Source organism: Antechinus flavipes, chromosome 2, assembly GCF_016432865.1.
Source record: "Antechinus flavipes isolate AdamAnt ecotype Samford, QLD, Australia chromosome 2, AdamAnt_v2, whole genome shotgun sequence".
In the NCBI taxonomy this organism is placed as follows: Eukaryota; Metazoa; Chordata; class Mammalia; order Dasyuromorphia; family Dasyuridae; genus Antechinus; species Antechinus flavipes.
The window spans coordinates 454,587,414-454,659,502 of record NC_067399.1 but is presented as its reverse complement, the minus strand read 5'-3'; the positions used below and the strand labels follow the sequence as shown (position 1 = coordinate 454,659,502).

The window sequence follows — 72,089 nt, the reverse complement described above, 5'->3', positions numbered from 1 at the left end:
TTTAAACCTACAACAAATAATGGTTTCCTAGTGATATAATGATTGGTGTATATTCAGTGTGAGACATATAAGGAGGAGGTCTCAGGGCCAGAAAGGAGAGGCACACTAGAAGTTTTCTGAGGCTGAGACAGATTCATTCTCATCTTCCACCTTTGTGCTGGCTGGAGGCTGAAGCTGGCAGAGGCAAAGGACTAGCAGCAGGAGCTCTTGGAAGCAAGGAGAGAGATAGGCCTCTAAGAAAGCTAACTGGGCCCAAGGAAGGAGACAAGACTTGGAAAGAGACAATAAAAGATTTGTTCTTTAATCCCTGGCTGCACTTGTGATTACTAAAATGAAATGAAGCCTGCCTCTAGAAGCCCCCCCCAAGAAACCTGCTCCCAGAGAACATTATATTTTAAGATGAACATTATACTATCTGTCAGCTAGGAGAGGGGGTAGAGGGAAGTAAGGGAAAATTTAAAACAAAAGGTTTTACAAGGATCAGTGTTGAAAAATTATAAATGTTTTGTAAATTAAAAGCTTTCATTAAAAATGGATTTTAAAAAATAAAAATAAATGTTTGTGGCAGCCCTTTTCATAATGGCAAGAAACTGAAACTGAGTGGATGGCCATCAATTGGAGAATGGTTGAATAAGTTATGGCATATGAATGTAATGGAATATTATTGTTCTATAAGAAATGATCAGGAGGATGATTTCAGAAAGGCCTGGAGAGACTTACATGAACTGATGCTAAGTGAAGTGAGTAGAACCAGGAGAACATTGTACAAGGCAACATCAATATTATATAAAGATCAATTCTGATAAACATGACTCTTTCCAACAATGAGATGATTAATGCCAGTTCCAATGATCTTGTGATGAAGAGAGCCATGTACACCTAAAAAGAGGACTGTGGGAACTGAATGTGGATCACAATATAACATTTTACTCTTTTTGTTGTGGTTTGTTTACATTTTTTTTCTTATTCGTTCACTTTCTTTTTTGATCTGATTTTTCTTGTGCAGCAAGAGAATTGTATGTTTACACTGGATTTAACATATATTTTAACATGTTTAACATATATTGGATTGCTTGCCATATAGGGAAGGGGGTGGGGAAAAGGAGAAGAAAATCTGAAGCACAAGGGTAAGCAAGGGTTAATGTCAAATTATATGTGTCTATGTTTTTAAAATAAAAAGCTTTATTAAAAAATAAATAAACTTTATAATTGTGGAACTTCTTAGTGTTCAGAAAACAGTATTTTTTAAATCTCTTTTCTCTCTGGGGCCTAACACAGTGACTTGGAGTAGGTGCTTAGGAGATGTTTGCTGAACACTTAAGAATACTAAACCTCAGAAAATGTGTTAACTTACCAAGGCTCACACAGTTAATAAGTAACAAAACCACATTTCTGCATCACTACCTATCTTTAAGATTCTAGCGTTGAACTATTTTTGTTTCTATTAGAACATAAGGATTACAACTTTTTTGTAAGAATTAGTAATTACTCTGTCTTTCTTACTGTTAAATATCATCCTTCATCTGGGATCTTCTTCTAGACCTCCCAATGCTTAGGGCTTCCTCATTTTTGAATATCCATGTAGACCCATAGTATTCTTCACCTGTCACATTCATACATTCTCTCAGCTATCTTGTCCCACTGGTGACTTTCTCCAGGAGGCTCCATTTTGATGAGATGTTCAGTCTGGCTATTGTTCATTTTCTTCTAGCTATATCTTCTGACTTTATAGACTTCACTGGAAAGTGAACACTGTCCCATATACATTTGTCCATGAGGACTTTTCAACCTGGACCACCCCTTTCCCAAGTCAGCCCTTTTACCCATTGCATGCATTAAAGGTAGTCTCACATTAAAACCTCCTGCAGTACCAGTGTCAATTTACTTTGCAATAGTCCTGCTCCTCACCATTCTCCTCAACCTGAAACATTGCTTTGCCATGCCAGCCCATTTTTCCATTGCTGAGCTAAACCAGGACCTGGATTTTGGCCAGGGATTTTGGCCAAGGCAGCCAAACTTCATTCACCACCAAGTGATGCTTCTGAATATCAGATTTCAAACCAATTCAGCTGCAGTCTTATTCTCCAAATTCATTCAGCACCTAGAATCTGAGCCAGGCCAACCCTCACTTCCCTTCCACCTGTGTTTCTGACTTTCAAAATATCTTACCATGGGTAAGATGCAGTGCCACTAAGATTTTTTTCTTCATTTCCTGGAGCCACATCACTCTAAAACATCAATGCTTACCTGATGCATTGCACCCTGGAATGTCACTCCATCTAACTTCATTTCTCTTTTTTTCCTCATGTAAAGGGCTGAAACTCTGAGTAGGTACACTTGGACAACTGAGTACTTAAGGCGAATTACTTATTGGATAATAATCTATTACAATATGCTTGAAAAATGGCCCTTCCCACTATTCTGTGCTGGCTCAATCATTTGGTTTATCCAGAGAATTGTAGGAGGGACTAGGGGGTGAAGTAAGACAAACCAGAATCACTTTGGTGGTAGAAGAAGAGAAGGGAGGTCATGGAGATCCTACATCCATCCAATTCATTTCTACCCCTAAAGACCAAGAATAAAGACCAAGGACTTTTGCTTATCCTGACTCTTGACTGATTCTAAGGTATCCAGGGTGCTAACCTGGTCTTCACATTCTCACCTGGAATTCACCATTATTTTGAGAAATTAATTTTCCTGCAAATCTGCAACCCATAGTACTTCAATACCCTATGCCTCTTGGACCACCCCCTCCCCCTGATAAGAAGAAAAATCAGAGGATGAATATTGGAAAGTTCCTTCCATACCCTCTCTTTAAGGAGAAGACCCAGGGAATACATCTCACAGTTTCCCAACTGGCTGCAGGACTTCCTCATATACATACTAGGTATGTTCCTTCCCTTTCCTCTTACTCTTTTCTTCCTCTCTCCTCTGCCTCTCCATTTCAGCTTCTTTTTTGAATATCTCCAATTATGAGCTGGTTGAGGTCAAGAACTTTCTTTTGCATTTCCTCTATATTCTTAGTGCTTTGACCAATTCCTGACAAATAGTAGTTACATAATCAATGTTTATTGTCTTAGGGGAAGAAGTGGTATTTGAACCAACACTTCTACTGGGAGGACAGAACACATGAACAACACAGAATGTGGTACTTTTTCCCATCAATCTTCTCTTAATCACCAAGTAATCCCCCATCCATATTCAAAGCCAGATCATGGAAAGCACCAGCCTTAGAAATGAAATATGCCATGGTTGAAAGTTCTGAAGAAAATGCAGTTACTACTTTCCTTGGCCTCTTGCTATTGTCTAAGTGCATAATATTCATCCTTTTGTACTTTTTCCATCATTTTATTTCATAATAACAGCTAACATTTATTTAGCATCAACTATGTGCCAGGCACTATGCTAAGCACTTTACAATTATCCTATTTGATCCTCACAACTTTAAGACATACATGCTATTATTAACCCCATTTAACAAATGAGGAACTGAGGCAATGAGAGGTTAAGTGTAAATTTCCAAGGCTAGATTTGAATTCATATTTTTCTGACTCCAGACTCAGGACTCTGTCTACTGTACTGCCTAGCTACCCACATCTAGATGAGGGGTTTTCAATCTGAAGTTTTTTTAACTTGGGAGTTTTTTGTTTATTTTTACATTTTTATAACTGTACCTCAATAGAATTGCTTCCTTTTGTAATTATGTATTTCATGTTATGTTAAAGACATTATTCTAAGAAAGAGCCTATAAGTTTTTTTAAATTACCAAAGAAGCCCATGAAACAAAAAAGTTTAAGAACTCATAGTCCAGAGGCAGCTTGGTGACTCAGTGGATACAGCACCAGCCCTGGAGTCAGGAGGACCTGAGTTTATTTTTTTAGTGTTTTTTTAATAAAGCTTTTTAATTTTTAAAACATATGCATAGATAGTTTTCAACATTCATCCCTGCAAAATTTTGTGTTCCAATTTTTTTTCCTCCTTCCCTTCCCCCCACTCACTCCCCTAGATGGCAAGCAATCCAATAATATGCTAAGCCTGTGTGATTGTTCCATACATATTTCCACAATTATCATATTGCACAAGAAAAATCAGATCAAAAAGAAAAAAAATGAGAAAGAAAACAAAATGCAAGTGAACAACAACAAAAAGTGGAAATGCTATGCTGTGATTCACACTCAGTTCCCACAGTCACCTCTCTGAATGCAAATGACTTTCTCCCATCACAAGAACATTAGAACTGGCCTGAATCATCTCGCTGTTGAAAAGAGTCATGTCTATCAGAATTGATCATTGTATAATCTTATTGTTGCCATATACTGTTATGGGCCAGAACTCTGTACCTGAAACAAGGATTCTTACAAGGTGTTAAGTCAGTGGAATTGATAAGACAATGGTCATCTAATTTAGCACAGTGCTTAATAGTTCTCTAAGTTCAATACATGTACTTAATATAATTCTACAAGATTGACACCTATTCCACAAGATTCACACCTACGATGATATAATTAAAATAGAGCATATAAATCTGAAACAAACTCAGCCAGATTCATTCCATCTTCAATCAGGCTCCTTGTAGCTCTCCTGGGGGATGGAGAGACTTGAGGGTCAGAGACAGACTTGAAGAAGACAGAAGACTAGAGGTGGGAGCTCAGTCTCTCAGAGTCAAGAAGAGAGATTCACTTCATCTCACACTAATGTGGTGGCTGGCCTGTCCTCATGTATTTCCTCCACTGAGACCAAGCTAGCCTGGGCCCCAGGCAAGGAGACAATAAATAATTTGGACTTTAACACCTGGCTATTCTTGTGATTGACCTGCTGAAAGAAGGCCGTTCCAAGACCTCAAAAAAACCAACCAGAACACTACAATGTACAATGATCTCCTGATTCTGCTCATTTCACTTAGCATCAGTTCATGTAAGTCTCTTCAAGCCTCTCTGTATTCATCCTGCTGGTCATTTCTTATAGAACAATAATATTCCATAACCTTCATATACCATAACTTATTCAGCCATTCTACAACTGATGGGCATCCACTCAGTTTCCAGTTTCTAGCCACTACAAAAAAAAGGGGGGGAGGGGGCTGCTACAAACATTTTTGCACCTGTGGATTCCTTTACCTCTTTTATGATCTCTTTGGGATATAGACCCCGTAGAAACACTGCTGGATCAAAGGGTATACACAGTTTTATAGCCCTTTGAGAATAATTCAATATTGTTCTCCCAAATGGTTGGATCAGTTCACAATTCCACCAAGGATGTATTAATGGAGGACCTGACTTTAAATCCACCCTCAGACACTTACTAGTTGTATTCTTCATGGCAAGTCACTTAAAGACTGCCTCACAAAGAAAAAAAAAGATTTCACAGTTGATATTTTCTTGGCTTGGGCACTACCCCTACAATGTCTCACAATCCAGCTAGGAAAGAAAGAACTTAAAGAGAGGTTATAAATAATTTGTGTGCCAACCACTGACTACTAGGCCTCATCAAGATTTCAGATATGGCTTTTACCTGAATTATTTCAATTGTTGTTGCTGAGCTGTTTTTCAGTCATATACAACTCTTCTTGACTCCATTTCTGGTTTTCTTAGTAAAGATAATGGACTAGTTTGCCATTTCCTTCTCCATCTCTTTCAACAGATGAGGAAACTGAGGCAATCAGGATTAAGTGACTTGCCCAAAGTCACACCAATTTTAACTGTACAAGGCTGGATTTAAGTTTAATTTTACAGATCAAGAAAAAAATGTCCCAAAAGATATGATGACTTGCTTAAGATGATATAAGTAGAGTAGAATAGAATAAAGGGCTAAGATTTAAAGCCAGGTCTTCTGACTTCAAATCTAGTAATTTTCCCAATGGATGACACTGATTTTCTTAGCAGAACATTTACTAAGACCCAATTATTTGCCTAGACCTGAATTTTTCAATGAGATATAATATGAGAAGCACAGTCGTTGTCTCCAATTATTTCATTATTTTATTCTCTAACAAATGATTCATGCAAATACTTATTAGATACCTACTGTGTACAAAGTCATGCAATTTCAATAGTTTTGCTCAGTTATTTTAGTCATGTCCAGCTCTGTGTGACCTCTTGGAGCTCTCTTGGCAAAGTTACTGGAGTAGTTGCCATTTCCTTCTCCAGATCATTTTACAAATGAGGAAACTGAAGCTGGTATAGCTAATTTACTTGCCCATGATAACACATATAGGAAGTATCTGAGGCCAGATTTGAACTCAGGAAAATGAATCTTCTTGACTTCAGGCTTTGACTGATTAAACAAAACAAACAAACAAAAAAACTGAGGCCTAGAAGAGTTACTGTAATTTGTCCAAAGTCACAAAGTGCCAGAGCAAGAAATGAAACTCGATCTCCTGATTCCAAACTAGTACTCTTTCCATTACACCTTCCAATCAAATGGATCCTTCCTTTATGACCTAACTAGAAAAACCTCAGAAAATAAACAATTGAATTAACTGATTCAAGGAAGCTCTACCAATTAATAAGTCTACACTATGGGCCTACTAAGTACAAGACATATTGAAAAGTATTGTTGTCAAACAAGAGACAAATTCTCTAATCTTCAAAGAGTTTAAAGTATAACTAAGGAGATTAAATATAAAAACATGAAAATAAATGTTTCAAGGAAACACATATTAAGTGCTAAAGGGACATTAATAGGAAGTAGGACAAGACAAGGATGTGATAGTCAGAAAAAAAAACCATAATTGGTCTCCACAAATAGCTAGTCATACCTTTAAAATATCATCCCTGCTCCATAGGTCACCAGCCAGGAGCCAGAGCCCCCATCTCTCATTTCCTCCCCACATCTCACTTCCCACTCCTTCTGACTTCTCCACCATGCCCCCAGGAAAACTATCAAAGGAAGGGTTAGAAAGTACAATCCATCCATCTTTTCTCCCTCTCCCTCCCTTCCTCCCTCCTTCTCTCCCTTTCTTCCTTTTTTTCTTCCTTCCTTTTTCTTTCCCTCCCTTCCTCCCTTCTTTTGTTCCTCCCTCTATCCTTCCCTTCCTCTCTCCCTCCCTCTTTCCTTTCTTTCTTCTTTTCTTCCTTCATTTCCTTCTTTTTTCTTTCCTTCTTCCTTCCTTCTTCTCTCCCTCTCTCTTTCCTTTCTTTCTCCTTTTCTTCCTTCCTTTGTTCTCTTTTTCCTTTCTATCTTCTCTCCTTCCTTCCTTTACTTTCTTCATTCATTCACTCAATTAGCTGTGATTCACTTTAATTTTTTTTTTTTGGCCATGGGAACCCAGGACAGGAATCTCCTCATTTCCCATCTGGCTGCCCTCCTTTTGGACTTCTTTGAGTTCACCATCATGTCCCCATACCAGGTACCTTTTTCCTTCTCTTACTTGTCAATAGTCAATAAACCTTTATTAAGGGCCTACTATGAACCAGGCACTATGATAAATTCTGGGTATACACAAAGAATTAAAGAGTTCCTGCCCTCAAGGAGCTTATAATTAATGAGGGAGACAAGAAGAAAACAAATATTTATATATGAGCCATATGTAGGAAAAAATAGGAAGGAAATAAAAGAGGGAAGTCACTTGGTTGGGAAAAACTTCCTGTAGAAGATGGGATCCTCATTGATTTAAAGAAATCCAGGGAGACCAGTGGCAAAGTTCAAAAGGGAGAGCATACCAGGCAGAGAAGAGAGCCAGAGAAAATGTCTGGAGCCAAGAAATAATGTCTTGTAAATCAGCAAGGAGGAGAGTGTTACTAGATTGAAGAGTAGGTAGAAAAAGAAGGGAAGGTAAGAAGATCTGGGTTATGAAGAATTTTGAATGCCATACAAAGCATTTTGTTTATGCTCTTAGAGGACATAGGGAATCATTAGAATTTACTGAGTAGAGAAATGACATGTTCAGACTTCACTTTAGGAAAATCGCTTTGGTGACTGAGTAGAGAATGGGTGGAACGAGGAGAAGCTTGAGGCAAGCAGGCTGCTGCAGTAGTCCAAATATGAGAGAATGAAATCCTACACTAGAGTGAAGGTAGTGTCAGAGGAGAGAAGGATGCTATAGAGAGGAAATCAACAGGTCCTGCCAACAAATTGTATATAAACAAGCTATATACATGATAAATTTGTAATTTTTTGTTTTTCACTACTGTACAGATAAGATAATGTGTAGGTACTGCCATATTATCATGCCATCATTGGGTCCTAAACAATAATTCTGGTTAGATATAATCACCATACAAGGGGAAGGAAGTGAAAAAGAGGAACAAGCTTAAATCTTAAATGACAATAATATGCCAGCATTTTTCAGATAGGTCATTTGCAGTACACTGCAGTTAGTAGGGAGTCTAGGATATTACTTAAGTTGCAAACCTGAGGAAGTGTAAAGATGATATTGCCCAGAAGTCAAGGAAAAAAGATATTGAATTCTGTCTTTGATAATACAATGCACTTAAATATGTTTACTGAAGATCCAGTTCAAGATGTCTCAAAGGAAGTTGGAGATATAACATTGGAGATCAGAGAAATTAGGCCAGGATAATTATATTTAAGAAGTGTGAGACTAGAGATGGTATCTCTAACTAAAGTAATATGGAGGGAGAAGAGAAGAGGTACCAGAGTGAAATCCTGTGAGACATCAATGCTAGAGAGTATGATCTAGGTGAAAATCCAGCAAAGAAGTAAGAGAAGGATCCAGATAGGTGTGAAAAGAATCAGGAGATAGTGGTATTCCAAAACCTTGAAAGAAGAGAATATCAGGGAGGAGAGAATGATTAACAGTGTCAAAGGTGGTTGGGAGGTCAAGGAGAATGAAAACTGAGAAAAGGCCATCGAATTTGGCAACTAAGAGATAATTGGTAACTTTGGAAAGAGCAGTCTTAATGCAATGATGGCGTGGAAAACTAGATTTTAAAGAGAGAGAGAAAGAGAGGGGGAAGGGAGGGGAAAGGAGGGGGAATAAACTGATTTCTTTTATTTGTGGTCTTTCCTCATCAAATTGCAAGTTCCTTGAGGGAAGGAACTGTCTTTGCTTTTACATACCTATATCTCTGTTGCTTAGCACAGTATATGGCATAGAGTAGACACTGCATCAATATTTATTACTTGACTTCTGGCATAATCATTAAGAATCCAAGCTTACTTCCCTACCATGACAAACATTGGAGGGGGAAGAAGAGAGAGCAAGAATTTAATGACAGGATTATAAAAGAAGAAATAACCAAAAGTTTTAAGTACTTGATTTACACACTTGGGTTTCATAAATTGTGTGCAAGGCCTGGGTCTGTCTTTATTTTTACCTGCCTATCATCTAATAGAATGCCTTCCTTACTTACACATAGCAGATGCTTAATGATTTGGCCCAACTTTCTCAGATAAATCAAAGGTAGAAGGGACTTCAGAGACTATTTTGTCCTCCTCTAAAACCTCCTCATTTTAGATATGTGGAAAGTGAGAGACCCAGAGACATAAATTGACTTGCCCGAAATCACACAGAAAGTCAGCAAAAGAGCCACAATTTGAACCCATTTTCTGATTCCAGAACCAGTATTCATTCATTGTACCTTGCTATCTTCCCAACTTTATATCACAATGAATAAGAGTGCTGGGTCTAGCTAGAGTTAGGAAGAACTGAATTCAAATCCAGTTTCAGACACTTACTATTGATATAAACCTGGGGCAAATGACAAATTTGTCTTAGTTTTCTCCACTATAAAGTGGAAATTTTAATAGCATCTACCTCCCTGGGTTGCTGGGATGATCAAATGAGATATCCATAAAGTACTGGCACATTATTGTCACTTATTAAGTGATTGTTCCTCTTTTTCCCATCCTTCCATTTGTGTGATGATTCTACCTAAGCAGAATTATTGAATTTGGTTATTTCTAAGGCATTAGAATATGGCAGTAGTACCTACCCATGCTCTTTTGTCTGTAAGAGAAAAGAGTGCAATAGAAAAAAATTATAGACTTGTGAAAAGAAGAGTTAAGGTTCAGTTTAGGGCCTAATGTTAGTGGCAAATTGTTTCATCTATCTAGACCTTAAGTGCTTGATCTGTGATAATACTTGCCTTGTCTACTTCACAGGCCAAAAGTGAAGTTCCAATGAGATCTGACTCCAAATTCAGTACTTTTCTCATCATGTTATGCAGCCTTTCTTAACAGACTAAAGACACTTCACTAAGTGCTATGTTGCAGTGTTCTTTTTCTTTTAAAATAAGTAGAATAGTTCTCTCTGGGGGAGAGGGCAGATTTCTCAGGGGAGGTTTTCTGGGGGCAGCCTTAGTATCAGTTCAGATCAATAATTACCCCAAATGCAGCCAGCTGGTAAAAATGCAAACGTTTATTTTCTCCTTCCAAAGTAGCCTGGTTAGTTGAGGCCTATCTCTCTGCTTGGTTCCAAGAGCTCTTGCAGATTTCCTTTGCTTCTGCCTCTGCTTTCTTCAGTCTCCAGCCAGCTCCACTCTTCATGTAATTCTGGTGAAATCTGTCCAAGAGCCTCTGTCTGTTTCTTTTATACGAGAGAGAGGAATTGTGGGATGCGAGAGAGAAGGATTATGGGTTTTCTCCCATAATGCTCTCTGGCCCTAAGAGCTTCAAGGGAGGTGTGAATTCACAAAGTTACACAATTAACTTTGTGAATCTCTCATACTTGTGAACTCCAATGAGTAAAGGTGCAAACACAAGCATTGTATCAATTAGTTCTACTTAGTATCTTGTTTCAGGTTCTGGCCCAAAACATCTTCTTGTAAGATCAGATCAATAATCTATCAACTCTAATGAGTTAGCAGTTTGTAAAGATTCCAACGCTATGTGATTATAAAGAGTTATGTAAAAGTGACATACTTATACAGGTATTGCAACCTCAGTCTCAAAACTCATTGGTATTGAAACTTCTTACTGGTATCATTATCCTGCACCTACATAAAGGGCAGGGAGGAGTTGTCAAGAGAGAGTAAGAGTCCCAAGGGAAATTCCTTGAAGTCTCTAAAGTAATAAGTGGACTATAAAGACCTGATGGAGACTGCCTGCTCCTCTCTTGTTTGCTTCTTCCCAGAATCTTTTCCTTGAAACCTGAAATGGGGTTGGAATCTTTCATCTTCTCTCTATGAACTGGAAGCCAGAAGCCCCTAGTACAACTGCTGAACTTCAAAGAATCCTAAGAGATTTCAAGTATTCAAAGAAAACTGAAGGGTTCTCTCTCTGACTCTCACCAACTCTGCCTCACTCCTCACAGAGTCAAGAGAATTGATCTTCACCAATCAGGAGAGCACCTGTACCTGGTACAGGTTATAGTAGCATTGTTAGAGGATGTGATTTGAGATTAAATGACTTCCTTCATTCAGAATTTTGCTTTACCCAATTAACCACGAAGAATTTAGCAAGTACTGTGCTATGTGCCAGGGACTGTAATAGGCACTAAGGAATCCAAAGACCTGCCTTTAAGAAATTTATATTTTATCATGGAAGCTGTCACTCTGTAGAGATGGCAGATAATGGGGGCAGGAAAATGTCTCCCAACTGTTTTGGGGAACTTAGAAACAGTGAAGAAGATGTGAATTCAAATCCCAAGTCTTTTCTTTTCCAGTTCTGTCCCTCTGGTCTAGGCTCTTAACTCCTCTGAATCTAGTGAATGAGGCAATCTCTATAATCTTTTTTAGGTCTAAATTGTATAATCTGCAGATAGATCATGCCTCTTCTTCCCTGACCTCTCTCATTTGTTCTGGGCAACTCCACTTCCCTAGTGAGAGGAATAATTTCCTGTCTTTTTACTTTCACAAACGACAGGTTCTCTTCTCTTACTCACACAGAGCAATCGGGTAATCAACTCAAGCCTTGACACAAGCTGGTGCCTTTTCATTTGACCAGCCTCCTAGGCTGGACTGATCCTTTCTCTCCTCCCTTAGGGACTTTCCTAACTTCCTTCTGTAAACTAAGGAAGCAACACACACATGCAAGTCCTTCACTTACAAATATGCTTGGAAAAGCTTTTTTTTTTTTTCTCAAACCTTGGTTTCTGTTGTAGGCGGTACATTCCCTAGCACTGTGTGTGTGTGTGTGTGTGTGTGTGTGTGTGTGTGTGTGTGCGCGCGCGCGTGTGTTCTGTCAATGGGGAGGAGAAGGGAAAAGGGGAGGAGAAAAAAGGAGGAGGAGTAGGGAGATTCATTCATCCACTTTCACAAGTTGTTGGTATATAATGGGGGTTTCCGGTATAGGGAGAAGCCAGAAGTTTCAGAGTGAAGGCTGCAACAGGGCAAAGTCATGCCAAAGGGAAAAAGTCCAGAGCTGGACCCAGAAAGAAGAATGGGAATGGTGGAGGAAGGAGGCAATGATCACAGGACCAATCATAGCACCAGAAGAAACCCAAGGAAAATGAACCCGGCTGTCACTTTCTGCATGCTTTTGGTCTTCATTTTTATTGTTCTTTTGGTCTATCTGCTTGTGGAAAACTTCAGATCTCAACAGGAAATGTGTGCAAGGGGTCAGGTAAGGCAAAAAGTGCTTTTGACAGTAATGTGAGATGGAAAATTAGTGCTCTAGTTGGGCACATTCAAAGTCGGGGAGAGGTCCAGTTTGCCAGCTATGGACCTGGCCAAGAATTCAAGAGATAATATTGTAGAGAGGCAAGCACTAATGCTACCACATGGCTCTGAGTATGCCTCCCACTTCTGGCTTTTTCTGTTAGTTCATGAAAGGAGCCAAGGTGCAAGGAAGTTATGATTTTTTGCTACTTTATAGTTTATGAAAAGAACCAGAGTCTAAGAAATTTATGATTTGGGGCTACTTTATCTTGTAACCATGGAGCAGAGAAAGAATCCAAATTCCTTCCATAGCTGATACTCAATGATCTCTCTCTCTGTGTCCAAAAATTAAATCATTTCCCTGATTCTGTCATTCTTTCTGATTTTCCTAAAATCCAGCCTAAAGGAAGGGAAGAGAGAAATCTAAAGTAGGACTTATAAATAGCAAAACCTCAACTCCAGAAAAAAAATTGTTATTAAAAATTTTTGATCTTGAAAAGAAAAAAAAATCTTTTGTCAGGAAAAAAAATGAAATTTGTACATTCTGGAGATGACTAATCTTCTATCTCTCAAAAGTAGTAAATCTTGGTGAAAAACAAAGCATAGAGTATCATTTAGAGTTCAATTCTCCAAAATCTTCTTTTACCATTTAGTGGCTATACAACCCTGGGCAAACAATTGAAACTCTATTTTCCCCAGTTTCCTTGGATGAAAAAATGGGGTAGTTCTAGCTAAGCCTGTAAAACTTCAAAGCCAAAAAATGGAAGGCAAAAGCATCATTTGTTTGTGACTGCACCAGCCTGGGCAATAGGAGCAAATAAGAGGCATCTGGACAGAACACCTATATGTTCTTCTTGTGTGAACTCAACATTCCACAATATGATTGTTATATTCATCATAACACTGTTAGTATTAGAGTCAAACATAAGATATGCCTAGTCTATGCTAGTAGGCCCTATACATGGTGGATCAGTTTCTGAAATGGCCAAAAACTAAAAAAACTTTCGTTTTTAGAACTATATCTGTAATCAAAAGCAATTTTATAGTTAAATATTAACTTCTCCCCTCAAAACAAAAACTGATGAAAAGACATTTACTGTAGAAACAGATTATAATATTTACAATATCCACTTCAGTCCTAATTAATGAAATGCATTTATAAACCTCTAGATATACGGGGTGTCCCAAGTGTTTTTATGGAGTTTTAAGATTTAGCAGCTTAATGAGACCGGTTATTATATTATTATTTTTGGTGAGAGTTTTCTCTCTCAGCTTTATCCATTGAAACTGAAGAGACCCTGCCATATGCAGTCTGAAGCAGACACCAAGAGAAGGTTGAGTTAAAAGGGACCTTGACAACTATTTTGTTCATTTTTAGAGAAGAAACTGAGGTCCAGAGAGGACAAGGTAACATCAAGAGCTAAGTTGAGGGTAGGACCCAAGTCTGTTGATTCCCAGTCTAAAGCTCTTTCTGCTGTTACACCTTTAATGTTTGTTTTACTTAAGACTATGCACAAAAGTGACTTGGTGAGATATATACAGATTCTAATTCTACTGATACACAGTATCATATGCTTTGATCCTGGCGGGTCCTTCACTCACAGCCATATCCATTCACAAGTTGTTGGTCTAGAATGCAGTATACAATCCCTCTATCAGTGGTTGTATTGTGAGATTTCAGCTGAAGTTGAAAAGGCAACTTTTCAAAGGTTGACAGCAGTACCCCTTGTATGTTGGCAAGGACAGGAAACAGGTGATTTATGAGGAAAGATACTCAGGACTAGTACCTAGAAAAGGTGAGATGTGGGAAAATTTTCAGCCTTTGGTTAAGCAAGAAAATAAGACTTGACTCTCTCTGAAAGAGGAAAAGTGAAAAAGATTTAGAGAACTGCCTTATAGAAATGAAAGAAATCTTAGGGATCACCCAGTCCAACCTTCTCATTTTACAGGTGTTGAAATAGCATTCTTCAAAAGGAAAGGGAATTGCCCAGGTCCAAAAGCAGGAAGAGAGTTTAGGAAAATGAAAATAAGCAAACAATACCACCCTAACAAATCCAAATCATTCAGAGAAAATTTAAACCAAAGTTTATTTGTCCATGTTCTGTTTATTTTGTTCTCAGACACCTCATATATATTAAATTATTTGATCTTCCCAACAATTCCCATGTGAAATTATTGCAACTGTTCAGTAATTTTTAGTTGTATACAACCCTTCATGACCCCATTTGGGATTTTTTTGGCAAAGATATTGGAGTGATTTGCCCTTTTCTTCTCCAGTTCATTTTACAGATGAGGAAACTGAGACAAACTAGGTTAAGTGACTTGTCCAGGACCACATAGCTAGGAAGCATCTGATTTTGAATACAAGAAAATGAATCTTCCAGACTTCAAGCTCAGCACTCTCTCTTAACTACCTGTGAGACAGATAATACTATTATCCTTGCTTTGTGGATGAGGAAACTATAGTTGAGAGGAGTTAAATGACTTGCCCAAGTTCACACAGCTAGGTCAGATTTGAAATTAGTAACTCCTTATTCCAAGTCCAGCATTCTCTGTCTGACCTCTTTGCCTTCAATGTAAAGTTATGTAAAGTTGAGTTACTCACTTCATTTCTCATTGTCTGTTTCCTCATCCATAAAAATGTAAATAATAATCCCTACGTTGCCCTGGATTGTTGCAAAGGTCAAATGCAATTTGCTATGTAAACACATGCTATCATGATTATCTCCTCAAAGAGTGAGCCAGGAAATCAACTGTCCACATGTTGACACTTACATATGGGTAAAATATGTATAATCTAAGTTTCCCTGAGAACTTGATAAATAATCACATAATCATCACAACTCCATTTCCATAAAGCTGAAAGATTTATACAAAGCTCTCTTCTGACAAACCTTGGAGATAAGTAATACAAAGAGGAGTTTCCCACATTACCAAAGAAATATTACCAAAGGCTCACAGAGACTGAGAGGCCTGTCCCAAATTATGCATCTAGAAAGTTGCAGAGCTAAGATTTGAATTCTAAGCTCACTTTTATTTTCATTTTATCCATATATATATATATACACACACACACACACACACACACACACATATATATATATATATAGTGTAACATTTACTGCTTAATATTTACTTCCTCTCTCAGTTTCAATTTTCTGAACTGAAAAATGAAGATAAAACTTTACAATTCCTATCTTGCAAGGTTATTGGAAGGAAAATAATTTTGTCAAGTTCGTGAACTATAGAAAATATGTTGTTATTATTGTTTAAATTTAGAAAGTAATCTATATGCATCAGCTAGTAGCATAGTAGATAGAGCAACCCCCTGGAACCAGAAGGACCTAAGTTCAGATTCAGCCTTGCCATCTATATGATCTTAGATAAGTCACTTAACCTTGAATGCCTCAAAAATGTAGACTTGGACTCTAAAAGGCCTTATTTTGAATCTAGCTCCAAATATCTAGTGACCCTAAGTAAGTCACTTAATTTTTCTGGGCCTCAATTTTCTTATCTATAAAAGGAAGGTATTAGACTCTACTATGTCCAAAGTACCCTGTGGCTTTAAATCTATGTACCTATGATTCTTTTTTTCCTCAATAGTATTTTTTTAAAATACATGTACTTATTTGTTTGTTTGTTTGTTTAAATGCATGCAAAGATAATTTTCAACATTCATTTCTGTAAGATTTTGTGTTCCAAATTTTTTTCCCTCTCTCTTTCACCACCATCCTCCCCAAGACAGCAAGCAATCTGATATAGGTGAAACATGTACAATCCTTCTAAATATATTTTCACATTTTTCATATGTAAGAAAAATTGGACCAAAAGATAAAAAATGAGAAAAGAAAAAGCAAACAAATAAACAAAAGGTTAAAAATATATACTATGCTTCAATCTATATTCAGAACCCATAATTCTCTCTCTGGATGTGATTGATATTTTTCATAACAAGTCTTATAATTTTCTTGGATGACCACATTGTTGAGAAGTCTATCATAGTTGATTATTATATAATCTTGCTGTTATTGTGTACAATGTTCTGGTTTTGCTCACTTCACTCCTGGTTCTGCTCACTTTACTCAGCATCAATTCATGAGTATTTCCAGGCTTTTCTGAAATCAGCCAGCTCAGTATTTCTATATAGAATAATAATATTCTATTACATTCATATACCATAACTTACACAACTATTTCCCAATTGATGGGTATCCATTCAATTTCCAGTTCTTTGCCACTACAAAAAGAGCTGCTATAAACATTTTTGCACATGTGGGTCCTCTATCTTCTTTCATGATCTCTTTAGGATACAGACCCAGTAGTGATACTGCTGGATCAAAGTGTATACACAGTTTTATAGCCTTTGGGGCTATAAAATGTAAGTATGTGAACCTATGATTCTGCACCAAATGACTTTGTAATTCCCTACTTTCTATTCAAGGTCTAAAGCAATAACAACTCCCACTCCTATATTGTTTATGCTGTATTACATGGCCCCATTTTCCATATCTTCATCAGACAGATACTGCCAGATACAGCAACTGGATAAGAACTCTACATGTCTACCAAGTTAATGGCTGGTTTGTTTTTCCAAATACTTTTTCACCCCTAGCTCCAAAGCAAGGCAACTCAAGCATTTGTGGAATCCAACAAGGGAGCCAATACTTCTGAAGCAAGACTAAGATTTTGAGAGCCAGCTAGCAATTAGAATCATATCTCTTGATCATTCAGGGTACTTCCAGTATTAGCAAGTTTGTTTTCAGTCCAATTGAATGAATGGGAAAGAAATCTTCTCGTCTTTTCCTTCTTCACTGCTTCTCCTCTCTATGCAAAAGAGGGAATTTAAGAGTTCAGTCTTATTAATTTGTAAGGTAGATTTATATTTATATATGTATGTATGTATGTGTATATGTATGTATATATATATATGTATGTGTATATATATATATATATATATATATATATATATATATATATATATATATATAACTTGTGATTTCATAGTCTTGGGAAAATTGCCTATGACACTAAGAGGTAATGAATAGTAAAAGTAATTTCATGAGACAGCACAACCATATGTTAGGGATTATGTGTTAGGAGAACTTCTGGAAAAGCTTAGTAAGTACCTATTCTGTATCAGGCACTGTGTTAAGCACTTTATAAATCTTATCTCATTGGATCCTCACAACAACCCTTCAAAATAAATAGGTGCTTATCCCCATTTTACAGCTGAGAAAACTGAGGCAAATGGTGATCAAATGACTTGTCCAGGGTGACAGCTGGTAAAGTGTCTAAAACTGGATTTGAACTCAGCTTTCCTGACTTTAGGCCCAAGTTTTCTAGCCACTACACCACCTAGCTGCTTCTCACATATAAATTGTCTCTTCTAATCAAATAAATATAGTCACTGTTTCATTTTCACATTTGTATCACCAACATCTAGCACAGTGTCTGGCATAATGCAGAAACTTAATAAATGCTGCTAATTGACTGGTGATCTGACAAAATTCAAACTTTATCAAAGAAGAAATAGCAGACTGTATTTCTAGCAGAAGTTTATTGCCAAAAGTCTAACTCTATTCCCTGACCCATAATTTAAAAGTTAAACTAATAGTGTCGTTCCTGTAAATTCAATAGAATAAAACATTTCATCTTAGCCAGCCACCCACACGAGAAACAATGTCCAGCTGCTTAACATCCCAGGAACCTGATGGGCAAAATCTGCTCCCTGCACATGATGTACTCATGCAGACAACTATATTCCAGGGAGAAACTAAAATAGGGAAGGAAGGGAAGTTTTAACCTCTTATTTGACTTGTAAGTGAAATGACAGAACTCATCCTGTTGGATCTGTTAATACATTTTGGCTAAGAACTTTTAACTAAGAATGTTACAAATTATTATATCAAGCTTCGTTTCATTGAATTAAAATGAAACAACAAATAAACATCTAAAACCACAGGTAAGAAAGTAACTTTAGAACATACTACACTAGAACACAGATCAGAGAATATTAGAATACAAAATAAAAAATGGAAGAAAAATGAGAAGGAACCTTAGAATACAGAATAATAGAACTATAAGGGACTTAGAACAGAGAAAGTTGGAATAAAAAGGGACATAGAACATAGAATGTTAAAATTCAAGGGGACTTAGAATATAGAATGTCTAAGATAGAATAATAGAACTAAAAGGCCCTAAAATATAGAATATTAGAACTAAAAAGGATTTAAAACATAGAATACTATAACTAGAAGGAACCTTAGAACAAAAAAAAAAATGTAGTCAGAGCTATAACTAGCAATTATGGCAAATAGAAGGAAACACACAAAGTGATGAGCTGAAACAATTATGGTATCAACTTTTTAAATACAGATTCATTTGAGGGTGGGAGATTCATTTGAGGGAAGACACTGAAGCACAAGATCTTAGGGGAAGAGACCCCTGGGGAGAGAATGCATCCAGTTAGGGGTGGTGGAGGGGGAATGGAAACATTGGAAACAGCAAGTCAAAGCTCCCATGGCTGTTGTAGTGGGATTGGGTCTATGCATTTCCAACCTGGGAGAGATGGGGCATATACGTGCACCTGTGGACACATACACACACACACACACACATTGTAAAAGAATATAGTACTGTAGAATGGTATAACCTTAGAAGTGGAAGGCACCTTAAGATATAAGGCTTTAGACCAAGTTGACATTTTACAATATAGAATGATAGATTTGGAAAGAAGTCAGAGATGATTTAGAACCTCTTAACTTTAAAGATGAGAGAAGTTAACTTGACCAAAGTGATATAGCACATTAGTGTAAATCTCCTTCTTTGTAAGTCTGTTCTTCCCTATACATACTTCTCTTATAGTCTAGCAAAATCTTACTAGATGGAAATTAAAACACAAATCAAGAATACTTTTTATCAAAAGCCTGATTTCTAAGTAGTGATTAACAAAGATAAAAATGACATGGATGGAGGAGGGTTGTAAGAAGGCAAAGGGAAGAATAAAAATTTAAAATTATGTTTTTAGAATAGTTTTGAGTTTGTCTAGGACTGTGCTTATTACTTTGTTTCCATCTTATATTAAGATTATAATTGATTACATCTCTTTAATGAAATTGTTTACAGCCCAGAATATTCAAAATGGTTGAAGAAATGGTTTTGAGAATGATATTTAAAAGATCTGGATTAGGTAAATTCTCCAGACTTAGCTTGGTGAAAGGAAGATATCTGTATTAAATTAGTTCAATCATCACCAATCAAGAATAATCAAGACATTGAAAATGGACTCTTTGGGGAGAAGGAAATGGGCAGGGGGTGAGAGGGGGAAAGAGACAGGAAGGAGAAGGGAAAGAGGAGGAGGAGAGGGAGGATGAGGAGAAGGAAAAAGAGGAGAAGGGAGAGAAGGAGGAGAAGGAGGAGGAAGGAGAAGAGAAAGAGTAGGAAGAGGAAAAGAAGAGGAAGGAGGAGGGGGAAGAACAGGAGGAGGAGGAGAAGACAATGAGAAAGGGCACTTTAAATCAAAGGATTAACCAAGGTTCATTGAATATTTCCTCTCAGAACAATCCATTCATAACTTAAAGGCAATGAATGGATGATCTATTAAAACTGACATACGTCATTCAGTTCAATGACCCCTAACAATAGAGATTGCACATGAAGGCAGAATCACAACAATATTTACAAACATGGAGTTTTTATCTCCATAGCATATGACTCTATATAAAAGCATGGCAGATGATAAGACCAAACAATCCAATAAAATCGTATCTAAACTACTACAGTAGTAGTAGACTAGTCTTATCTGAGAAAGCACAATGTCTGTGAATAATTGCTCAATTGAATGATCATGTAAATGCCTGGTGATAAAAGAAAGTTAAATATTTCTTGAATGTAAACAAGAAAAAATGAACAGAATTTAGAAAGCTAAAATGCAGGGAAGTCAAAGCACCATATTTTTCCACCTTGTCTTTCTCCTAATGCCAAATATAAAAAAAATAATAATAACATTTTAACCCAGAATTTATGAACATGGGGAAGAATATTAAGCAGTAATAAGATTCATATCCTTGTCAGTTTATTTTGGGAGGTAGTAGAAAAAAGACCTCAGAAGCCATCTAGTTCAACCTCTCAATTCTAAGGTTCAATATTCTCACAGAGCTTCAGTAATTTACCTACACAAGTAATAAAATCAGAAGTGAGATTTGAACCCAGATCTCTACTCCCTGAGCCACTGTTCATTTCACTCTACCACATGGAGTTAAAGGCCCAGGATTTGAATTCTGACTGCTATTTGTTGACTGAATGATCTTGGGCAAGTTATATCTTATCTCTGTAAGATGGTGGGTGTTGGACTAGGTCTAAGGTCCTTTCCAGCTCTGATGTCCCATGATTATGCTGTCAATTCAACTCACCAAAATCAAGTTTATGTAAGTATATGCAAGGTTTTTGTGATTAGCACTAAAGATGTGACAAAGTTCTTAATTTCCAAGTCTAATAATTCATTAACCCATTTGCTTTTTAATAAGGGATAAGTAAACATAGAAGACAGAATTAAAGATAGAGTGCATTGGCGCTTTAAAATTAAATGAGAAAGAGTTCCTTGAGAAAATTCAGGCCAACATCTCAGTGCTAATCTAATGATAATAATCAACTCAAAAGAGCTGAGATCAATTGATCAATCAATTAGTAAACATTTATTAAGCATCGCCATGTGCCAGGCATTGTATTAAGCACTGGGGTGTTTGATAGAAGTTAAGTAGTGAAAATGCTAATGCTGATCAAGGTTATTGCCAGGTTATTCTGAATTATTAAGCAGCAGTTATCATGAGCCAAATGAGAAAGAAAAAGATTAGAAACAGAGCAACAAGTGCCTGAATGGTTGGAATTAGTGAGTCAGGGATCCCAAGTTATGAGTTAATCAGTCTTGACAATAAAGCAGATCTTGTAGATCTACTTCATGATTATTTCACCCACCCTTGATCTTGGAGAAGTGAAGTGAGTGGGAATAAGGTGGCTAGCATACATACTGACTGCTGCGCTATCACTGAGTCTTGACTTAGCAAAGTTTGACCAATGGCAGATGCATGGACTGTTACTAATGATAGATGTTATTTAGGCTGAACATTAACAAAATACTATTCTTCAAGAACTCTACTTTTGAGCATGGCAGTACAAAAGGGAAGAGGAGGAAGAGAGGAGGAGAGAGAAAATAAGAGAGAGGTTGACTGAGAGACTCCCTTTCAAGGGAGAGAAAAAAAGGAAGAGAGTTTGAGTGAGAAAGGAGACAGTGAAACATAGACAGACTCAGAGGGAGGCAGACAGAGAAGAGGAGAACTGATAGAGAAACAGAGAGAAGGAAAAAGGAAGAGAAGAAGAGAAGAGTAAGAGGAAAGAGAGAGAGAGAGTGAGAGAGAGCGCATATTGGGGGTAATAGAAATTATAAAGTGCAAGGATTTGGATTCTAATCCTGGCTTAGTTATCTTATTATAAATGTGATCTTGAGTAAGTCACTTTTTTTTCCTATGGACCTCGATTTTTCTATGTATGAAATAAGGAAGTTGAGGCCATTTCTTATATCCTCCTGTTAGTGTTTTCCTTCTCTTTACATAAGGTGTGAGTTTATAATGTTTAGGATTCAGATCTATCAGTTACACATAATTAGTATATTTATCAAGAAAGCAAGAAATCCAGCTATCTGCACTGACTACCCTTAAGAGTAAAAAAATTCTAGTTTAACAAAGACAGTCTTGGAATTATATCCCTTATCAAAGAGCTTTCAGAAAATTTGAGACGATCATGTCAAACCACAAAACTTGCATAATCCTTTACAATTCAAAAACATTGTTTATCTAACAAAAGGGGAAAATAAGTCAAAACCATATTTGTGGCATTAAATCATGACAAAGCAGTAAAATGCACCATTTCGGGCTTCAGAGTATAATAAAAGTGTTGCAAATCATAGATAGAGATTCCAAAGAAATTATTAGAAGAGGACAATTCTATCTGGTCACATCCCAAAGATTATCATCACTTCCTGGTACCTTGAAACACATGACAGTAATGACACCAAACAATTTATCTTGATCAAGAGCCAGGTGTTTAATTTAGCTCCCTCATTAATTCTATAATGGTATTGAACCCTTTTAATTCTACTTATAAGCTCCAGACTTCCATTTTCTTCTTCTTCATCTGTACCATACATACTTGTCTGTTCATTGATCCCCAGTAGAATATAAACTCTTTGAATGAAAAGACAATTCTCTTTCTTTTATGTCTTCATATTTGCCTAAGGGATTTGCATATAATAGAGATTTCTATCGACTTCTCAAAGGTTGTTATGAGGAACAAATGAGATAATAATTATAAATAGCAAGCACTATATAAAATTTAGCCATTATTGTTAGCTATTATTTCAGATCATTCAAAATCAATGAAATGTTTGTTATATGTGTATCAGCATCAGCAGCACAGTGTTTTCATCTTTATAATGTTGTGATTTATCTAAAACTTTTCAATAGCATTAAATAATAATACTTAACATTTACATAGTGCTTACTATATCAGGCACTGTGCTAAGAGCTTTAAAATTACTATATTATTTGATCCTCACAGCAACTTTGCAAGGGAAAGTGCTAGAATCATCCGTATTTTACAGATGAGAAAAGTGATTTTTGAGTGACTTGTCCAAAAATCAAACAGCAAATAAATGTGTGAGGCTGAATTTGAACTCACATTTTCCTGACTCCAGGTCCAGCATTCTATCTACTGCATCCCATAAGTGATTCAGTTGAGTCAAAGAGAAGTTAAAGCCCTGACCCTCAAGGGATTTATACCAGAATGTGGAAATATACTATGTTGAACTTTTTTACCTAGCACCCCATAGATAAAAATTTTCAGAACACTGAATGAATTTTTTGTCCTTTTTGATTGGGACAATATGAGTCAAACACAGAGAGGTATGGGATAAACATACTGGGAGTAAATATCCACCCACCCCTTCACTTCTAGTCACCCCACCTCATGCATACACACATATACACACACACATACACACACACACACACACACACACACACACACACACACACACACCACACTTCAAATCTTCAAATAAAAGGGAACAAGGGGAAGAGGAAAGAAGACATAGTTACAGAAGTTTGTCTTTTTCCAAATTATTGTTCAGTTTTGGTTTTATCTTCCTGCCAACAAAATAAGACTTTGAGGCTACTCGGGTGGAAAAAGAAAGGGGAACTGGAAATGGGTGGAGAGTTGAGATGAAAATGAAGAGAACTAGGAAAAGGGAAAGAATCCAAAATCATCAAGCATTTATTAAATACCTATACCCACTATGTGAAAAAGAATTGTATTAGCTATTGGATTGTATTAGCTAGTGAAAAAACAATTCCTTTAAAGCAGAAAGCTCAGGGGGGAGGAAATTTCAACCAGTATTTCTGATAAATGCCTCATTTCTAAAATATAGAGAGAACTGACTCAAATTTATAAGATAAATCATTTCCCAATTGATAAATAGTCACAGCATATGAACAAACAATTTTCAAAGAAATCGAAGCCATTTCTAGTCATTTGAAAAAATGCTCTAAATCATTATTGATTAGAGAAATGCGAATTAAGACAACTCTTGAGGAACCACTTCACACCTCTCAGATTGACTAAAATGACAGGAAAAAATAATGATGAATATTGGAGGGAATGTGGAAAACTGGGACACATGCATTGTTGATGGAGTTGTGAAATGATGCAAGCATTCTGGAAAGTCACTTGGAACTATGCCCAAAAGGGGATAAAACTGAACATACCCTTTGATTCAGCAATATCCCTACTGAGTCTGTATCCCAAAGAGATCATGAAAAAGGGAAAAGAACCCACATATGCAAAAATGTATATAGCAACCCTTTTGTAGTGGCAAAGAGCTAGAAACTGAGTAGCTCTCAGTTGGGGAATGAACATAATAAGTTATGGTATATTAATGTAATTGAATATTATTGCTCTATTAAGAAATTATGACAGACAGGCTAATTTCAGAAAAGCCTGGAAAGATTTGCATGACCTAATGCTAAGTGAAGTGAGCAGAACTAAAAAAGCATTGTACACAGTAACAACAAGATTGACTCTTTTCAACAATGAGGTGATTCAAAGCAATTCCAATAGACTTGTGATGGAAAAAGCCATCTACACCCAGAGACAGAACTATAGAGCCTGAATGTGGATAAAAGCAAAGCATTTTCACCTTTATTATTGTTGTTATAGTTGCTTGTTTTTCCTTTCTTATGTTTTTTTCCCTTTTGATCTGATTACTTTTCTGTGTAGTATGACAAATATGGAACTATGTTTAGAAGAATTGCACATGCTTAATCTATATCAGATTGCTTGGAGAGGAGGAAGAGAAGAGGAGAGGGAAAGACATTTGGAAACAGAGTTTTGCAAAAGTAAAAATTAAAAACTATCACTGCATGTACTGGGGAAAATAAAATACTATTAAAATTTTAAAATAAAAACAATTCTTTCTCAAGGAGTTTATAATGTACTGGGGGATAAAGGGAAGAGAAAGCATCAAACGACCAAATGACAAAATTGAGTTCTCAGAATTAGAATGCTATTTGTTCCCCAGGGTTTAGATACAGTTTCTTTTTCCAACTTTCAAAAATCAAGAAACATTTTTTTTTAATTTTCCAAATTGTGGAACCTTTATTTGTAATAAAACTGTATTAATTATCTTCTAAATCCCAGCTTCTGTAGTTCACAACTCCATATGAGGTCTAGTAACAATGTGGGGTTCACAAAATTATAATTTATTATCAATAAATGTTTGATTTGTACAACTATTTTATATACCTATATACCCAGGGCCTTGTAAAAAAAAATTCAGGCAAAAAGGTGTTGCAGAAGTTTAAGAAACTGCTATAAATAAGTCTGATTGAATCTGGGAACAAATATATGGAGGAGGAGGTGGAGGAAGAGGAGGAGGAGGAGGAGGAAGAGAAGAACGAGGAGGAGAAAAGGAGAAGGAGAAGGAGAAGGAGGAGGAGGGAGGAGGAGGAGGAGGAGGAGGAGGAGGAGGAGGAGGAGGAGGAGGAGGAGGAGGAGGAGGAGAAGAGGAGGAGGAGGAGAAGAAGAGAAGAAGAAGAAGAAGAAGAAGAAGAAGAAGAAGAAGAAGAAGAAGAAGAAGAAGAAGAAGAAGAAGAAGAAGAAGAAGAAGAAGAAGAAGAAGAAGAAGAGAAGAAGAAGAAGAAGAAGAAGAAGAAGAAGAAGAAGAAGAAGAAGAAGAAGAAAGAGGAGGAGGAGGAGGAAAAGGAGAAGGAGGAGGAGGAAGAGAAGGAGGAAGAGGAGGAGGAGGAGGAGGAGGAAGAGGAGAAGGAGGAGGAGGAAGAAGAAGAAGAAGAAGAAGAAGAAGAAGAGGAGGAGGAGGAGAGGAGGAGGAAGAGGAGAAGGAGGAGGAGGAAGAGGAGAAGGAGGAGGAGGAAAAGGAGAAGGAGGAGGAAGAGGAGGAGGAGAAAGAGGAAGAGGAAGAAGAGGAGGAAGAGGAGGAGGAGGGGGGGGGGGAGGAAGAAAGAAGGAAGAAAGGAGGAGGAGGAAGAAAGAAGGAGAAAAGAAGAAGAAGAGAGTATGATTTGGAGATAAGATTAGAGGATTAAATTCAGAAATATAAAACAAAATGAAAAACAGTCCCTGCCCTCGAGAGGCTTATAGTCAACATTGCTTAAGTATAGGTCTGGCTATGTATCTCCCATATTTGTACATTTGCAGGGGTCCTCAAACTACGCTGCCAGCTGAGGACAATTATCCCCCTCACCCAGGGCTATGAAGTTTCTTTATTTAAAGGCCCACAAAACAAAGTTTTTGTTTTTACTATAGTCCGGCCCTCCAACAGTCTGAGGGACAGTGAACTGGCCCCCTATTTAAAAAGTTTGAGGACCCCTGTATGAATGTCTAATACCTTTAGAATAAAACATGAGGTCTCTGTTTGGATTTTAAAGCCTTTTACAAACTGACCGTGATTTCCCTTTCCACACTCATTCTGTTTTATTCTTATTCTTCCACTCTATATTCTTGGGCAGATTGGCCTTCATCCTGTTCTTCACAGAGCCCTATCTACCACTTCTTCATGCTTCCACTGGATATTGCCTATTCTTGAAAGATTCTCCCTCCTTACCCCTGCTCATAGAATCCTCTTTTTTTTTTTCATGATTCACTTCAAGTACTAACCACCTTCAGTGCTCTACAGGACTAGAGTGAGTCCTCTAAATATTAGCTTCCTCCGTTTTATGCCACATTGTATTTATTTTGATTTTTTTCCTGTTTATATTTATATGTAAATGTATCATCTCCCCACCAAAAATGTAACCTTAAAAACAAGTACTTTATTTTTTGTCTTTATAGCCCCAGCATTTAAAACAGTGTCTAGTTCATAGCAGATACTTAATAAATCCTTATTGATTAATGACTGATTGAATGAACTGAATTCTACTTGTGAAATACCCTTACAAAGCTCTACAAGAGTTGGGTAGAACTTGTCTACACCAAAGTTTCTTAAACTTTGCATTGCAACCCCATATGGGATTGTCTAACTGAATGTGGGGATCATGAAGTTATGATTATCAGCAAATGTTTGATTTGTATATCTATTTTATATACTTATATACCCAGAACTGAATAAAATTTTTTCAGACAAAAAGGAGTCACAACTGGAAAAAAATTTAAGAAGCTTTGGTCTAGATGATTAGCATTCAAGCTGATTCTTTGAGACTTGGTAAAATTAATTCTAGAATTTGTTTTGGGTTCTTTTGGGAAGTATTTATTTATAATTTCTAATAAGAATTGAACATCATCTTGAATGTTTTATCCAAGGCAGTTTTTTTTATTCTGGGAAATACAATTTTTTTTCACATTTTACTATAGTACTCTGTGTTCTAAGTTAAAAATACAAATAGTATGGTACCATTTCTTAAACAGCTTACACAGTCATAGAAATAGTGCCAGAGAGCAAAAAGCTATAATACATGGTAGACTGTAATAAAGATCACAGAGAGATGCAAAGCAGGAAAATTTGTAAGTAAAGAGAATATTTTCATTTGGGTTGGGGAAGGCAGGAATCAGAAAAGTAATCCTAGATTAAGTGGTACCTGAGTTAAGTCTTAAAAGAAGAAAAAAAAAATTAGGAGATTATACAGTGAGGGGAAATAAGGAGGGACAGCCATTTGGAATGATTGTTTTCATTATCAAAACAGAATAAAGGGAGTCTGCAAGTGCCTGGATTTCACAATGTTGTTTTGTGGAATCAAAAAAATTGACTGTCCTTTTTCTAGACCATGTAGATAGGTCCTAATTGGATATATTTTGCACATGTAGTAGGTGTATAATGTAAAATAAATGAATGTTGAATGGAGGGATACCTTTGAATCTATATTAGTTCTGTCCTTAGAATCAATCTAGAATATTGGCTACTATAGATAAAGCTAAATTACCAGAACAGCACTTTCTACTGTATTGTTAGTGCTTAACTCTTGTCTAGAAAGAAAAAAGATAGCCATATGGGTGGCAGATGCTGACAAGTCCATCTTCTGAGAAGAGCACAAATTCCATTATGGTAAGCCACCCAATTAACAAACATGAGACTGGATGAAATAATTGGAACAAAAATAAAATCTAAACGATAAATCCAACTATAAATGTAACTCCAGAGATTTTTAACTCCAAGCATATAGCTACAGTATAGGTCTAAGCATAACTAGGCACTGAACAAATACAGTTGTCCTAATATGAGATTGGGAAATGCATTATAATGCATTTCCCAACCAGAGATATTTTAACAAATATTAGATTACTACATAGCAGAAATATTATAGAGAAAATACATAAAAGGTAGGGAGTTAAATAAAATGTCTTCCAAGGGGACCTTATAACTCCATGATCAATGAGATATATGCAAACCATTTTGCAAGATTCAAAGGACTTAATATTGATTTGTTATCATCATCATCATTATGAATATCTCTTCCTAAAAGATTAATAGAGGAGAAGGTAGGGGGCAAAGTATGGATATGGCAAGATTGTATCTCATTGGAATTAGTTAAAGACTAGAGATGTCTATCCTAGAGATGATCAGTGCAGAGATGAGTGATGTCTGCCATATAATATTTGAAAGATCATCATGCAGAAGAGAGATTGACCTTGCTCTGCTTAACCTCAGCAGTCAGAAATAGGAGCAATAGAGAAAAGTAACAAAGAAGCAAATTTTGGTTTGATGTAAGGAAAAACTCCTTGGCAAGTAGTGCTCTGGGGAAGTTGAATGGGCTGACTCCAAAAGTAGTTTCCCATCTCTGGAAATTCTCAAGCAAAGGTTGATTGACCACTTAATGGGTATAGTATGGAGGGGAATGGTTATTCAGGAACAGGTTGGACATTGGCTAATGAAGCTGAGGAATGTATAGTATTATTTGAAGGAAGACAACAGAACCTATTATCTAAAATGTTCCACATCCAAAGCAAAACCTAAACAGGAAAAGTAAAGCGTTTAGTTCATGCTTCTGGAATAGATTGAGAGGAAAATGAGATTTATTTGGAAACAATTGTGATGTGAGAACAAAATTAAAAAGAACACCTTGGAAACCTTCAGGCATATTCAGTTCTTCAGCAATAGCCAAATGGCAGCAGAAGTGAAATCTGGAGGTGTCTCAAAAATATAGTTGCCTCTGACCCAATAAATACATAGTTCCATCGGATATCTAGGCTATGAGGAGCTGAGATAGTTGTGCTTGAAAATGCATCAGATGATCCAGCCATTATGGAGAGTAATTTGGAACTATGCCCAAAAGGCTGTAAAACTGTGCACATCCTTTGATCCAACAGTGCCAAAAAGAGATCACAAAAAAGGGAAAGATCCACATGTGGAAAACTGTTGCAACAGCCCTTTTTGTAGTGGCAAGGAACTGGAAACTGAATGGATGCCCATCATCTGGAGAATGACTGAAAAAGTTATGGTATATGAAGGTAATGGAAAATTATTGTTCTATAAGAAATGATTAGAGAGGGTTGCCTGATGGGCTGGGAGGAATGGAAGTCTCTCCAGGCTGAGCCAGGAGCTAGGACATCCTGGAGTAGGCCAAGGCCTCCCAACAACTCAGAAAGCACACAGGATGTTGAAATTGTGCTACAATCTCCCCAAGGCGGTGGCTGCAGCCCCAGAGGTACCTCCCCTACCTGTGGGACCCCATTGTACATTGTACATTTTAACTGATAGAAGGTATTTCTGGACAAACTGAGAAAAAGAGTACCTCCTGGCCCAGTGGATGGACAGTGAGACAGACATGATATGGCAGATCCACACTCTGGACAGTGACATGCAGATCCTGGTCTATGAGAACTACAAGTTCATCTGTGCCATAGATATCATCTGTAAGATGAAGAATGATTTCTGAAAGATGGGGGACAAAATGGATCACCTGGCTGCCACTGTGTCCATCATCACCAACTTCAGCCCTGGCATTAGCGCCAGGCTCCAGGGCTGAGCACATCATCAAAATGGCAGGTTCCACTTGCTGAGGAAGCTTCCATTCCTGTTGGAATTGCCTTAGCACCTCATCAAGTGTGGAGTTGGGGGGGTCTATGGGCAGATTGTGCAGTACCAGTGCACAGGTTGTGCTGCAATAGTACCAGCACTGCCCCCTCTCACCCAGGACAATGGCCAGCATCACTGACCTCCTGGCCCAACAGTTGCACCACAAGTTCAGGGATGGCGGGGAAGGGGCCCCAGAGCTGGCTGAGAGCATAGAGCTGCCGCTAGCCTTGGGGAAGGGCTGAGTTGCTGTATGTTGAGTTTCTGGCCCATGCCTTGGGAAGCCTGAAAGAAGAGCAGGGAAGCCTGGAGCTCTCACTACCAGTGCTGGAGTTCACTAACCATGGTGGCAGTGCCTTTTTGAGTGGGCTTTGCCGACTGGTGGCATCCTACCAGGAGCTCTTCTCTGCCCAGGGCCTGGCAGGCATGGAGAAGCTAGTAGTCTTTGCCTGGAAACTAGGCAGCCACTACTTTGCTCTGCTGGAAAAGCTGGCATAAGAGCAAGGGAGTGGGGTCGGGCCCTGGAGCAGGCACCCTGGTGCCCACAGCAGAGCTGACAGAAAGAGTCATGAAGCTCATGAGACAGATGACCCTGATGGATGCAGGCTCTGGGTCTGGGGCCATCCTGGGCCACATCAAGGCCTCCCTTGCTGCTGTGCACCTCTTTATTGCCAAGGATGTATTCTCCAAAAAGGCCTATTTCAGGGGAATTCTGCAGGCAAGGATACCAGAGGGTCTCTTTTTAGGCATCATCTGCTCCCATTCCAGAGAGGAGATCCTTCTGCCACAGCTCAGGTGAGAAGGGTGGGTCACACCCCCACTCAGTTCCTGCTGCTCTCCAGCCTCCTCCTGGGCTATGAGACTTCCTCCATCTCCTACATCCTCACCCTCACTGATGGCAGTTTCTTGGACAGGACCATTTCCCCCATGATTCCAATGAGCACCTTCGGTGCAGAAGCAGGAGACTATGCGCAGGCTACTGACATCAGTCCACGGTCTGGTGGTGTCCCAGATGCTCCACAACAGTGTGGAGGCCCGTGACTGGCTCACTACTCTGGAGCCCCGCAAAGTAGGGGCCTTCATGAAGCACGTGGTGAAGGACACAGCTACCACTGATGTGCTGGTGGGGCTTTTGTACAAGGGTGGCCACAAAGCCTAGAGCAGCTACTCCAGTAAGAGGATTTTCTCCATGTACAGTAGCTCCCAGCAGTATAGGACCACTATACCCACAGATTTACTCCTAGTACCCCATAGACCTCAATCTTCTGAGCAAAAAGAAGAAGCTGTTCTCAGAGCACATTGATATCTTCAGCCCCATGGAATTCAACATGGTGATTGTCCTCAGGAGCATCCTCAAAATAAGTCTGAAGACCTTGGTGGAGTTCTAGCAGCTCCAGGTAGACTGCCATTTTCTCCAGCTTTAGACTTGGTGCTTTATGGCTGAGGAGGAATTTGTCAAACTGCTACAGGACGAGGTAGTAGCCTCTGCTGCTCTGTGCTAACTTGGCCCTGTGCTCATGGAGCCCTGCGTGCTGTAGATCATCTGCAAGCAGGGCTGATACACTCCCCCTAGCCCAGCCTGAGGTCTGCCACCTCCCTGACCAAGCCCTGGGTGTTTATTCTTTCTGTAGTGATGCAACTATTCACATTCTCCCTCTCTCAGAGGAGACTCTCTTAGAGAGTCTGTTCACCTTCTCATCTTGCCTGGGTCACTAAAGTATATTCTAAGAAAGAATGAGAAAGGAAGGAAGGGAGGGAGGGAGGGAGAGAGGAAGAGAGGGAGGGAAGAAAAAGAAAGAAAAAAAAGAAAGAAAAAGGAAAGAAAGAAATAATAAATAGGCTGATTTCAGAAAAGCCTGGAAAGATTTATATAAATTTATGCTAAGTGAAGTGAGCAGAACTAGGAGAATATTGTACATAGTACTCAACAAAGCTGTGATCCAGAACAATTCCAATAGACTTAGGATAGAAAATGTCAATTGCATCCAAAGAGAGAACTATGGAGAGTGAATGTGGATTAAAGCATAGTATTTTCACCGTTTTTGTTTATTTGATTTTTCTTTCTCATGTTTTTTCTTTCCACTTTGAACTGATTTTTCTTGCATAGTATAACAAATATGGAAATATGTTTAAAAGGATTGCACATGTTTAATTTTTGTCAGATTGTTTGCTATCTTGGGGAGGTAAAGAAGAGAAGGAGAAAAATTTGTAATACAAAGTCTTAAAAACTCAATGTTGAAAACTATCTGTACATGTATTTGGAAAAATAAACTACTATTGAGGGAAAAAAATAAAGTAGGGCTGGAAAAAATTTTTTAAAAATGCATCTGCATCCTCACCAATGAATAAAGATTACAAATACATTAATTAAGTTGCCTATTACTGAGTTTAAATTGCCTTCATACTAAATGATTTTGTCCCTTATTGCCATAGAGAAGCATCACTAACTATGGCATTGAATTGAAGTTAGTGGGATAAGGTAGCTAGGTCGGACATTAAGTGAAGAACCTTGCCTGCAATCAAAAAGTTAGGTTAATGATCTACTTGCCATTTGGGGGAGAGGTGGAAGGGGAAGGAAGGGAAAAATTGGAACAAAAGGTTTTGCAGTTGTCAGTGCTGAAAAATTACCCATGCATATATCTTGTAAATAAAAAGCTATAATAAAAAAAAAAAGTTAAGTTAAAAAGTTAAAGCTATTATCCCAATTTTACAGGTGAGAAACTGAGGCAGACAGGAATTAAGTGATTTGCTTAGGGTCACCGAGCTAATAAATGTCCAAAGACAAGTTTGAACTGAGTTTTTTGTGACTCTAGATCTCATGCCATTGTACTACTTAATTGTCTAAAAACATACACTTACAAATATAAAAAAGAAATAAGTAAACTTATATTCATTACAGAATGGGTAATAGTAGATTAATGTTTAAAGTTGGAGGAATTATCAATCTAAATTTAAAAAATAAACTTTCAACCAAGGATACCTACAAATGTGACTTCAAAGTCAGAAAGTTAAAGTACTAACAAATAAAGGCAAGTCATTTAAAGAGGAAGTTTAGAATCATTTCAACTGTTGTAGAAGCAGATCTGGGTAACTCAATGCTAATCAACAACCTTTTAGTTATAATTGCCCTCACCCCATTGTAACCATGTTGAGGAGAAACAGCATTTCTTTGTACCTGAAATTATTTTTAACCACATCTGTCTTTTCCAACAGGCAAGAGAATCTGACCGGTTGCATCAACGAGCATGTAAGTCTATTTATCTTCCTTTTACTTTCTTATGCTTTAAAAAAAAAAATGGTGGTAGTAGCTCTAAAGTTCTTCTTCAAAGATGGGGTATGTACAGGAAAAAAAAAAAAGGCACCTTAGCTAAGCTATTCCAGGTATTAGGATTGATGAAAATGTTTGTTGAATGATCCATGACCCCTCTGAAGGACTAATGATGAAAAATACTATCCATACTCAGAAAAAGAAGTGACTGTGTCTGAATATAAATTGAAGCATTAAAAAAAAAAGAAAATTTTCATTCAAAAATGAGTTCAACTAGATGGCTATTAAGCCTATTGCAAATATAAAACCCAATATTGTCTTTAGAGAGATTTTAGGGGGCAAAAATGTCATTTTTCCTACATTTTAGAAATGTAAATTTGCAAAACATTATACAGAAATAAAACTGTGCACCAGAAAAAAAAATTGAGTGGATTCTGATGGATTTTGTGCCCAAATTGCCTTTGCTTCAAATTCACCTGTGATCTGCATTTAAAGAAAGACCCTGCCCTATTCCCTGTTCCCAGGCAGCACAGCCAGGGCATTGCCGGATATAGAGGACTGAAGTAAGGCAGTGAGAATGGGTCTTTGCCAAAAGAGCAGACTAATATAGAGGAAAGAATTGAAATAGGCATCAGATGATCTAGTTTGGACTCTCAGATCTACAATTCATAGTCACCCTAAGTAAATTACAAAGCTTTCTGAACCTTTTTCTCTTTATCTATAAGGCAACCTAGCTAGAAAGCAAGGTGATACAAAGATCCACAGACTTAAGGGATCACAGGTCTTGGATTCACTTAGTACCTGTTTGAATTTAGACAAATCACTTAAACTCTCTCTGTACTTTAGACTTTATTTATAATATGAAGAGGTTGAGCAGTCTCTAAGGTTCCTTCTAACTTTAAATCTATGACTGTTTAGAGAATTGGTCCTTAGAAAGTATGGTCAGGGGACCCCTAAGAATTCCTGAAGTCCTTTCAGGGTATCTACCACATCAAAAGAATTTTCATAATAAGGCTAAGATATTTTAATTTCAAACATAGTAAATATCTATATCTATATCTATATCTATATCTATATCTATATCTATATCTATATATATATCTATATATATATATATATACACACACACACATATAAACAGAAGCTCTTGGGGGAGAGACCCCAATAATCTTTGTGAGTACAAAAAAATCCTGAGACCAAAAAAATTGAGAAACAAAATGCTAAGTAATCTCTAAGGTTTCTTATAGCTCCAAGTCCTAGATTGGTTAAGTTTTGCCTGAGGGCTCTTTTGGAATAAAGGGTAGAGGTTTGCAAGTTGAGTGACCTCTCAGATAATAGAAAAGAGGTCACCAAAAGTAAAAGGGGGGTATGATGGCCTTGCTTCCAATGAACCAAGAATACTTTCTCTTTCTAGTGGTGTAGACCCTTAGCATTCAGGTAAAACCTAGGAACCCCTTCTCAGAATAATGCTTTTAAAATACAAAGAGTAAGATTACAAAAGTTATCAATGAAATTTCTATTAAATTATCAAGAACTGGACTAGGCCATCCATGCCACTATGTCTAGAATTAAGAGGATTATAGGGATAACAAAAGAGAGAAACTATTAACTCCTCTGAGAATCAACAGATACAGACCATTGGAATTCATTATTATTGCCTCAAATATACTGCTCCAAGATTACCCAGCAAGTTATTTTTCAATAGTTTCTGACTCTTGGTTGACCCCATTTGGAGTTTTCTCAGCAAAGATGCTAGAATGGTTTCCATTTCCTTCTCTAGCTCATGTGGATAAGGAAACCGAAACAAATAGGGTTAAGAGACTTGCCTAAGGTCACATGGCTAGGAAGTATCTGAGACCAGATTTGAATTCAAGATGATATTTCCTGATTCCAAATCCAGTGCTCTATCCATAATACTATTTAGCTGCCCTACCCAACCACAGTGGAATAGAATTTAATCAAATGCTACCCAATACTCTTTCCAAAATACAAAATAGAATGTCCTCCTATCATCACAATTCCATGGCACCGCTACAATGCATTACTGTTAGCCTAAGGCAAACCAAGATATGTATGATTTATGTTTTGTCTTCTGTTGCAGATGCACCACCCAGGTCTAATGCAGATAAGCCAAGAGCTCACCTGACAGGTAATTTTTCTTTGCTGACAATAATTCATTCCCTAAGAAACAATCAAGTAAGCTAATGGTCAAGAGAGGAAGTTTTGGTATTATGCTTTGAATGGTTCCTGTGATTGGAAGGATATGGTTTTTTTTGAGGGTTTGAGAACAGAAGCCAGGTTTCAGAACTATGATATGTCATCAGTGAAAGAGTCCCTTCTATGAGGATATCACCTCTCTAAATGAAAATCTGCAGCTATTCTGCAACTTATACGTTTAAGGCTGTTGCTTGGGACATTGAGGGTAAATGATTTGCCAGAGCCATATAGCCAGTATCGAAGTATTGGAAGGGACCTATCTCATCTAACCATCCCCTCCACAGGGGATAGGAAGGAATCCTTTCTGCAACATATGGTCTTTGATGTTCACAGAAAAAAAAAAAGTTTTAATTGACCACAAATATTTCAATTTGCAAAAGGATCTCAGAGGATCCTTCTTAGTGTATCAGGACAGAACAAGAAAGCATGTTTCCTGCCTTCTAGTTTCCTCTCTCACCCTCTCACCAGGCTGCCTTCCATATGGAATAAATTAGGGCATAAAAATAGATATGACCTGAAATGACCCTAATATTTCATTTTAAGGATTTTCCAAAGTTCTAGGGTACAAAGTGATTGGCTTCAAACTGGAAATCACATTTATTCAGAAAAAAAAATTTCTTTCAAGACTGGGATTTCCAGTTCTTCTTTCTATGAGTGAACAAGACAAAAGTGTTACATGAAAAAACCCTTAGCATTTAAATTCTCAGGACTTAATTTCAGAATATTATTATTAAATATTATTATTACTACCAAACGAAGAAGGGCAGAGGGATTTCATGAGGGATTAAAGGTTATGGTTTTCCTGTCTAGTTTCAAGAAGTGAAAGGAAAAAGGTTAAACAGTAGCCTTGGTTCCACAAAGTACCACTCCACAATGACCAGAACCACAGCTTCTCTTCCTTAGCATCTAGCACAAGGTTCTATGTACAGTACAGAAATACATATCTAGTGAACTGAGAGAGAAAATCAAAATAATCTTGTTCCATATATTACACACACACACACACACACACACACACGAAACAAGCTTTTTCTCAGACATAAAAAAATCAAGATTATTGAAGCATAGTGCCTGCTCTCATTATGTTCTCCAATTCAAGATACCAAATTTTATCTCAAGGTTAGAAGGGTATTTCTACAAAGTTCTTCATTCTTGCTAAGATATGAGGGTATATCCTAATTTTAGTGGAAAATCACTCATTTCAATATAATAATAACAATAATAATGAATCTTTATGTAGTACTAATATAGAATATAGCTAGAGTTCATATCATGCTTACAATATACCAAGCTAAATGCTTTACAATTATTATTTCATCTAATCCTCATGAAAACCTTAAGAGGTGGGTGCTGTTATTATCCCCATTTTACAGTTGAGGAAATTGAGATAGAGACTTGCTTAGGGTCACACAGATAAATGCCTGAGGCTGGATTTGAACTAGTCTTCCTAACTCCAAGCTCAGTCCTAAATGCTCCAAAATGTTAATAAACTATAATTGCAGAAGCTTGGGTAATGCTTCCACACACACACATTGCAAATCATTATAATGTAGGCAAAAATCTTTAAGAATTGCTATAGTTTAAAAAGTCATCACCCTGCATCTTGGTGAAAAGTCTTTCCAAACTAAACTGTTCCTCAGACAACAAATCAAAGATCCATTCCCATACTCATACATACTCCTATACATACAAATCTTTAGTACCTGGAAGAAAGAATCTACTATAGCATATACATCACAACTACAAATATAAATTTCAAGACCACAATGATGCATTACTGACCAGTGAGAAATCCTTTACTTTCACATCAATAAGCTGTCATTCCACAGACCTGAGATGCACAGCATTAAAAAAAAAAAAAAAGTAATAATGTGCCTTAGAAACACACCAAAAGTTTTTATCTAAGCAAAATAAGCAAAAACACATTTAACATTTTTATTCCATGTGGATTTGAGATTGTATTATTTGATGATATATTATAAAAATCATTTCTTTATTGAATTAATGTTATATCTAAATGATAGTGGCAACAGTTCCATCTATAATGATGCTCTGATTCTAGTAAGTTTGTTGGTTGAATCCTTAAAGGATATTTTGACATCTATTTTTGTAACATGAAGATGTCATCATGATGATTCGTGAAAGATGGAAAATTTCTGATATATACTTCAAAATACTAGGTCACATCTTGTTGCCATTCTTTTATTATTTGCACTTACATTTAACACCTAGTTATTTGATATCTGCTAAATTTTTTGTAGCCTGCAAGGATGTGTTACACAGTTACTTCCATTCCCTTGTATAATCTATATTGATCACCAGTTCCAAACTCCTTAAGGATAACTCTTCTATAATATCTGGTAGTGAAAATCTGCTTCTAATTTACCATCATAAACAATTCTCTTTTCAGAAACATATCTGCATCTCTGTCAATTATTTCACTCTTCTTTGTCAACATATATTTGATCGGGTTCGATGAGGACATGCCATCTAGGAAAGGATTTTTGATGACTCTTAAAAGTTTAGCTTTTTCATCATCTTCATAGATAACTACTTCTGGTTACATTCAATAAATCCATTATTATATACCAGTTATCAGCATTTGTTTATTGCTTGATGAAATAATGTCTATCCATTCTAAAAGTGTTTCCATAGGTTTTGGATCTGTTAATCATGGGCTCTAAGAATCCTTCTTCTGCCTTTTGTGTATGAATTAATCATTATTATATATATAATAATATATAAGCTGAGCTGCCTTACAATTATGAGCTCTGTTTTTATTTATATTGTATGAGCTTTTCCAATATTCATTTTATAGTTCAGAAGATATGCATTATCTTCTAAGTCTAAGTGTTCATTGTTTTCAATATAATCTTCAATTGATAATGAAGGAAGAAAGTGTAGTACCAGAGAAACTGTGACAAGACAGAGATTGATTTTTAATCTTTTAATGTGGAGAGTTTACACTAGCCAACTGAAATGGGACTCTTGTCCAAAGCATTTTGGTCCCAAGGAAATGAGGCAGAAAACTTATATAAGGTTTTAGCTAACTAGGGTTTACAAACAGAATACATACATAGTATACAATCTCATAGGGGAAACAAAGGCAGATAAGGAGGGTGAAGACACTGGGCGAGCAGACAAGCCATAATTCAAGAAAGGATCAAAACTTAATTCTGACAGGATAGGGGTCAAGATAAGAAGATTGGGAGCAAGAGACAGCCAGGTAATATTCAAACAGAGGAGGAATTATCCTAGCAGAGATCAAGATAATGCACCTGGATTTTGTGATACAATGGAATGTAAAGGTGATTGGAACTCCAAAGTTTTTCCTGACTCAGTTCTCCCAGGCCTAATAGCAGTAAAGTGAGGTGGCTATGACCCTAGGACCTAATAAAAGGAAGTAAGAATTTATTAAGTGCCTGCTAAATTTAACCCTTCCACATCACAGTAGTTAGAAGTAAGGTACCTTGGCATTATGGAAAATCCACATAAAAATTTTTTTGTCCTTCCTTCATACCAGAGAAGAAATATGAATTTTTTCCTTTCATAGGGTGTTTACTGTTTCTTGTAAGATTTGAGTTGATAATACATAATACTATGCATATATTCTATGCATTTCTGAGTTTCTAAACTTTTTCTGGGCATACGCTAGCATTCATATGTCATCTGAAGCTTTTGGAAAACTCCAAAAAAGTCCTGTTTAATTTCTTATGCTTACCTGTGATAGACCAAAACTATAATGGGAAAAGTTACAGTGTAGAAGGGATAACACTATATACCACGTATAATGCTTTACAAATATGATCTTTGTTGATCCTTACAACAACCCTGGGAGGGAGTTACTATTATTGACCCAAGTTTATAGTTGAGAAAATTGAGAGAAACAAAAATTAAATGACTTGTCCAAGACAGAATCATGTAGCTGGTAAATATTTGAGTCTGGATTTCAAGTCAGATTTTCCTGCCTTTGGACCCAATGTCTGATGATAGTGATGATGATTATAATGAGTGTAGTTTTCCAAAAATGGAATGACAAGTAATTTTAATAACTAAAGTTGGTGCTAGAGAAAAGGCGTAAAGTTATATCTCCCTTGCTTCTTTGTAGTTTTGGGAGATTCTGGGTGTGAAATATTGCATTTACTTTCAGTCATGATAGCAGTGTTGGTTGGATTTGTTTAATTGCTCTTTTCACCTTCTTTCTTTTTTATTTTTTGTTTCAAGGGATGAATCCCCTAGATGTGTGGTGTGTGTGTGTGTGTGTGTGTGTGTGTGTGTGTGTGTGTGAGAGAGAGAGAGAGGGAGAGAGAGAGAGAGAAATATTTTAAAATGTAGTATAAAATCAAAATATATCACTAAAAAATGGAGGGGAAGTAAAGTTTCATGGAAATAAAGGCTTTGTCTTAATAACCTTCCATCTCTTTTACAGGGGTCTGTGGATTCCACGTGAGTAAAGTAACTTTTTTGTTTCTCTCTAGCTATCCGACAGAAGTCTGTGACTCCCATCAAGGATTCGTGGCCGGCTCTTCAGTGGGAACATAAACTTGGCTCTGCTTTCATCAAAAATCAAATGAACTACACCAACAAGTTCCTGATTATTCCAGAGTCAGGAGACTACTTTGTTTACTCACAAGTCACTTTCCGAGGCAGCATGCCAGAGTGTGGTAAAATCAACCAGAAGAATCGATCTAACAAACCGGATTACATTACTCAGGTCATCACCAGAGTCACTGACAGATATCCAGAGCCAACACAGCTTCTAACAGGAACGAAATCAATCTGTGAGATAGGCAGCAACTGGTTTACTCCTATTTACCTGGGAGCTGTTTTTCCTATGCAGGAGGGGGATAAGTTGATGGTGAACGTCAGTGACATCTCTCTTGTGGATTATACCAAAGAAGATAAAACATTCTTTGGAGCTTTCCTGTTATAAGGACTAAGCAAGCTGTCACTATAAAAGGATGCTATTTTCACTAAATATTTCTAATCCCTAATTTTAATCATTTGTATGTACTTAAACCCAGAAAATTCCACAAGAGGGTAGGAGGAAAAAGGGGAGGGAAATTCCATTAAGTCAGTAGTTTAGGTGGGAAGTTCTGAGTTGAAAAAGCACTTTATAATATTCTTAGAATATGAGAATTCTAAACAAGCAAGAGAAAGTATTATGGAACATAGAACTTTAAACATAGAAGCGATCATAAGACATAGAATGTCTGAACTTGAAGTAACCTTAAGACATTGAATGTCAGAATTTGAAGAAACCTTAGAACACAGAATTTTAGAGAAACAAGGAAACTTAAAATGCAGAATGTCAGAGCTGAAAGGAGCCTTAGACAATAAAATGTTAGAACATAGAAAATCATAGGCAGAAAGGACTATTTTATAAATTATCTAATCTAATCCCTTTTTTTTAGTGGGGAAAATGGGAAATGACTCATTTAAAGTCACACAGTTAATAGAGAAACAGCATTACTACTTGAATAGTCCCTGAGCACAGAAGTAGTTTCTAGAGAAGGAAATAAGAATGTATACAGCACCTCTGTGTTTTGGTTACCATGCAAATATGATCTCATTTGATCCTTACAGCAATCCTGGAATAGATGTGCTATTATTATTCCAATTTTTCAGTTGAGGAAGAAGGCAAACAGAGGTTAAATCACTTGCCCACCATCACATAGCTAGTAAGTGTTGGAGAACAGATTTGAACTCAGTTTTTCTTGCCTCTTTAACACAGTACTTTATTTACCATGTCACCTAACTACCTTCTAAACAAAAGAACAAGAAGAGAGTTCATTAAGAGGAATGGTTTTTTGTATGCTCTATCTCTGATCTAAATCTCTAAAATAAATAGGGGTGAACAAAGGTGTTTGATATAAAGGATAAAACACTTGATTTTAGAGTCAAATGTAAAATGAAGATGTTGGCCTATAATGTCCCTTTTAGAGCTAACTTTATGGTTGAAGAACCTAGGATCCCTTCAGTTCTCAATTCTATGACTCCCCTGAGCTTTAAGAAAATACTTTTCCTTGATGTCCTACTATAGATTTATCATTAGCAATTCAAATTATTTCTTTCAACTCCATTATGTAAATCACCATGAATTTTCTCAAAATTTGGATTGGATGACCTGTGGCAATCACAAAGTTTTCTCAACTGAACTTTGAGATTTCTTTAATCTCCACTTACCATCTTGGTTCCAAAAATGAAAAAGTAAGATAATATGCATCAGGAACTCTACCAACAGGGATTTTTCTCATGCCAGAGGTAGAATTTATGCAAAATGGCATTTTCTCAACATGACATGCACACACACATAATGATTGAATCAAACAGTGGACAACTTCAATCAAAATTAAGTGCCATATAAAGAAACTCCTTCAGAATACACAAAAGGGTGCTTGCTATGATGGAAAATTAACTTAAGTCTTCAATGCCAAAAAACATCAGCTCACTAAATCCATACCTTCCACCAGTTCAAAGAGGTAAAGAAACGACATCTAGACTTGTTACTCAAGATGGCAACTTGTTTACATCACTCAAAGATGGTGGGAACATTAAAAATCTTCAGAAAGCTCAATACATAAACACCAATGTTCACATTGTTCTCATTCCAGCTAGACATAATTAGCCTTCATTACCTAGGAGTTCATAGAAGAAGATTTGTAATCTTATAATCAGAAAATGTGTGACCAATCTTCAAACCTGAAAAAATTCAAAATGGAAGCTAGATCTACTTTGGGGCTGGATTTGGATTGGTTTCTTTGTTTAAATTTGTTTATATTTATTTTATAATCATTGTAAAAGAGGACAAAGTTATAGAGTAAGAGAAAGAGTTTATAATCTTCAACAATTATGATTAGGAACCCCGTGACAATGAAAGAATTTCCCTTGGAGGAAAGATTAAAGAGCAGAATTCAAAGTTGGAGAGATTCTTAGAAGTCATTGTCAAACCCCTTCATCTTACATTAGGAAAACCAAAATGAAAAATTGTTATAGTGCCTTAGTAGAATCAGCCAAGGTAGTATGTGGTAGGACCAAATATCCAGATCTTCCAAATGCAAAGCCAAAGCACTTTCATCTACACTATAGAGCTGGAAATGGAGAAATACTTCTTTAATGTGTTGTTTCTTACTCCCCATCCTCACCATAACATTCTATTACCTTTAATATGCCAAGCCTCCTTGACCATCTCTCATGGATGAGTCTCAATACAAGGAAGTTGTTGAATGAACTGGAGGAGAGGTTGGCAGTACAAATTACCAATCATAGAAATTTTATTGAAGAGGAAAATGCAAATTTAGACTCCTATTTGTGAAGCTATTAAGTTAAATGTCCTAATTGTATTATAAACATCATCCCCTATATGGACTTGCCTTCAAAAAATAATGCAGACAGACTAGCTCAAGGACTTCATCACTTGGAGCCACCACAGACTTAAGATTTCAAGGGATGCAGGAACTTGGGAAAAACAATGCATTTTGATTTTCACTAACCTCTAATTGGAATTTAGCATTTCCTTCAATTCTTTAAAAACATAATTCTGAGAAATCCACACTCTTCATCAGATTACCAAAGGGGTCTTTGACACCAAATAAAGTTAAGAACCCCTGGACGAAGTGATTTCAATGGTTTCTTCCAACCTTAAATCCTTTGAACCTCTGATTCTCTTATCATGTGTCCTCATCTCTCTTGATTGAAATGATATGGAAGACCTCCTTAAGAAGAAAAAATCTTCCCAAAATCTTGTGGGGAATTCTTCACAAAAGAGAACTATAAATCAGGGGCCCTTATATTCATTTGCTCTTTTATGTCACGTTTTACTGAATGGATCAGGCAAAGAAAAAAAAAATCTTGTCTGGACATGGATGTTTACAATAATAGGACTTTCCTATCACACATTAGGAAATGAGGCTCTGGAAAACCCATACTTTTCATTTATTTTGTGTTGGTTGTAAGTTATCTGTCAGCTTTCCCCACCCATCTTTTGTAGAAAGATAGAACCCCATGTGGCTTTTTTGGCATCTAGCTAAACTCAGGTATTTAACAGTCATTTCATATTTACATAAGACCCATTTATCAGTACATAAATGCATCTGTCTTGTATGTACAAATAATGATGAGCACTCTACTGTTTTAATGTGGTACAGGACATTTTGTAGGTGAACAGAAGTTGGTTTCTTTTCTACTCAAGTCAACAAGCATTTATTAAGCACTCACTATGTGCCTAGCACTATGCTAAGTGCTAGAAATAAAAAGAAAGGCAAAAAATAAGTCTGTTCTCCAGGTACTCACATGAAAATAATCATTCAAAAACAGAATATACAGAATATACGAGAAATTTTGAGATAGAAGGTACTAAGAATAAGGAGGACTGGGACTGGCTTTTTATATAAGGTGAGACTTTTATCTTACATTTGAAGGAATCCAGGAGACAGAGATGAAGAGGGAGAAAGTTCCAATCATAGAGACATGTAACATCTGTCAGCAACTAGCCTACCAAAAAAAGCAATGAATTTATAAGAATAAATCTTAGGATAGGAGATTCAATCAAAGGGATACTCAGGCATGGATTTAGGAAATGAATTTGATTCTGCCTCTAATGAACAAAATATACATTCATACAGATATATATAGATAACTATATAGATATATTCATACAAATAAATAAAAGCATGGGCACACCTATTCCTTTATATATATGTATATATACATATACAAACATATTTACCTATAAATCTGTGTATATACACAAACATATAAATATACAGATATATAGATAAATATATATGTATGTATATACACACATAAATTATAAATTATATTTAGAAACTTAAAACTTCAGGTATTTTGGCTCCTATCTGTGATACTGTATGTGTTGTTAATAAAAGGTAAAGGAAATTCCTTCTATCAAAAGAAATCAATCACTCAGGGGTAACTAGGTAGTATAGAGAATAGAATACCAGCCTTGGAGTCAGAATCCGACCTGAAACACTTATTTGCTGTGTGACTCTGGGCAAAACAAGGCACAGATTGCCTCAAAAACTCATTTTTAAAAAAATTTTTGATGTCTCAAAACAATTGCCCTAGCACTTCACATACCTTCTAATCTTGAAAATTGTCAAGGAAAATGGAGAGATTAAATAACTTACTGATGCCAAGCAGGATTCGAGCCTCGGCCTTCCTAACTATAAGGCTGCCTCTATCATTACTCCAGGCTGCCTGTTCTAACTTTAATTCAAATTGTTTTTACTACTTGGGTGTAGGAGTAATTCACTTTTGCTGGTTCTGGGGATGCAAAAACAAAACAAAAACTTATTCCCATCTATGGATGCCCAGGCATTATTCTACCCATTTTGAATTCCCAAAGATTCAAAACACAGTGTAATCTATCTATCTATATTTCTTCCTAACTCAGATTCCTAGAAGGTCACAGTTAGGAGAAACCTTGAGATGCAAAAATCACAGAATTTTAACATCCAGAATATTAGAGCTAAGGAGAGGTTTTAGAACATAAAATGAAAGAGTTGTAGAGTCTCAGAGATCATCCTACTCTGATATAAGCCCATCTGCAGATGAAGAAACAGAGGATAAGAACAAAAGTGATTTGGCCAACATTTGATAGCTGATGGACCTCAGAGTTGAAACTAAGAAGTGTATCTCTTGACTCCTATTTTCTCACTCTATTAAATAATTGATTGAAGTCATTGAAAACATAGCTATTCTCATTTTTGTTATAAAATGTATAAAGATTAAGGTAATACATGAGATCAGATAGTTTTCATGATAAACTATGTGTTTTTATTGGTTTTATTGTTTTATGTTAAAACGTCACATACCCAATGTAAAATGCATTTAATATCTGATGGATCTGTACCTGATTGGTATTGTTTCCATATCTTTGTGCACTACTGTACTAATATTAATTAAAATAAAAGTAACATTATATTTTCTTGAAAGTATGATTTTTTAAAATGGCATTGAAACCCATGAAATATTTCCTGTTTAATAATAATTTTTTTTGTCTGTGGTTCTGTAGAGTTTTAATGAAACATGAGAACCTATTAGCAATTGCAATATTGAATCTCAAGATAGATTAATTATGACACCAAAAGCAATATCAACCCAGACAAAGCAAAGGAGAGAATTAAACTAATGACCATGATAAGAAAAAATAATTAGGAATTAGTAGCTAACCATTTCTACTTTCCACTTTTACCCAGTGATAGGATTTCAAAGAATATAGTCAGTTTTTAGAAAAATAGACAAGTTCTCAGCAACCATGTAAAAAATAATCCAAGTCATTAATAATTTGAGAAATGTAAGTTAAAACAACTCCAAGGCATCACCTCATACCTATCAGATTTAACTAAGATGATAAAGAAGGGGGGAAAGCAATTTTTCAAGGGATTGTAGGATGAGAGGCATACTCACATGCTTTTGAGGTAATTTAACCAATCTGGAAAGCAATTTGGAACTGTTCACATGAAGTCACTCTTTGATCCAATCATACTATTATACCCCCAATGAGGTCATGGACAGAGGAGAAAGGGACCCATATGTTAAAAAATATTTATAACTGCATTCTTTGTTGGTATTGAAGAAACAAATTGGGTTTCTTCAATGGGGAGGAGGAATGACTAAACAAATTATTGTACATAGATATACTGGAATATTATTGCATTATAAGATAGATTCAGCATTAGAAAAACTTGAGAATACTTGTATGAACTGTTATAGAGGGAAATGAGAAGAAGTAAAGTAACCGAGAGTAAGGTGCATGATGATTGAGGTAATATAAAGAAGAATAGCTTTAGAATATGAAAAAAACTGATCAATGAAGTGACCAACTATGATTTCAGAAGATTAATAATTAAACATGCTTACCACCCTCTTGGCAGAGAAATAATGGACTAGAGAAACATACAGATATTTACAGATTATAGCTAATTTATAGATCTAGCCAAATAAAGAATTGCTTTATTCAATTAAACTTATGAATTAAAAAGTATAGCTTTTCCCAGAAAAGAAAATGCCAAAAAATCCATGGACAAAGTCTATGGTTAAGTGGAATCAGATACAACCGAATGACTGACAACAACAACCACAACAAAACTGCAAAGGGACTCTAGGCCTTTGCAGAGAATAGATACTATGTCAGTTCTGGTTTACTGAACAATTGACTGAACAGCATTCAGGGATGAACTTTGAAATACCTTCTTTAGATCTTAGTAGTTCACACACACACACACACACACACATACACGGAAATGACATCACCCATTATTAAATATTAATATTAAATATTTATTCATTTATATATTAATATTTTATCATAATTAATGTTAAATGTTTATAACAAATATATAATGAATATTAAATATAAAAAATAATATTTTTAGAAATACACAGATGATAGTAGAAAGAAGTTTAGAAGGGGTCAAAAACAAGCAGGGGAGTACTTTAGGATTTTTTTTTTACTATCATTTTAAATGTAATATACATTTTAAAAAACTATAACAGAATTTGATCTCTTTTCTCATTTGTATATTGGAATATTCATGTTTGTTGATATTTATAGTAGAAAATAAAGTTTAAAGAAAAACTGAGAAGGAATTAAAGTTAGGTTGTCATGGTAATTTATTGGGTGGTTCAAGATCACTGAGTTTTGACATTTCTTCCAACCCTTGAAAATGGATGATCCTATGAAGTTTTAGTGTGAATGTGGGGGAGTGATGGTGATCAGAATGATGAGAGGACTAGAGAATATGTTATTCTATGATCACTTAAAGGCCCTGGGGATGTTTAAGCTTGATGAAGAGAAGACTTAGAAGAAAATGATGACCATATTCAAATATGTGAATAGCTGTGGAAATAGGTCTATAACAATTTTTTTTTCTTGGCCCCTAAGAATAGTATAGAACTTGGTGAAAATCACCAAGAGACAGAATTTGGTTTAAATTAAGGAAAAACTTACTGAAAATAATTACAACTATCCAAAAGTAGAACAAGCTGCCTTGCTAGATAATGGTTTTCCCTTTGCTAAAAGTCTTCAAGCAAAATCCAAAAGTAAAAACCTATCAGATCTATTTAAAAAACATTAATTCCATTCCAATAAACTGAAGGGTATTGTACTAAGCACTGGAGATATCAAAACTAAAAAAATATATTATACTATTTATTATACATAACAAGAATTTGGACTATGGACTCCAGGATCCTTTCCAATTTTGAGATTATACAAGTCCAAGATGCTTGTCTTCTAAGCTTCAAGCTTAGGATGCTTCAAGCCCTAAATCATTTGTTATAACCAGTCATGTAGCTAGTGTTCAAAAAAACACTTGAATCTATAATTTTTAACTCCAAATTCAGAACCCTTTTCACTATACCATGCTGTTTTTCCTACATAAATGAACAGTTATTCCTTCTTAATGCAGAAAGCTATCAAGAAATCCTATGTAGATTTCCCATTTCTACCTTCCTCTACCACTATTACCAATCTCATTCAATCACTCATTTATTTCCTCCCATCTTCTCTCCACCAATCCTTCCCTCCAAATTTAAGGACAGAAAGCCAAGTTTGGAAAATCATGAGATTTGTTTAAAATAGCCAGAAGATTCCAATACAATTATTCCATGTGGTTTAAGATTTTTTTTAGTTAGCTAAGTTTAGTTAGGACATGTAATATCTCAGAGCATACATATTATGAGCCAAGAATACAAGGGAAATCCTAATGATTTATTTTCTCATCTAAAAATTCCTGCTTCTTGGTATGAACTCCTAAGATTAAAGGAAATGATTTCAGCATTTAATATCAGTCATCTGTCAGTTCATCAGTCAGTCAGTTTCCTAGTATCTACTTCATGCTGTGACCTGAACTCTCTCTTCAGTGTTTTGTTTGGCACATCTTCACATTGGCACATTCCCATGTTCACACATTGTCTTAGCTTTCTACCTCTCAGAAGAATTCTCCTACTGCATCCTGGGAATCAACAAATCAGGAGTTTCCCAACTTTCCCTGTGCCATTTTCTCTGGTATTTCCCAATATATGACAATCTTATTGGACTACTCCCATTGTACATGAGAGCTAAGGTTTTTCTGGTCTATTCACTCTGGTGTATGGTGAGACCTCTTTGGCACTTCTTCACTTCATCTCCCATTCTGAGGCCATTTATTCCTGATTGATGAGAAATCATTATTACATGGTTGCCAAAATGTTATCTAGCTATCTCCTTGCCCTACTGACTCTACATCTAGCCCCTGGGTTTCTCACCTTTTTTTCTGATAGCAATTATTTAATAATAATCAGTATCATTCCTGAAAAAGACAAGTCAATCAGTTTTCCTACAATTTTGCTCACTATCCTTTTGACCTCCCAAATGAAAACACCTTTCCCTGGCTACCACTTTCCCATTTGTATTGCATCCCCCTCTTAGAATGGAAGCTTCTTAAGGGCAGAGACTGTCTCGCCTCTTGTATTTGTATCCTTCTCCTCTTTCCTCAACCCCATCCTCTACTCCTAGCACTTTGGCATATAGTACATACTTAATGTTTTTCCTCTCATCCATTCTTTAATTCACTTTTTCTCTCATACTTATATACCATACAACATATTCTCATGTGAAGAGAAAGGATGATAGAAATGATGCAGTATAATTTTATACAGTAAGATCCTAGAATGTACATTTGTACTACACTTAATACAGAGAATTGTGCTTTCTAGGTTTTTATCTCCATAGCTAATAAACCTGCTGAAAAGTGGTTAATACTAATTAATTCACTATGTCAGAAAATCAGAATAATGGGCCTAACGATGAAAAGAAATGTATTATATTAGTCCCACCTACTCCTTGGCAAGTCATTTCCTTTTCTAAATCTCAATTCCCTCATTTGGAAAATGACTGTATTTTACTGAAAAATCTCTATTAATATTACTATTAGTATTCCTATATTCTATATGTTCCTTATGTTCTATAGTTAATATTTTATGTCCTATAGTAACATAGTTTTAACTGGCAATATTATCAAGTCATTTCAGCTCTAACATTCTCTATCCCATGGTAATTTCTAGCTCCAACCTTTTATGTTCTTAGGTCTCCTCCAACTCTAACATTCTATTATATATATACTAATGCATATACAGAGGAATTTAAAGATTTCTATACTATCAGCTGCTTCAAGTTCTTTGATACTTTCTTTGTATTCTCAGTATTTACCACAGTGCCTTGCATATGGTACCATTTAGAAAATGCTTATTGACTTGGCTTGACTTGAAAGGCAATGTAATGCAGTAGAAAGAGTGCTGACACTAATATAATGTTAGAAGGGCTGAGAGTTTACCCAGTAATTCTAGGAATCTATTTGGAATTATGTGAAAAGAATTTTTAGTTTGTTACCTTTTTTGACTCAGAAATCTCACTTCTTTATTTTAGAGGCTTTTTCTTTGAATTGGAAGCTCTGGGTTTGGCTATAATATTGCCAGAAATGTTCTTTGGGAGTTTTCTTTCAGATAATGACCAGTAAATTATATTTTTCACTTGTCATTCTGTTTTTTTTAATATCTGGACAGTTTTCTTTAATAATTTCTTGAAATATGTCTTTTCCTGATCTGAGTTCTGTAAGTTCCTGATCTTGGTTTGGATCTAGGAAATATATTTGTAAGCTTGCCCCTCATAGACATGCCAGTAGACTATGCTCAACTTAGTCACTGATCAGGCAGGCAGAAAGTTGTAGTTTCAGAATAGTAGAGCTGAAAAGACTTATATGAACTGATGCTGAATGACGTGAGCAGAATCAGGAGAACATTGTGTACACAGTAACTGTAAGATTATGTGATGATAAACTATGATAGACTTAGTTCTTCTCAGCAATGAAGTGATCCAAGACAATTCCAATAAACTTGTATGGAAAATAACATCTGCCTCCAAAGGGAGAACTATGGTGACTGAATGTGGATCAAAGCATATTATTTTTACCTTTGGTTTTGTTTTGTTTACTTTTTCTTTCTTGCGGCTTTTTTTTCTCCTTTTGTTCTGATTTTCCTTTCACAATATGACTAATTTGGAAATATGCTTAAAATGATTGTACATGCTTCACATATCACATTGCTTGTTATCTTGGGGAGGAAAAAGATGAGGGAGGGAGGGAGGGAGAAAAAAATGAAACTCAAAATATTACAAAAATTAATGTTGAAAACTATCTTTACATGTAATTAGAAAAATAAAATACCATTGAGAAAAAAATCCGGAATAATAGAGCTGTGTATTCTTCTCAGATTCCTACTATGGTTATTCAGACTGAGAGGAGATTGGACCTAGGACTGTAAGCACTCTCAGGAAGTGAAATGGTCAAACCTACTGTGCCTAGAGGCAAAGGATCCATAGGCCTGACAGGGACAGATTTTACCTCTCCAGGAGTTATCTCAGTAGTCCCAGATGCATACAACTCTATTTTTACCTTTTATTACATGGTTTTGTTTTTTAGAATCACATCATACTCAGTTCTGCCACAATCTTTCTTTCAACATTGTCTTTGATACTTATATATGGCTTTCTCCTTTACCTGCTCATTTAAATATATATATATATTTGCTTCAGATTGTTGATGTAATCACCTCCAGTACTAGAATGAGAAGGGTAGTGCCTTTGGTTTCAGATCTACTTTCACTTCTTCCCTTTGGCCTGAAACCCTAAATCAAGAACTCCTGCATTTCTTTCCTCTCCTCCTATATTCACTAGCTGGGTGCCAGTTCCTTTTGTCCTAAATCCACATTTCATATGGTCCTGGTATTCCTTATCAACAGAGGTTCCCTCAATCTTCCTTGATTCAGACTCTCAACTCCTCATGTTGTTCAGAAGGTGAAAGTTCCTGACTAGGGTCAAGGTTACATCTCAATCCAGCTAGCCCCAGGGCTTGCTTGCTGTTCAGTGGAACTAGTAGAAGTTTGCACTTTATAATTTCCTTATCAGTTAAATGAAGGTATTGAACTAGCTGAATTTAGAATTCTAAAATGCCTTTTAGCTCAAAATCTATGTTCTCATGGTTCTATGTTATCTATACCATACCCTCTTTAACAAAACGACAAGTAATGTGACCTTGGGGATAGAGCAACGCACTTGGAGTCAGAAAGATCAAGACTCAACCTTCTCTTCACATTCACCAGTTTTGGGACTGTAGGTACATTGATCATAGCTTATTAAAAATTTCATTTTCATCATCTGTAAAGTTGGGTAATAATTGTTGTAATAAGTACTTCATGCAGTTATTGTAAGACCTCTATAAGATAAGTGAAGAACTTTGCAAACTTTTAAGCATTATAAAAGTCTCACATATTAATGTAGACTGTGGCCATACTTGGTGAAGAATAAGTAGGGCTTTATTGGCAATGAGCTAAATACCTGCATAGGTGTCCTCTGATTCTTCCCGGGAGTTACTGACATTTTTGAACTATTCTTCATGTTCCCTCAGGATCCTCTCATGTTGGGGACCTTCTCCAGGGACTCTCTGCTCTCCTCCAACCCCTCTTATCCTTCTTGACAATTCCTTCAGCAGTGAAGGCTGGAATCTCTGGGAAATAGAAATAGATTTTCCCACTCTCAGTTTGACTTCACTCATGTGTAGCCCCTGTTGCTATTTACTATTACCATTTTTTCTCTCCCATATCCCCCTCCTTCCTATCCTCAGTAAATTTGTCCCAAAGGTCAGGATTCATAGTTATGACTTTATCATGCATAGATTTTATCATGTTAGCTCCCAGCTCAAAATCTTTCAGAGGCTTTCTATTGTCACCAAGTAAACCCTAATCTTGGCATTCAAGGTCCCCCATAGTCGACTTTCATTTCTACCTTACCAGTTAGTACTCTTTTTCATATGTTCTTTGTTTTAGCCAAATTGCACTACTGGCCATCCTCTCTGCATATCCTATAATGTTCTATATTTCAGTTGTCTCTATCTAGAATTTTCTCTCTCATAGTTTTCAAATCTTCTCTGATGTTTAGGGCCCAGATCAAATGCCATTTCCTTCATACTGACCCCCTTATCAAACCCAGTAAAAATGATTTTTTTATAATATTGTACTAGCTAATAGTGCCAGGAATTTCGGTGAACATAATTCTCAATTTTTCAGTCTTCTTAGCTATGGCTTTCAAGGAGTTGGGGGCTGTACATCCGTAGAAAAACAAGGCTTCATTTCCATAAGGGTTTTTCCCCCTGAACCAGGAAATAGAAGTTCTATTTCTACCATAAACACAGACTGCCCCAACAGAACAGGCAAGCCAGACTAGCTAAATCAGTTAAAGTACTCTGAGGGAGTGGCTAGTAAGCCACTAGACAGATCAAACTGCCTCAGGTATCATCTCCCTTCAGCTAGGTGACATAGTAGATAGAGGAGCTTTTTTTTTTTAATAGTAGGACCAGACTGGAAGCAAAGTCAATGATCTAGGGCTGCTGCTCTTCTGGGAGGCATAACCTAGCTAGTACTCTAGGGCTTACTTGCCCAGCAGTGGCAGTTAGCTAGTGGTTGAAGTTGGTGGTGGGGATATTGTACTCTTCCTCCATAAGAGTTGCTCCCCTAGATAATGGCTGCAAGGGCTAAGCTAGAAGCACCTGTAGTAGTCTGAAGGATATTCTATTAACACTTTTGCATTCAGGATTTTGAGTTGTCTTTGCTAAAGTAACAACTATACACACGCACACATACATACATATATACACACACACACATACATGTGTATGCATAGTGCCTACCATATGCCAATTTTTATGCAAAATACTTTACAAGTATTATCTTATTTGAGCCTCACAACAGCCCCATGAGGTAGGTACTATTATTATCCCCATTTTAGAGATGAGGCAAATAGAGCCCAAAGTGACTTGTCCAGGAGCACAAAGTTAGAAAATACTTGAGGGTGAATTGGAACTCAGGTCTTCCTGATTTCTAGGATTCTATCCCCTATATCATCTAAATAAGAGAAATAGTGCTTGAGATGGTTTGATATGGTTGGCATATGTGGTCTCTTATCATTCCCTCAGAATAACTTACTGATTTAGTTAAGTTGGCCTGCCTGGGGGAAGTCAAGTACAAGAGGGGTCAGAGAAAGAAAGTACAGAAAGAATGAGAAAAGCTACTTGCAGAGACTGAGGACAAATCTGACAGGAGGATCTCTGATGGAAACCTGGGGGACTCTGTCTTAGATGGAAGTTCTTTCGAAGAGACTTAGGTGTACTCTTTTTAGGATACTCAAAAATTGGGATTTATGGAGCTATCCTACTATTGGGAAATATTTAAACAAATTGTGGCATATGAGAGTAAAGGAATGCTGTTATGTCAGAAGAAAAGATGAAAAGGAAATTTTCAGAGGAAACTAGGGAAAATATTATAAATTGATGCATAGCAAAGTAAACAGAACTAGAAGAATGATTTATACAGCGAGAATAGAATTAAAAAGCAAAACAATTTTAAGACTTTAGAACTCGAAATAACACAATGAAAAACCATGAGTCCAAAGGTATAAAGATGAAATAGTTCATTCACCTCCTGAACAATAAATGATGAACCCAAAATGAGCTGAAATCCAGCCTCAGACACTTATTAGTGGGGCAAGTCTGAGCAGATCACTTAACCTTTGTCTTCCTCAGTTTCCTCAAATGTATAATGGATATCATAAAAATATTTAACTCACAGGGTTATAATGAGAATAACATCTGTATAGCACTTAGCATAGTGACTGGTACACAATAGGTGGTTTAAAAAGTTACCCTAAAATTCAGAAAGACATTTTCAGCCATGGCTAACATGGAAATTTATTTCACTAGTCTATGTAACTATTTTAATTAATTAATTTAATGCTTAAAAGTTTGCAAAGTTCTTCACTTATAGAGATCTTATAAATTAAATTTTAATTTAATTTAAAAATTATTTAATTTTTAATTTAATATCATGTGAGTCTGTTACTTGAGCTGGTCAGAACTCTTTAGCATTTGTAAAGAATTGATGCTTGTGGGAATCAGGAGGGAACTCATATATGAAATGAAGAGTGCATTGAAATTATAAGATTTTAGGGCATAAAAAACCTTAATGATCATTTGATGTAACTCATTTTCCAGATGAGGAAACTGAAATCTTAGACAACTTAAGTGACTTAATCAAGATCACATATATAAGGAAAAGAGCTGGGATATTGAAGCCAGGTTTTTTCACTTCAGAAAGTGCTCTTTCCAATAAAACATGGCAGAGAGCTAGCTTTTACAATGTTCTCTAGCATAGTCAAGTTGCCTTGTTGTGTGAGGTAACAGAGTAGCAGGATTTAATACAACTGAGCTCCCCAAGATCTGGAAAACTGACTATACCAAGTCTTGGGAAATCTAAGGAAAAAAATCATAGTGAGTCATATATTCAGCCCAGGCAGTAATAGGCAGGCAGATGGAGAGGTCTCTGGACTTCGGAGATGAGATCCAGCTAGAAAGTGTGCAACATAAAACATTCAAATATGAAGGAAATGAAAGAGGACTGAGACTGTACAACAGAAAAAGAATTTCTAGGCCCAAACAGGATATGCTGATATTGTGCTGGATATAGGAAGTGGTACCCACTGGCAATTCTTTTGTTTCCTACTCAGCTATAAGTCACAGATCCAGGACAGACTGAGGAGGCAGATAATGCCTAAGGTAAACATTCAAGGATGAGAAATGATTGGGGATCTTTGGCTGCGAACCAAACAAAGATCAGGTTCAGAAATTATATGCTAACTTCCACAGTAGTGGGAGTGGAGAGCAGACCCCAGAGAGCCCTGAGAGCCGCCCCACCACCGCCGCCAGCCTAGTCACCGTAACACCCCAGCTTATGCCATTGCTGCCACAGCAGACCCAGTCACCATGACCGCAACAATGAGCAACGAGGTTGCGATCCAGCAGCCACCACCCCTCTTCCTCCCCCAGCCATCCCCACCCTCAGCACCGCTGATACAAAGCCTGGTTAGCTCAGTCAGTAGAACATGAGACTCTTAATCTCAGGGCATGGATTCCTGTCCCACATTGGGCACCAAAATGGAATGTCTGGGCTAGCTCTCTGAAGGATCTCTGGACGGGTCTTGGTTTTTAAGTGGAGAAGTGATGAAGGCAGGAGAGCCACTGTGAGGCTGGTCACAATTGGAGCCCCGAACCTTCTCTGTTTCTGTGTCTGAGACTCTTCTGTGTCTGAGGCTAAGTAAGTGCCGCTCAGCATCTTTACCATCATCCAGTTTAGTCATCATACAAGAAGAAAGAATATGAAATTCCAGCAATAATAAGAAATGAACAAAAGATTTGGAACAGAAGGGCTTGCTTTTTGACATTGACCAGATAACTAGAACTCTCTGCATTATCTATGCAGCATGGAGTTTTTATTAATTTACCTAAAGAAGTCTCTTTTGGGGAATGATAAACATGTTTTTTAAAAAGCCTAGTTTTCTCGTTATATGAATGAGGTGCAAGAGCAAGAACATTCCACACTGACACAGTGGAATTAGATGGAGGAGGAGGGCTGGTAGTTTCAGAATCCTAATCACATTGGAAATGGGTTAAAGAGAGAATAATATGTATATTTCTAGAAAGATGTAAAAATCTTCTAAGTTTATTAAGAAATAAGAGGGGGAATAAGGGGAGAGATATAGAAGGATTTATAGATTAATGGGAATGGGATAAAGACAGAGAAAAGGTAAGAGGAAAGGGTTAGGAGAAATGATAAGGGCAGGATCCTTAGAAGGGAAGCAGTTAAGTAATAACAAGGTAGTGGGTAGAAGTAAAGTAGAGGAGTCAGCAGGAATAGCAAACTTGATACACAGAAATATAATAATAGTTATCAGGAATAGAATCAGGAATAGAAAAAAAGTAAGGATACTAATCATTGATCTCAGACAAAGTTAATATTAAAATAGATTCAATCAAGAGAGAAAAATATGTCTATATGTAAGTCATATTAATTAATATTATTTTAGACTATTTAAAACAACTAGATAGTATAAGGTTGGAATATTGCTATGGTAGAGGAAATGACGAGTTGGTTAAGATTTAGAAAAATATGGAAAAATTTGAACCTAAGAAAAATTGACTTTATCTGCCTTTAGGGAGCATAGAACAACTTTCATATATGTGTCTGTGTGTGTGTGTCTATATATGATTATAGAATTTACGTATATATGTATGTATGTGTATATGCATAAGCATATATAAGTATATATGTTGTATATTTGTGTGTATTATCTGTATATATCATATATGCTTAACTGTAAGCTGCTGAAGAAGGGGAGAGGAAAGGGAAAAAATAAGAAAAGTAAAAAGTACACATCAGAGAACAAAAGAAAACCTATAAGGAAGCAAAAAAGAGATAATTCTGAATACACTGTGTAGTACTTCTTATATGCACTTTCTTGAAATGGAAATTTGTTTCATGTTTTGAATTCTATGTACATGACAATATTTTATTTTATTTTTTCTATTTTTTCTTTTTCCTTTTTATTTTTATTTTTTTCTTTTTTCCATTTTTTATTTGTTTTAAATAGCAAAAGAATGAATTTAAGAAGGTATTCTTGAAGTTGGAGAGGATAAGAGTAGATAACATTTGATTTTTCTGCCTTACTTATGCCCTTAAACAAGGCCCTTTCTGGCCATCCATTTCAATATATGTAAAATATGAAGATTAAACTAGCTAATCTCTAGGATTCATTATAGTTCTGCTGTTCTATGACTAAGTCTAATTATGAAAACAATTAGGTATATTTATTATACCAAAATTGAACTCTGGTTTCCCTATCCTGATGTTGCTTTCAGCCAGGATTTTCAAATATTAAAAGACTAAGTCAGAAGATTATCAGGTCTGGCAGGCTCTTCCTAGCTGGATAGACTTGCATAAAAGCATTGTTAGCTTACATATCCAGTTGTCAGGTAACAAGAACTTAAAACAAGTAGCGAACATCAAGAGCTAAAAAAAATTTCAACAAACTAAAATACAAGCTAATTCTAGTAATATGGAATTTAGTTATAACTGATGTCAAGTCTTGATTCACAAAATCAGCTGCACAAATGCAAGATAAGAAAGATATGGCTGTAACCATGCCTTTGTCAAGCTGAATGCAAAAGAATTGGGATGAGGGACACTGAAAATTCAATGCAAGCTAATGGAAATATAACCTTCTTCCCCCAAAACCTAAGATTGCATTAATTAAAAGTGTCCAGAATAAGGAAGGCAATGATTTCATTATATTCTACACCTAGACTATATGTGAAATATTATGTAAAAATCTTGACAAATTCAAATGTGATCAGAGGAGGATGATCAGAGTATTTATACATCATGCCACATAAAGACCAGGAGAAAAAAAGAGAATGAGCATGTGCAAGGCACTATACTAAGTAATTTTTACAGATAGTATCTCACTTGATTCTTGCAAAATCTATACCAGGTAGGTGCTGTTACAACTACATTCTGTAGTTGAATAAACTGAGGCAGATGGTAAGTGACTTGACCAGTGTCATACAGCTAGTAAATATGTAAAGTCTGATTTGAACTCAAGGTCTTCCTGATTTCAGGTCTAATGTCTAGCTAGCCTAGCTAGATCAATTGAAGGAATAATGGATGTTTAGATTAGGAAAAAATGGTAAAAAAAAAATACCATGATATTCTTTAATTACTTGAAGGGCTATAATGTGGAAAGAGTGGTTAGATATATTCCTTCTGGCCTCACAGGACAAAACTAGGAGTGATGGGTGACATTTGCATTAAAGTATCTTTCAATTTCACATAAAGAAATAAGTCCTAGCAATTAGAAATGTCCAAATAGTTAAAAAAAAAAAAATTCTTACAAGATAGAGAGTTCAACTTTACTTCAAATAGAGACAAAATGTTTCCTGGTAGACAATTTCCATGAGTATAAGCTAAACTAGATGACCTCTGAGGTCCTTTTTCATTCCAAGATTCTTTAAGTGCAAGCCAGCAATGAGCATAGTCTGTCTCTCAAGAACCAGTCTGGCTAAGAAATCAAAGGACATGAAGCTTGCATCAGAAAAGAGAGTGCAACCATGATGATTTAATGAAAGATCCTTATGTTGAAAACTCTTATCTACCATACAAAAGCATGGAGCCAGGTCTCTGTCCACAATGTGCTATAACTGTAAGTTTCATTTTAACTAAAGAAAAAAGATACATAAAAGTAAGAGAAGGGAATAAGCATTTATTAAATATCTACCATGTGCCAGAAACTGTGCTAAATGCTTTAAAATTATTGTCTCACACAACTCTGGAAGCAAGTATAGTTCTTATCTCTACTTTACAGCTGAAAAAAACTGACTTTTCTCAGAGCCACACAGCTAGTAAATAGCTTAGGATTTTGAACTCAGGTTTTTCTAAGCTCAGCACTCTATCCACTGTGCCACCTAGCTAGCTACATATACACAGGAAAGTAAAAATGAAGAAGTGGAATTCTAAAAGCACTAAGCTGTGCAGTATGGATGACTAGACAACATATAAGAAGTTATTAATCATGAAGTATATAACATAAATCCAAAAAGAGTCAGAACCATTTTGCTCACAAATAATTCACTTTTATCCAGAAAAATTTTAAATGCATGGAATGAGAATCCATAAGGAGATGCAGTGAGTTGAGACCTAGAGAAACCCAGAATCCCCACAAACACTTTACAATAAAGGTCTCATACAAGTATTTATAGGTATTTTTAATTGCCCACATTATCATTTTTATAATGCAATAATATTCTCACATTTGTATACCATAACCTGTTCCTCCCCTTAGTTTTTTATTCTTTTCTTCTACCAAAAGAGCTGCTAGAATATGGTTATACTCTTTTTGAGTCTCTTTAAAAAAAAAAAAAAACTCTTTGGGGTATATGCCTATTAGTAGTGTGCTTAGATCAAAGCAGAAATACAATTTCATATTTTGGGGGCCATAGTTTCAAGTTTTTTGCAGAATGGCTATACCTATTCATAATTCTACCAGCATTAATGTGTTTGTTTTCTCTTAAGTTTTCAGACCTTATCATTTCATTTTTTATTTTTGGAGGAATGGGGAAGGAGGTTAGTCACCTTTAGATCTAATGTATATGAAATGGAATCTCAGAGTTGCTTTAACTTATATATTTTTTAAAAAATTAGTAGTGATTTGAAGTACTTTTTTTATATGGTTAGTGGTGGCTTGGAATTCTCCTTGGAAAACTGCCTATACATATCATTTGACACTTTGGGATATTATTTATTTGAATCATTTTCTTGTATAATTTAGATATGAAATTTTTTAACAAATAAATTTGCTTCTAAGATATTTCCCAGTTAACTATTTCCTTTTTAATTTTAATTGCATTGACTATATTTGTGCAAAAATATTTAATTTTATATACTTCAAGTGATCTATTTTATCTGCTTTGTCATTCATTTTAACTCTTTTATATCTGTAGATCTGAAAGGTACTTCTATCCTTGTTCCTTTCATTTGTTTATATGACCTTTTAATACTTGTCATGTATATAATTGGAGGAGGGTTGTATATGAAATAAGATATTAGTCTTATTTCCACTAGAATGCTTTACATTTTCTCTAGTTCTTTTGTAACATAGTGAAATCTTATCCCAATGATTAACATCTTTGAGTTTATTGAAAATTATGCTATCATGTTTCTTTTCTTCTATATGTTTTGTTATCATTAAATAAGCCATCTTATCATCTGCAAAAAAAATAATAGTTTTGTATGTCATTTTTACATGCTTATTCCCTCAACTTTTTTGTAGCAATGATATAGCTAGCTTTCTGGAACTATCTTTAACAATAATGTTGATAGTAGATATCCTTACTTTACCCTTGATCTTATTGGAAAGGTTTTTAATAGTTTCTACTTATTCCTATGCTTTCTAGTGTTTCTACATAAATGCATACTGTATTTAATCAAAAAAAGTTAAGTATCCATTAATGTAATCATGTTTTAAAAATCTTTTTGCTATTAATATAGTACATTATATTTTCAGTTTTCTTCTTATTGTAACAACTCTACATTCCTCATACAAATTAAACAAAATCATAGAATATAATATTTTAAGATATATCACTATATATATCATATATATTTATCATTAATATTTCATTTAATATGTTTAATATGTTTTTAATGGCCATTAAGGTATACAGTTTTCATCCTCTGCTTTGTCTCTTGCTGGTTTAGGTATAAAGACAATATCTGCATCAAAGAAATAATTTAGAAATTCTCTTTGTTTTTACAAACAGCATTGATGTGTAATATTGGAGTTAATTTTTTTTACATGTTTCATGTTTCATAGAATGCACTTTCAAATCCACTTATCATAGAGATTCATTTATGTTTTTTTTCATTTCTATTACTAAGATTGAAATATTAAATTTCTGTTCTCCTAATCTGGATTTTTATATTTTTGTTCATTTGTTGGAATTTTATATTTCTTAATTTTTCCTACTTTTAAAAATCATTCTAGCCATTTATCTGCATTATAAGACTTTTTTAAAGAACAAACTTCTTAATTATTTATCATTATTTTAGATTGTGTCTTAACTGTTAATTTCTTCTTTAATTTTCAGAACTTCTTTTTTAGTGTTTAGTTATGTTTCTTATTTCTTTTTCTATTTTTTTGGTTGTATACCTAGCTCATTATTATTTTTCCTTTCTGTTAATACATTTAGAGATATAAATTTTCTCCTTATGACTTCACTGTCTGCATTCTAAAATTTTATGTTTTCCTTTTATCATTATTTAATTTGGTGAAATATTCTACTGTTTCTATCATTTTCTCTTTGGCCCACTGATTATTTAGAATTAAATTTAAATTTAGACTCGAACTAATTTTAATCTTGTCTACAAAGGCCTCTGCCATACTTTTAAAGACAAGGTCTGAGCTGCAACTGTTGCTTTCTTTAGGTATTGAGTGTTATATCAAAATCTCAAAAACAAACTGAAGTTTTCAGCACTCCCAAAGGGATCTAATCTGGGACAAAGTCTGATTGCCGTCCCCGGTCTCAAGTCTCCATGTTCCTGACCTGGGTTTGAGTCTGTGCAAGAATAAACTATTGCTAGACTCTTCCCCTAACAGCCAAATAGAAATGTCTATTGATTCAAAGTGGCAGAATGATAAGCTTTTTTTGGTCTGGGTTTCCTCCGTCATTATTCCACTCTAGCTCTGGCTAGATGCTCAAGTCAGATCTTACTCTATGATTAGGGCCTAAGTCACAACACTAATGCTGCTGGTACCTGAATTTTTTCTTTCCTTGGCATACTATCCAGGAACTCTCTACCTGGAAAGACAACATAGGACATTACTTATATTTTACCTTAGATCTATGATCCAGGATTGGTGAATAAAGCAGCAGTCAGCTGGCACCTTTCCACATTATAGTGTCCTGTATGAGTCTGGGATCTCCTTATGTGCTGATGTGCTGATACCCAGCTTCTCCTTGGGTATTGGAGTGTTCCATATGCTATATGTCCTCCCCTCCAATGGCTTCAGACTTCTGTCTGTCTCCCTAAGGCATCCTAAGGAAGACAAAGGACTCATTATGACATTTTTTGAGTTTTTCAATAAAGATTGAATCTCATGTATTTTATTAATTTGTTTGAAGTAATTATGGATGGAAGTTCCTTCTATTCTATTCTGCCATCTTGACTCTTATCCCTCAAAGTATATTTTTCATAAACAAAATATTGTTGGGATATGCATTCTAATACATATTTTTGTTCTCTTACATTTTATGGGTGAGTTTATCTTATTCAAGATTTTCACTGTTAGCTGTGTGTTTCTATCCATCCTGTTTTATTTTGCTTTTCTCTCTTTTTGCTTCTACTCTCCTTCTTTAGTAAGAAGAAGGAGGTGATAGGAGAAACTACTTAATATTCATGTTCTTTGGTTGAAGTAATCTGTTTCTTCTTTGTAATCATCTTTCCTTCCTCCCAATCACAAATTTTTTTCAAAGGTTTTGTTTTCTTTTTTTCTTCAATTTTTTAGGAAGATGTTATAAGAAGGATCTAGCCAGTGTTGTCAAAAAAGAAAGACAAAAGAAAAAAAAACAAAAGGGAAAACAAAAGGTAGAAGAAACCCACCAAGCAGAAGAGTTTTGAAAGTTATTTTATATAAATTTTATGAAACACTACTGTGATGTAAGAAATGATGAGGGAATTATTTCAGAGAAACCTGGGAAGACTTATATGAACTGGTGCAAAGTAAAGTGAGCAAAACCAAGAAAAGAATGTATCAAGTATAAATACAATTCTGAAAGACTTCTAAGTCTTTAAGAAGAAATAGGATGAAGGGCAGATTTCAAAATAAAAGTGAATTTATTTTTTTTAAAGCTATGTGTTAAATTTATAAGCACACTTAAAAGAAAACTATGCATAATAGAGATTCACAGTTTCATGTATAATCCTCTTTTTCTATTCTACTTAGATATGCAAACTCTTAATTTTATTTTGTGCTCATTCATTTCAGAATGAAATTAGAAAGGTTGTTTTTAAAATTCACATCAGTACTAAACTTCTTTATTGTTTCAAATACCAGCTCTAACAATTATCTATGTAACTTTAGCAAGTTATTTCATTGCTCTGATTTATAGTTTGCTTGTCTTTAAAGTGAAGGGATTGGGTTAGATTATCTCTGAAGTCTTTTCCAGACCTAAATACAACAAAATAAAGATAAAATGTGCATGGCCTGTGGTTGTCAGGAAATTCTTTGCTGCAGTGTTAGAATATATACCAGGCTTTGAAGAAAGAATTAGATACTGTTTGTTATTAATAAGATGATTATAATTTTAAATAATACTTTGAAAACTTCAGGGAAGAATATTATTTTAAAAGAAATTTTGTGGTTTACATTTTAATATAGTGAATTCTTTTGTCATGTGAATTTTTTCTTTATCAATTTTATGTGCTCAGATTTCCATCTGCTTGTCTCTGTTTCATATAATCAGAATGTTCCATGATGGGTTCATTTGAATTAATTTAACTTGAATTTTTTTTTCTTAACTTAGTGTTAAGAGTTAACTTAAGGGTATATTTTAATGTTTTTATCTAACAGTCAGCTGTGGAGGAATAAGAATTGTATGGGGCTCATAGATATCATTTGGAATAGCCATCTTCATTATCAAGTCCTGTCTTTTAAACCATCTTTTAAACCTTCTTTTTAAACCATTTTTCTTTTAACCATATCCATGCTGACTCTAGTACTCTAAATAAGTTCCAGAACTTCTCAGTATCCCAGGAACCTACATAAATCTACAAATTACAAAGACATTGTTTGCATAGATAAATAGAAATATCCCCATTGGGAGTTCCCTATACCAAAGAAATCTCCCATGTTCATTTAAAAAATAAAATAAAACCCATGAGAGTCCTCTTCTAAAAACCTCCTTATAATGGAGGAAGAGGATAGTTTTAGGTTCTCAAAGATTGTTTCAGCTCTTGTCTATTCTCCAAGCTGTAGCAAAGTGTTGCTTTCTAAAATACGAGTCTGACCATGTCATCCTCTATTCAATAGACTCCAAATTGCTCTCCAGATTGACTGGATCAGTTCACAACTCCACAAACTATTCCCACATCCCCTCCAATATTTATCTTTTTTTTTTATCATCTTAGCCAATCTGACAGGTGTGAGATGATACCTCAAAAAAATTTTTAATAACTTTTTATTGATAGAACTCATGCCAGGGTAATTTTTTACAGTATTATCCCTTGCATTCACTTCTGTTCCGATTTTTCCTCTCCCTCCCTCCACCCGCTCCCCCAGATGGCAAGCAATCCTTTACATGTTGAATAAGTTACAGTATATCCTGAATACAATATATGTGTGTAGAACTGAACAGTTTTCTTGTTGCACAGGGAGAATTGAATTCAGAAGGTATAAATAATCCGGGAGGAAAAACAAAAATGTAAGCAGTTTATATTCATCTCCCAGTCTTCTTTCTTTGGGTGTAGCTGCTTCTGCCCATCTCAAAATTGTTTTAATTTGTATTTCTTTAATCAATACTGATTAATGTTTTTCATTATGACTATTCATATGACTGTAGATGGCTTCAATTTCTTCATCTGAAAATTTATCTGTTCATATCTTTTGGGGAATGACTTGTATTCTTAAAAATTTGACTCAGTTCTCTATATATTTTTGAAATGAGACCTTTATCAGAAATATTGTCTATAAAAATGGTTTCCCAGCTTTCTGCTTCCCTTATAACAGATTTTGTATGTGCAAAAACTTTTTAATTTAATGTAATCAAAAGTATTGATTTCACATTTCATTTTTTTTATTTCTTGATTGATCATCAATTCCTCCTTTCTTCAAAGATATGACAAAGAAGTTCTCTTGCTCTCCTAATTTGCTTTATAGTATCACCCTTTATGTCTAAATTATGAGCCCATTTCAATCTTATCTTGGTATAGGGTGTAAAATGCTAGTCTATGCCTAGTTTCTGCCATACTAATTTCTAGTTCTTTTGTCAAATAGGAAGCTCTTATTCCAGAAGCTACAGTCTTTATCAAACAGTAGAGTCATTAATTACTGTCTTGTGTACCTAACCTATTCCACAAATCTACCACTTTATTTCTTAGTCTATACAAAATGGTTTTGATGACTGACACTTTATATTTTGACATCTGGTACAGCTAAGCCACCTTCCTTTACATTTTTTTTTTCACTAATTCCCTTAGTATTCTTGACTTTTTATTCTTCCAGATGAATTTTGTTATTATTTTTTCTAACTCTATAAAGTAAATTTTGGGCAGTTTGATTGGTATAGAATTGAGCTAAATTCAATGAGATTAAAGTTCACACAATGCTCATCTCCCTTCCTTCTTTCCTTTTATTGTAATAGATATTTTGTGCCTCTTGATGTGATATAATTTACTGCATTTTTCCTTTCCTTTCCTCTTCTCACAGTATAATCTCTTTTCCACACATTAATTTCTTTTTTATATCATCACACCAAAGTCAACTTATACCCACAACATCAATCTATGAATAGTTCCTCTAATTGCCCCAGTCTCAAAAGTTACAAGCATTATCTTCCATATAGGGATGTAAACAGTTTAACTTTTAACATATTTTTTTCTTTCCAATTTTTTTTATGTTTCCCTTGAATCTTGCATTTAAAGATTGAATTTTAGGTTTAATTCTGGTCTTTTCATCAGATACAATTGAAAGTCCCCTATTTCATTGAATGTGTATTTTTTTCCCCTGGAAAATTATGCTTAATTTTGCTGAGTGGTTGATTCTTGGTTGTAGTCCAAGCTCCTTTGCCTTTTGGAATATCATATTTCAGACCTTCTGATTTTTCACTGTGGAAGCTACTAAATTCTGGTTAATCTTGACTGTGACTCTAAGATATTTGAGTTGTTTCTTTCTGCTGCTTGCAGTATTTTCTCCTTTACTTGATAATTTGGGAGTTTAGCTACAATATTTCTTGGAGTTTTCATTTAGGGATCTCTTTCAGGATGTAATCACTAGATTCTTTCAATGACTATTTTACCTTCTGGTTCTAGGATATCAGGACAGTTTTTCTTGATGATTTCTTTAAAGATGCTGTCCAAACTTTTTTTGATCATGGATTTTATGTTGTCCTAATTCTTAAGTTATCTTTCCTGGCTCTGTTTTTCAGCATGGTTGTTTTCCCTATGAGATATTTTGCTTTTTTTTTCTATTTTTTTCATTTTTTTGAATTTGTTTGACTGATTCTTGATGTCTCATAAAATCATTAGCTTCCACTTGTCCAATTCTAATTTCTAATGTTATCTTCTTCAGTTAGCTTTTTTTTTTTTTACCTCTTTTTCCTTTAGCCAATTCTACTTTTTTAAAAGTATTTTCTTCAAGGTAATTTTTTTTCCATTTAAATAAATCTATTTTTAAGGAGTTTTTCCTTTAGTGATTTTTTTTTTCATTTGACCAATTCTATTTTTAAGGTTTTTTTTTTTTTTTGGTCAACTTTTATGCTTCCTTTTCTAAGCTATTGACTCTTTTTTTGTAATTCTCTTGCATAATTCTCAATTTTTCTTTTCCCAATTTTTCTTTTCTGTTTCTTTTAGCTTTTCCAGGAGAACCTTTTAAGCTTGAGACTAATTCATATTCCCCTTTTAAGCTTCACATGTAGACATTTTGCCACTGTTGTCCTCTTCTTGAGTTTTTGTGTTCTAATCTTACTTGTCACCATAGTAGCTTTCTATGGTCAGGACTCTTTTTTTAGTTTTTTGGCTCATATTTTTAAGTTGACTCTGCTCCTAGGACACAGGAGACACTGTCCCAAGCTTCTTTTGCTGAAGGACAGGGACCTTGTCACTAAGATAAGAGGTGTTAGCAGCTTGTCCACTTCACTAGGTTGGCCTAGCGTAGTTGTGCCTGTTGCACCAAGATACAGGGGCTTTCAATTTGCCTTCTGAACTGGAGCTGGCAGTCTCACAGCTAGCCTGCTGAGCCATTAGCACAAAGAGTCAGGACTGAGGGACCTCAGTTGTTGATTTTTGCTGCAGCTAAGAGCATCCTCTGGATTGCTCACAAACCTGCATTGGGGTCTTGTTGCCTTTTTACCCAAATGAGACAGAGCTTTCCTGAAATCCTTTTAAGTTATCTTAAACTGGAAAAATTGTTTCACTTCATCTTTTTGTGGGTTCTGTCACTCCTAAATCTATTTAAAGGTTTGATTTAGCATTGTTTCTATGGGACATTGGGGAGATCTCATGCAGCTTCCTGGCTTCTATTATCTTGGCTCCATCCAAGTCTTTCCAATCTTTTTACATCTTAATTCCCATCCAGTGTCACTGACCTCCTCACAATTTCACAAACAAGTTACTCCATCTTTTGATTCTGGTACTTTCTCTGGTTGTCACTCATGTCTGGAATGTTCTCATTTCTCATTTCTGTCTATGGGCTTCATTGGCTTTGTTCTAGTCCCAAGTAACATCCCACTATTACTGGAAGCTTTTCCTTATCCTCAATTAATTATGACTTTCTTCTCTTGATTATTTCTTATTTATCTTGTATGTAACATTTTGTCCATAGTTATTTGTATATTGCTGTATTTTGTGCTATCCCTTCCATTGGATAGTGAACAACTCAAGATCCAGCACTATCTCCTGTCTATCTTTGTATTTTCTACTCTTAGCATAGTGTCTAAGATAGAGTAGGTATTGATTGATTGGTTAAGTAATAAAGGTCCTGTTTAGATTAATTATACAAATAATTATCTAAGGTCCCAGAAGAGTCTTAATGTTTGAAAAGATTGCTAACCTAATTGGCTGAAAGGTAATGAATTTTCCAAGGATGGCATTCTAGGTCATAGTGGGCTCTAGAGATGTCTTTGTCAGCAGAGTAACTACCCACAGATCCTTAATGTGTTATCACACTTTTCTACCTATCTCACAAGGTTGTCTTATTGTCAACCTCAAAGGATTTTAAAATTGTGGCTTAGTTGTTGGACTTAGTCTATTAATAATAATAATAATGCAGAGAAATTGCAATTAGTGGAGAGTTCCAATAAAGTTTTTAATGGTAAGAGGATTTTATATTTAATTCCCTACATATTCCAAATTATTTACATTTCTTAACTTGGGAACACAAACAGGAGGTCAGAAATAATGATTCTGAGAAGGGTGCAAGTTATTTTAAATGGGTCATAAATATTCCAAAGTTGTTAAATTAATATAATATTAAATATATGTTAAATTAACACACTTATATCATGTTCATAATACCTATAAATGTTTCTCTTGGGACCTTAGAAATGATATCTCATCACATAATTCCCCACTGAGGAAGAAATGTTTTTAACATTTCTGAATTATCAGAAATTCACTAAAGATTTTTGAGCCCCTTGCCTGTATACTCACCAACTAACTGCTCCAATCACAAACCTTTTAAATGGTCTGTTTTCTATTTATTCAATAGTACCTTTTTCAGATTTGGGAATTAACATCCTTCTCTAGGTCACTGAAGGAATTTTCAGTGGCAATAAACAGATATTGCTTGTTTTAAGAATATAAAATCTGCTTCACAAACTATCATAAAAATCTGAATTCATCGATGAGTCTAATGATGCTCAAATTTGAGGAGTAACATCATATTAATTTCCCTTTAGCAGACCTGCTATGCACTATTTGTAAGGCCAAATGTTAAATGAAAAATACTAACGTTACCATTACCTTTCATTAAGCAACTTCTTTGGGCAGGGTCCTATGCTCAGTGTTTGGGCAGATAGGGTAGAGGGAAGGATTAGAATCAAGCAGCAAAAGGCAGAGAAACACAGAAATATGTTAAGATCCTTCCATTCAAGGAGTTCATAATATATTTGAGAACACATGAAATATATAAACTCAGAATTCAAGACATATATAATAAAGAATATAAAAACAAGTACCACAAGAAAGTATAGAATGAGAGAACTTGGATATAGAAGAAACCAGAGAGATCATTCCATCCTCTTTTATTTTATAGATGGAGAAACTGAGACACAGAGTATGAATGATTTGTGTAAGGTCACATAGCTAGAAAACAGCAGAGTCAAGCAAGTGAGATAAGTAAAGATAGTAAACTGAGGTAAATGGAGATTAAATGACTTGCCTAAAATCATACAGCTAGTAAACATTGGAGGCTAGATTTGAACTTAGTTCTTCTTGAATCCAGGTTTAGCATTCTATCAACTATTCTACTTAGCTGCTCCAGAATATAGAATATTAATTAAATCTATCAGGGGCTTTGAAGATAACATTTACCTCAGCCACCTTACATATGCAAAACATCTCTTACCAAACTCAGAATATGAACTCACTCTCACACCTTTTAGTATGTGACCAACATCAGAACATAAGAAATGTTAAGCTGGAAGCCAAAATTATTTCCAGTGTAGGAATTAAAAGCAGTAAACTATCGCAAAGTTGTTCTCTACCACTTTAATCTGAAATTTTGAATGACGAGATTTTATCAGTGTATCCTCTCTTTATTGATAAACACAAATTCTCTATGCCATGGGCAACAATTAAAAATCTTCATCTCCAAGTGGCTGAACTTCTGGTGGTGAACTACTCTCTACTTAACTAAACTTAGACAACATGTACGGTTCATTTTCAGGACCATTTATTCCCTGATTAGAGTCATCTCTACTCATCTTGAGCTATAATTTATCACTGGACCCAGATGGTTCTGGAGAAAAAGTGAGGCAGGTGACTTTGCACAGCCCTCCACTTAAATCCAATTTATCTGATGTCATGGTATCACCTCCTTGATGTCATGGTCCACATGGTCATGACAAATATCAACAACAACACTGAACCAAAAAAATGAGATGTGGTCATTTATACCTTCTTCCTTCAGTTCCCTTTATGGATCCACTATGTATTAAATAGTGCCTTTCTCCCTCAAACCCCTCCCTTACATGTGGTTTCATATAATGGCCTCTATATAGCTAACAGATCATTCTTTTTAGGCTAGATGGATCTCTTTTTAAGTCATTCTAAGATAAGAGGAGCCTTTTACTGATATCCTTTAGCTGCCTGTTTTTACCTGCAGAGAGGATCATCATAATAACTCTTACCAAATGTCATGCAAAACAAATGCCTTTGGCAAGGGAGCCACCTAATTAAGTTTGTGTGTCATTTTGAGTAAAAGTTCTGGAAAGTACACGTCCTAATTTCATCTCAGGTAGGTCATTGCTGAATGTTTTGCAGGTTCCCCCACTTCCTTTCACTGATTCAATTCTAATTATTTTTCAGAAACCAGCTACAAATTCTCTGCCTCAGAGAAAGTTCCTTTGCTTTTTAGAGGGGTTCTTAATCTTTTTGAGTCATGGGTCTCTTTGGCAGTCTGGCAAAGCCTATGGACACCTTCCCAAAATATTGTTTTTATATGCATTGTACTACAAAGAAAACCAAAAGTCAGTTAAAAAATAAAAATAAAGATGCCATTTGTCCCATCTAGGTTCATTTTCTCTCCTGAAATTTGAATCCCAAATTAAGAATGCCTGGCCTTACAGATTCCAAAATCCCCCAGTAATTAAATATTGCATGCTATATTTCTTATTTTTTTTTACATTTTATTCTGTGGTTTTTCTCTGTATAGACCATAGATCTATCTCACTATATGAAGTCCTGACTCTTATTCCACCTGCATTATAAATATAGAGATAGCCTCTTATGTCAAATAATGAAGATGCAGATGACCCCCGAGAGCCCTGCTAGTCCAGCTCAATTGGCATTATACCATGCTATCCACAGCCATCTGTGAAGATGGGGAGTGTTTCTCCATCCTGGTCCTATTATCCATCACCCCAAGTTGGACTCCATTGAACTCCTTTCTTACATTTCTATTATTCCTTGACATTTATTAACCAGAGATCTTTGCTATCTGTTGTCTGAGAGTCTTAAAAGCCATATGAGAATATTAAGCATCATAGTTGATCTTTGCCCTCCTCCACCAACAACTACTTGCCCTTATACAGGGGTATGGTTTATTGAGAAAAGGAAAAGATGTGGAGAGACTAAAGTCTGTAAGGTGTCATGGACTAACAGTACCTCTCATCTAAACTGGCAAAGAGAAGGAGATAGTAGCCTAGAAATGAAAGGGGTTGTTTTAATATAACTGGGGACTTTAGCAATAGAAAAAAGATTGAACTTGTCCTAAGACCAGAGGCCCTTTCAGGAATGTCCTATTTCACATGTGACCATCTTAGAACAAGACATTATTTTCATTAATAAGAGAATGATCATGAAATTTATGAAAGATCATTAACAGTTATCTTTCTTCAGTCTAAGACAATTGAGGAAGCCTTCCAGGAAGAGGTAGAATTTAAGTCTTGAAGAATATATTAAAGTTTATCAGGGTGAGAAAGAGTATTCTAGATAGGGACAGAATTAACGAAAGAGAAGAGATGAGAAGGCTTGGTAATTTGGAAAGAGTGGTCAACAAGGATGGAAAAGTAGGTGGGGAGGGCAAAAGGAAGAACCTCAAAGAGTAGGCTAAGAGGTATAGATTTGATTCTGTAGGCAATAAGGAAGCTAGGGAAGGGTATATTATCAGGAAGTCAAAAGCTGGGTATTGTCCAAGCTCTGTGCCTCACTTTCTGAGCGAGTTTCTTCACCTGTTCAATGAAAAGAGTAATCTTTGTATAATTAAAAGTACTTCGGAAAGGCAAGTTTTGTCAAAATGTAATAAAGATGTATAAGACTCAAACTTTTGACTCCCTCAAACAAGCAGTGATTTCAGTACAAATTGTACTGTATTCACTTCTCATGTAAAGACATATTTTAAATTATCTAAATTGATTTAAAATTTTTAAATGATCATTTCCATATACACAAAAGAACTAAAAAAGAGGATTATATGTGAAACCTTTGGTTTAAAAAAAAAGCACATAATAAATTCAACTCATTAATTTTTTTTTTAAAGTGAACAGGGGTAGCTAGAACACTGGGTGGCAGAATCAAGATTGATTTGCAAGAGCACTGGATTACACCTATGAAGATGATGAATGTAAAGTGTTCATTTAAGTTTATAAGTACAAAATGA

The 72,089-nt window shown here is 35.7% G+C and overlaps 1 protein-coding gene and 1 long non-coding RNA gene across 2 annotated transcripts; one reads left to right on the top strand and one right to left on the bottom strand.

Moving 5' to 3' along the window:
- Positions 1–12,054: 12,054 nt before the first annotated feature.
- Positions 12,055–42,476, top strand: TNFSF15 (TNF superfamily member 15). The gene is made up of 4 exons (XM_051979509.1): positions 12,055–12,465; positions 33,286–33,319; positions 35,442–35,489; positions 40,036–42,476. The coding sequence occupies exons 1-4, from the start codon at positions 12,241–12,243 to the stop codon at positions 40,488–40,490; spliced, it is 762 nt and encodes a 253-aa protein (XP_051835469.1). The 5' UTR covers positions 12,055–12,240; the 3' UTR covers positions 40,491–42,476.
- Positions 42,477–49,978: 7,502 nt separating this feature from the next.
- Positions 49,979–62,088, bottom strand: LOC127550510 (uncharacterized). Its single transcript, XR_007950876.1, has 3 exons — positions 61,891–62,088; positions 51,954–52,122; positions 49,979–50,671 (listed from the first exon to the last, which is right to left on the bottom strand). It is a non-coding gene; the product is annotated as an uncharacterized LOC127550510 (long non-coding RNA).
- Between the last annotated feature and the right edge of the window lie 10,001 nt (positions 62,089–72,089).

What these genes read in the sequence shown, in the direction of transcription:
- TNFSF15 (XM_051979509.1), top strand. Translation starts at nt 12,241, where the DNA reads ATGCCAAAGGGAAAAAGTCCAGAGCTGGACCCAGAAAGAAGAATGGGA. An exon ending in CCGGTTGCATCAACGAGCAT is followed by an intron (nt 33,320 to 35,441) that starts GTAAGTCTATTT and finishes CTTCTGTTGCAG; the next exon opens with ATGCACCACCCAGGTCTAAT. An exon ending in GCCAAGAGCTCACCTGACAG is followed by an intron (nt 35,490 to 40,035) that starts GTAATTTTTCTT and finishes GTTTCTCTCTAG; the next exon opens with CTATCCGACAGAAGTCTGTG.